The 71531-nt window shown below is 46.1% G+C and overlaps 1 long non-coding RNA gene across 4 annotated transcripts; it reads left to right on the top strand.

Moving 5' to 3' along the window:
• Nucleotides 1-27957: 27957 nt before the first annotated feature.
• Nucleotides 27958-63689, top strand: LOC137856627 (uncharacterized). 4 transcript variants are annotated; one of them, XR_011096653.1, is made up of 5 exons: nucleotides 27959-28121; nucleotides 28216-28322; nucleotides 52515-52639; nucleotides 52950-53162; nucleotides 60115-63689. It is a non-coding gene; the product is annotated as an uncharacterized lncRNA (long non-coding RNA). The 4 variants fall into 4 exon arrangements; XR_011096654.1 differs by lacking the exon at nucleotides 28216-28322 and having other exon boundaries at nucleotides 27961-28150; XR_011096656.1 differs by lacking the exons at nucleotides 28216-28322; nucleotides 52515-52639 and having other exon boundaries at nucleotides 27961-28150.
• Nucleotides 63690-71531: the final 7842 nt, after the last annotated feature.

Raw genomic sequence — 71531 nt, 5'->3', positions numbered from 1 at the left:
AGCTAGAATCCAGAAATGAATACAGCTGGTGTTAAATCGCGTAGGAGTTCTGCAGCGGGTTGAAAGGTGATCAGACAGCAGACGTGGTGCGCTGAATATTGATTTTTCTGTATGACAAGAACTATTTTTGTATACTCCGCTGTCAAATAAACAACCTACAATACAAATTAAGGGGGCATGTCCAATAAATCCCATGTTTATAAAATAGCTGGATTCTACAGGGCAGATTAATTATGGATGGCAATTAATTTGAGCTGCTAACAGCTAAAATCATGAATATTTTAGTGGAAGTCCACCTACAGCACCAGCCCTGGAAATTACATCTTACGTTCCAGTGCTTGCTTTTATTCTGAAAACATTGCTTCCATTTGCGATTGGAAGCAACAACTTATAAACACCGCAATAATCATACAGCACCACACGCTTTCTGCTTTTCTGTATGCCAGATGAGTCATCCCGGTTATTTTGTATTACAGTGTTATCAGAATGGATCTCATGATATGATTATAATGCATGTAAAGCTTAGCAAGGAAATACTATATAAATTTTTAATATAATTTTCTATTCAATGCTCATGTTTTGTAGCGCACAGAGGCAAATTATTTTAACTAGTTTGTGCCAGAGTGCATAGTTGCTGTTTGAATTGCTTTATTTCCATCATCCAAAACTCAGTGTGATGAGAGAACACTTAATACATAATTTTATGAACACTTTGCCTCGTACATACCATGTGAAAATTGTCTATAGTATATAATTGTTTATTTTTCTATTTGATTTTTTACTTCATCCTGCAGATTGCCAAATGATACACGATTTTCACAGAAACTCAGCATTTTCTGTTGCATCTTTCTTCAAACACAGAAGCGAAATACCAGCCCTCTGTCTCATCATGTGCTCTGTGTGTCTGAAGGTCAGAGGCGCTTCAGAGAGGTGACTCTTTTCCAAAACACAGCAGCGCAATGGTCAGGATTTACTGAAATCTTATTACTTTTTCATATTTTTCTATTTTTGAATTAACTTGCAAATTGGAGAATATGAATGCCTGGGGAAGGAAGGGTTTGCTAACAGTATCCAGAACTTGTTTTATGGGAACAGCTCCCCCTCCCCAGCCCATCCCTGCCATTTCTGTGGGTCGCACATTCCCACCCCCAGGGAGCTCAGGCAGCCTGCGGGGAGGGTCGAGCAGTGACCCGCTGAGCACAATGTCATAAAGCACAAATTCATAATGGGAGAAAACACTGAGAGTGTTCTAGAGTGACACCTGATGCTGGTGCAGTCCATGTCACCGAGCTGCAAGGCAATTAGGAGCACAGCGCCGAGGTAAGTTGGGTCTGCGGGAACCTGCAGCAGTAGGTACTGTTAGAAAGAACAGTAAATGTGACAATTTTGTTCTGTTTCCTGAGAATTTGTGGCTTTCCACTGACTGTAAGAAAAAAAGCACAAAGCGAAATTGCCAAGGTCCAGCCTGACTACAGTGTTAATTAAGAGGAGGCTTCTCTCAACAGGGGAAGCCAGTGGTATTGGAATAACAAATTCAGTGAACCTTGAGGGAAAGCACAGCAAAGCTCTCAGCTGGGAAATAATCCCCGTCTGTTCTCAAATTCTCTGGCTATGCTTATTTATCCCAGTCTGAGCCAAAGCATTAGCACTGGGAGTGGAGGGGATGCGGGGAAGTGAGGGCCCAGGGCAGCTGACAGGGAGAGGGGATTTCCCCCAGGGCAGCAGGGCTCCCCAGGGCTGCGGCTGGGCAAATGCAACAGAAAAGCCTGCAAGAGCTGGCTGAGCTTCACATACAGCCCCCTGAGGGCTGGGACAGGAATTAAAAGCAGGACACAGGTGAAGGGAGGTTTGTCATGCTTCAGGCACTGCAGAGAGGGTGATGCAGATCAGAAAACAGCTGCGGTGGTAAGACCTCAGGGTTATTTTTGCAGTAAGCTGGATAAATCAGAGGGATCTGTAGGTATCCTGCCCAGGGAAGGACCACGGATAACAGCAGCAGCCACACGGCTCTGCCTTTTGGAGGCTGTAGTTGTGTGTCCTACATGATCAAGCAGGCTGGCATAATTAACTTGGCATTAATCACACCCCTTTTCCATGCTCACAGCATAACTTGGGAAGGGAAAAAGTACAAGTTGTGAATATTTATGATCGTTATTTACAATGACAGCACCTGTTATGAAAACACAACAGCATAAACGAGTTTCAGAGGCTGCTTTATTCTTGTACCAGACGCTGTGACTTGGCAAGTCTGCCGCACAAACAGAGCACGAGAGGTGGTATAAATAGTACGAGCAAAGGTCAGACTGACTGCTCCCATGTACATCAAACCATTAACATTTTAGAAAAGACACATGAAGTCTCCTGTGCTTAGTTTCCAAGCCTGTCTAAGTGACCGAAGGAGGGCAGGGAGAGCTGTGGTTCTTTCCTGTGGCAAACAAACAAGTGCCCAGGATCCTGGCCACAGCCGTGCTGCCCTCTACTTCTGGTTGTTTTTCATGGAGGGCTTTCTCTCTCAAGTGAGAAATTAGTGGTTTGGTATCACAAGGAGCAAGTAAAGGACATCTAAGGCAGTGTAGATCATAATCTGGATTTAAAAAAGGAAGCTGGCTTTGTTAACAGTAATTTAAATCAGATTCTGAACACTTACATGAGAAGAAAAGCTTTCCTTGTGAAAGATTCACATGCCCGTCTCTTTCAGCTGCAGAGTAAGAAAGCCTTTTCAGATTTTCTGCTTAAAGCAGATTAGATGAGATTTAATATTCTTGATTTATTTGTTTACGTACTTATTTGCTTTTTAAACCTAAGGGTAAAAAACATGAGCGGATTTTAAGTTCTTTCATCTCCAGGAACAGTAATTTCATTTCCAACCTTGCTTATATAACACAAAGCAGCAAAATTGTGATTCCCTTTTCCATTTAAATAGCCTTCAATATTTATTGCATCAAGTTCAAAAACTCGATCCTGCAGCTTGACACAGAGCAGATCAGTCAGCCACAAAGCCAGAAGGAACCTCTGCTTGATACCAGCCACAAAGCTCCCTGAATTAATTTCTATTTTAACTAGAGAATGTCTCAGAAAAAAAAAAAAAAAGTTTTTTATTTTTATTTTTTTTTTTGGATTACCACTGGCATTGAGTCTAACTAACACTTGTAGGTTTTACTGAGGTGACAAATGTATTTAAAGAGGAAACAAAGGAGTCTTCCTCGCTTGCTTTCACAGCCAGGCATCCGCTGGCTACCAGCACCCTGAGGAGCTGCCCCTCGCACACCCAGCTCGGCTCCTGGGTCTTGGCTCCTCCCTGTCTATATTCACAAAATTTGCTTCAGCTTTTGTGGCCAGGATGCCGGCTGGAAGCTGGTGCTGGTGGTCACCTGCTGTGGGCCTGAAGTCATGCTCGGAGCCACGATGCGCACCCTGAAATCTCCCACCTCCAGGAGTGGCCTTTGTTCCTGCACCTGTAGTTTTACAATCAGATTTTGTTGTTGTTGTTGTCTTTACATTTAAATTCATCATTTTCATCTGCCAAAACGAGCAACAAGCCAGAGAGCTCTGTTGTCCTGTCATCCTCATCTGCATCACCCTGGTCTTTGTGCCATCTGCAGGCTTTATACAGGGTGGTTTTATGTTTCTTCCCAGGCCATTGATCGAAATGCTTTACAACCTGGGCTGAAGACCAGTTCCTTTGGTACCCCATTAGCGATGCAACGGCGCACAGGCCCCAAAGTCGCAGTGCAGCTCGGAGATCCATCAGCTGGTTTTAAGCCCACGAAACCCGTGCCGTGTCGCGGTGTTGTTCTGCCGTCTTACTTGAACATGCTGCCGAAATCAGGAAAGCAGCGTTTTGCTTCCTACAGTAAAATCCAGCGGACTGGGTTAATCTTTCCTGCAGGAAATGTCTGCAACCGAGGTAAGGAAGCCTCAGGTTTCAAATGTGCCCCTTTGTATTGGAGATAAAGAGAGGCGGACCTGAAGGATTAGGACTGGAGTCTGCAAGGAAGACAGAACTGCTGAGCGTTTTTGCTGATATTTCAGGAAAACAAGTTGCTTTTGCTGTGTTGAGGACTTTTGCATTTGTATGCAGAAGAAAAAGACCCAATTAATGCCTAAATCACTACACTAAGTCATTCACGTAATATATTTATGCACTCTATTATATATTTCTGACATAGCACAAACATGTTTTAGGAATTTGTTAAAAGATGAAAATGTGTTGAAGTAAATATTTTTTCAGTAATTTTCACATATAGAATAGAAATCTCAGGCTTCTCAGTAACCTTAAGACAATTCCTTTTCCAAGTCAGAAACCCTGAATATTGAGATTAGCATTCAGGTGGCCACACAGGCACCAGAGATTTAACACTCCAATTAATATAAACCTGAGACTGACATTTGAAATAGGTTTTTCTTAACACTGCCAAAATATAAATCTCTGCTTAAGTGCTAATAGTTTGTGATTTATTATTTAGTGTTATTGATGTCCGTTTCTTATACTGCCCAATAGAAAAACAATATTTCCTGCTGAAATCTGGACTGAGACTCTTGCTAAGAAGAGTCTGAAGTAAATTTGTGCAAATAATGCAGGGTTTTGTTCACTGCCTGGAAAAATTGTTTCAGGTGAAAAATTGTGCAGGTTCCCTCCATCTCTCTTTATCTGCCTCCTTTCTTTCTCTGGCTCTCACAAAGGTCCCTTTGAAAAATCTTTTTCTTTTTTTTTTTTTTTTGGCTCAAAAAAACCTTCAATTTTCCAAACATTTTAACTGTTTTAAAAATAAACATTCTAAACCAAAATAATAAATATTTACTGTATTAAGTATCAAAGGATGAGAGTTTTTTTTTTTTTTTGTTTGTTTATTTTATTTATTTATTTATTTATTTATTTGTTTATTTATTTCCTGCCTCTTTGACCTTGGCCATCCTCTGAATTTTCCCTGTCTCCTGAAGGAGAGATTGCAGCCTCCCCTGTGGTCTGCCCAGTGCACGTTCCCAAGATGCTGGTGCTGCTGGTGCTGCTGGTGCTGCTGGTGCCACTGGTGCTGCTGGTGGCGGGGCTGCGGCAGCGTGCCATGGTGGGAGCAGACGGGGCCCTCACGTGTGCGGTGCCTGCAGCACGGGGTTGTCCTAGCCCGGGGGGGCTACGTGGCCAAAGGAGGCGAGGAGAAGGTCCCATCTGACCGTCTGTGTGGGAAGCATCGCTGACCTAGCTTAGGAGCAGGAGGAGAAATGGTTCGAGAGGCCGGGCGCGGGCACAGCTCTCTGCTCCTGAGCAGGAGCCGAAGGCTGCAAAGCCTCCATTATCTCAGCGCTGCGGTTAATGCAGCGTTTATATTTACCTCCCCAATGTCAGAAGCGTGACCAAATCCTTGAAAAGTGCCAGCCAGACAATTGTCTGGGGTGCGATTATAAAAAATAATTAAATAGGACCTATTCCTTTTTAATTAGATTGCATCAGAGCTGCTTCTGCTACAGAAAAGATGATTCGGTTCAATTAGCTTTATTCTCAGATGTGAAGCATTCTAACATACTTTTTTCTTTTTCCTTTGCCAAATTAATTTAATTAAAAACACTATTTTTTATGAAACAGGGTACTGTAGCTTCAAGAAATGAATATTCATATGCAGAGTACTTGGGAAAAAAAGCAATGAAAATAATTTTGATAAGTAAACCTCAAACTGAATATCTCTATTGTTGCTCATGCCCTGAGGTTGTATTTTTAATTGCATGTAATAAATATAACTTTATTAATTAGAAATTATCTGGAAAGGAAAGAGACTTTTTTTTTTTTCTCTTTCTTTTTTTTTTTTTTTTCCCCATTCTTTTTGGTCTGCAGAGGCTTATAATAAAATTACTGTTCCTAGCAGTAGGTACATCTAATCTACCTTTCCTTTTGTGCTTTTAGGCTGGCAACAAAGTCAAGAATATATATTTTTTTCTTGCTTGTAGTTGGTTTTGTTTAGTTTGTTTGTTTTTGTTTTTCCTGAGATTCGGAGATGCAGGTTTTTAGCCCTAACTGAAAGGAATTGGGGAAGTTTCTTGTGTGACTGTTTCTCAGGGAGGTTTTTTTCCCCCAGGGCTGTGATGGGAATTCACTTGCTAAGGAAACCAATGTGCCCATAGTTTATATTCTTTTTTTCTTTGCATCAGATTTTTATGTCTTATTTCTTGCAATGCCATGATATTAATTTTCTATTCTGCAAAATGTCTTTCATGGCTAAATACTAACTTGGGGGTATCGATAGGATTTAAGACTGAGGATGTAGGCATAAGACATAAGAAGAAGGGAAATATTAAGGCAAGGCATCTTTTTGTCCTTTCCTGACACTTTAATACAAATGGGAAAAGGAAAATCTGTTGATTTCAGATATCTTCACTGACGGACTTTCTTACTTTCTTTTTATTTATTTATTTATTTTTTAAACAGGACTGGTTGAATTGTCCCACAGGTAATAAGACTGAGAAGTTTCAATTATTTTTGTCCAGATTTCACAGTAAGAGTGAGACAAACTTCCCATAGTTTGGGATTTTTCCCATAGGAGCTTCTGAACAGCAGCTCCTCTGCGCTGTGGCACGGCCCCTGCCTTTCTGGGGGGCTTCTGGTGGGACCCGCTGGGTGCTGGCAGCAGGGGGAGACCAGAGCCAGGGGGGCTCAGTCCGTGCAGGATGGTCACGGCTTTCGCAGCTGGAGGTCTGGGGGCTCCCCGTCCTTCTCTGAGGCTCAGCCAAGCATTAATGGGGGGGTGAACAAGTCGGTTTGATTTCTGCTCGTCTCCAGCTGCTTCATCTTTCCATTTGCCGGCATGAAAGAGGTGCTTCCAAGGCAGAATACTTTGTAGAGGTTTCTTTCATCCCAACAATGCCAACAAATTAATTTCCCATCATATCGTGTGCACTCTACTTTTTGTGTACACGTTTCTTGACCAAGAATCTAGACATTTTCTTTTATGTTCATTTGTAAGAAAACCAACAATGTTATCAAAACTGCTGGTGCTGGTAAACAGCAAAATCATTTTGTGGAAAGTGAAGAAAAGCAAACAACTATAGTAAAGTATAGCAGGGTTTTTTTTTTTGTTTTTTTTTTTCTTTCCTTCTGGTCCCCTTCCTTGTCCCAGTTCATCCTCTGGCCACACAAGCAGCTAAGGCAGGGACAGGGAGAGGAGCGTGGAAGCAGAGGGGGCACGGCTGCAGAAGGGAGGCTTCGAGCTGAAAGCAGAGCGGCCCTGCAGGGGCTGGAGGAGCGGGGTGGGCTGGTCCCAGGGGATCTTGCCACAGATGGCCTGGTTACTCCCAGCAGATCTCATCACTGCAGTTAATCTCAAGCTGTGTTCATATCTAAGCCCCGAGACATGAGTATGCATCTGCCTCTCCTACTTGTTAAACCTGTGTTACAAACACTGACGGAGGAAGAAAGTGTCTTTGATTTGCAAGCAAAGCAAATCTCCACCTGGGCTTAAGAGGGATGAAAAAAAAAAATAGAGAAAGGCAAAAGTAGAATATAGGGAAATGTTCAAATCTGTAGTTGGGAAATCAAAAGCTCTCTGTGTCATGAGGAATGGATGGGTGGTGGGGTTAAGCAGGATGAGGAGGGATTCTCTCTGAATAAATAAAATCCCAGCAATGTGATTGGGTTGCTCTTAGGCAAAGACTGAACACACTGGGATTCAGGGAGGCTAGAAGTCCTAAATGTGTACTCACGCTCTGCGTGTGGAAAGAAACAGGATGATTTATTCATGTCTTACTGTGATAATGAAATACTTTCTATTCCTTTTGTAATTGGGGGGGACGTTAAAGAGCAACTGCTAACCATTTCTGAATCAGCAGGACAACTCAGTTTGCATCTAAGATCATTAAAAAAATGGCCAGGAGTCCCCAGGAGATGCTAACCTCTTGGGTTTGTCTGCCTGCTATTTTTAACAAATTATGAAGCGTTAGGAAAAGTCTGTGGGAACAGAGCTACCATTGTGCTAGTATCTCAAAAGGGCATTGGGATGTCCTGAAGTGCGGTGAGTCTGATGTGATCGCTGGCAATGGATTATGGCACGTCTGACAGATGACTATCTAATGCATGCTCAGGTGATATCTCATCTTTGATTATTTAATAAAATAAGTTATGATGTAATCGATGCCAAATCACAAGGTAACAGCATAATTATTGCCAATAAACTTTGCTTTGCAGAAAGAGTTTTCCTAAGTTTGCTTCTGTTTTGGATGTTATCTCACATTTACTTGCTAAAGGCAGCTGAAGAATCCAAAAGTGCCTGAGAGGTTTGTGCTAGTCCCACTGCAGTGTGCAGGGCCACCTTAACGCAGTCTGCGTGGACAAAAATAGCAAATAAGCAACAAATACATTTAAGCAGTTGCCTATTCTGCAGAAAGTTTCTCCTGTGTTCTTCCAGGGACCTGTCCTTCGCCCAGGACTAGTCGGCACCTTTACCAAGAACATAAACCTGATGCAAAAAGCTCTATTTGGCTAAGAGTTTAAGGGAATGCAGCATTAGGCAGTATCCTTCACCTGTGACTTGTATCCCACGTGGAGGCAATAGGAGGGAAATTACAGCTAGCAGAGTGTGACCTGCTGTGGTCCACAGCAGAGCTGGGAGGAGAATTTAGGTTTCCTGGTCTGGAAAATGGGGTTGGCCCTAAACCATGGGCACTGCCAGGACAGCCAGGGGATGCTGCTTTGGCTGTTGGTTGAACCACAGAGGTTACCCGAGAAATTTTGCTTCCTCAGCGCTGGGGCCTTGCATGCTGATTCTCTCCGTGCTCTGTTTCAGCTGTGCAGGCACCTGTTTCTTCACCAGTTTCTTACCCAGATTTGCAGAACGGGGTTTCAATGATTTGTTAGGGAAAGCAGCTGGGGACTGACAGCACGGGTAGAAGGATGTGCTGTGTGACCCTGGGTGGCAGGAGGTAACGCAGCCACGCACCCCCCATGGGGCACACAAAGCTTGTGCCACTCATGGCACCCACAGATGGAGATTTAGGGATATCACAGGCCAGCAGCATGGGGCTGCCAGCTGTGATGCCCTTCAGCACAGGGATGCCGGGGGGGTCCCGTATGCCACTGGGGAGGTGATGCTGCAGGCGGCCGGGCGTTGCCTGGGATGTCCTGGGAAATAACAATGCCCTGGCCCAGGGGGCCTTTTAAAGGATTTTACCTTTGTAGGAAATTGCTAAAAGCACTGCAAAAATGCATGATGAAGATAACAGTGCAGCAGGGGAATTGCTGTGAGCCAGATCTCAATCCAGCATGAAAGAGGTTGTGTTCTCTAAGGCTGTGTGGGGACTCACATTTCTTATCATGCTTAACCCCTTGAAATGTTGGCTGAGCTGAACTTAGTGCTGACCGGAGATACCCAGGTGCCTTAAGGTGTTACCACTGCCTCCTTGTAGAGCCTCGTGGGATCTTTCATGTTTCCTGCCATAGCCAGCTGAAATGAAGAGGATTTTGGAAGGGTTTTCTGAGTCAAAGGTGTGATCTCTCAAGATCTTAGCAAAGAAGTGAGAAACTTTCAGGTTAGATAAAAGACCTAGTTAAAAACAAGAACAATAAAAACAAAACAAAACAAAAAACAAAAACTATTAAACAATGCTTAAATGAAAATAAAGGGCCCTTTGAAAAGCTCCCAAGGTCTGGCAGCACCACGGCAGAGACCAGTCGCTCCTGAGCAGACAGCAGTTATCGAGATCCTGGTATGGGGGATACGTCAATATTTACTAAGGGAATGTTCCCTCGGGAGTACCAAAACCTTTTTAAAAGGCACATTTTTTTACTGGAGCTTTTAAAATATCGCTGATGAAAAACTAATGGAAGTGTGAATGTCAGCCTTTCGCAGCCGAAGGGCACAGTCCCCCACACATTAGCATTTCCTCGGATGCGTGGCGCATGGAGCAGCGGCACAGCTTTCCGATGCAGAAGCTCACCGAGACTCTGGCAGTGAAGCTGCTGGGTGCCTTGGTGCCTGTGTTAGATTTGCCTCCATTATCGTGTGATAAAATGGAAGCAGAAATGGGTTTGCAGCTGTGCACCACAGCGGTGAAGCCTGACAAGGGGCAGCAGCAGCAGTGCCGTGGTGCCGGGACCTCAGCCCCTCCTTTGCAGCCAGAGCTGAGCAGGGCTGCCTCTTCGTGTCTGCCAGCCACAGGGCGATGGGGGGTGTTTCTTGCTCGGCCCATTAAGGCAGGGATGTCTTAAGAATAAGATACTAAGTATGTAAGTAATCACAATTCTATATTTTTTTCATATTTTCATCATTAGTTAGACCAAAGCAGCAGGAACGGAGCTCCTTAAGGGACGCCTTTGCCCCGCAGCTCACCTGGCTGCTGCAGGAAGGCGCTCCAGGGAAGCTCAGAGCCTTTTGGTGGCAAAGCTACAAACTGAAATGAAGGTGAAGGAAACCTGCTCTGAGGCCTCCTGCAAGGCACAGCCAGGACAGGGCCGTGCTGCACAGCACGGGTCGGGGATTTTGGCTGTGGCTGGTGCATGGCATGGGCATGGAGCATCACCCAAACTGGGCATTTTTGGTGGGTGCTCGCATTGAGGTGATGAAGCATAAGAGCCTGCCTGAAGCAGGGGCATCCCAGCAGAGCCATTCTCTGCTCCTTTTCTGGCACCTCGCAGTACAGAGGCTGCCTTCGGGGTGGCTGGGAGGGCTGGGGCACTCCTGGTGTACGAGCTGGCGGTGCTCAGGGACTGTGGCATGGTGCTGACCCCACTGCCCCGGCCTCTCACTGCCAGCACACTCCCTAAGACCCAGTATAAAGCCTTGTCCTGGTTCCTGTAGATAATATATGCAAGAAACAGTCGCACCGTTTTGCAAAAGTGGCTTTTTGCCTTTATTTTCTGCAATACCAGTGTAACTCTGCTTTGAAGGCTCCATCAGGCCTTGCTGTCTGTGCAGCTCTGCAGAGACTGGGGGAGAGAAAAACTTGTGGATTTTGTGTCAGGGATGCAGGGATCGGGGAGGGGTGGGAAGGTTCAAAGATTTCAACAGTGGGCAAGGATTTCCAATAACATCCTTTCATGCTTGGTTAGAGTGAGACTCCAGTCACGGTTATTACATATAATTATGTAACTGTAATTGCTTCTCTTACAATAGTATTAAATTAAATTCATAAAATGTCAAGGTCCTTTGCATTAAAGCACCATTCAGCAACCGTTTCAATGGCTATTCCTTTCAGCCCTTTCACTTTCAGGGGACTGATGGCAGTTGTTTGTCCAGCTGCTCTCAGCAATCATCAGGGTAACACAGCACTTCAGCAGCGTGCCTGGGGACATCACCCCATGGGTTTTGGAAATGGGAAGTGAAACACCCTGCCACCACTGCCACACCTTTCCCCCGCCTGCTGCAGGTGCTGGTGGAGAGGTGATGTGGTTAGAAATGAAGCCGCTGCCTTCAGGCGATGTCCCCACCACCGATAAGCAGCACGCAGCCAGGGCTGGGGTGTGTGTGTCTCCTCCTGGTCACCCCGCAGTGAGGGAGGGATGGGGAGGTCTCTGGAGCAGCTGGGAAGTGTGGTCAGGGAGGTCTGCTTGCTGGGACCCTGTGCCCTGAGACAGCACTGGTGAGCCGAGGGGCCGCTTTGTTCAGTGAGCGTTCCCTGATTTCAGCCAAAAGTTAGATGTTGCTTTGCCATTGTTTCAGGTTTTTGCAAGCTGCACAGCAACCATGGTGGGTAAAAGCAATCCCCATGAAATGCAGCAATATATCTAAGCCCAGAATTAAAAGATGTGTAAATAGGTTGGGAAAGCCATAATTTTCCTGAGCAAGCACTTATGCAGAAATGACAGACGGCCCCGACGGCTCCATGCACACACGGGTGCAGACGGTCAGCTAACTCCTTTTCACATCTTTTCTCAGAGCTGTTCAGGAGCTCACTGAATTTTTCAGCCCACTTTTTCCTTTCTTGGATGTTCAGGTCCTAAAGCATCATGTCAGGAAGGTGCATTGGACACCTGAAGTTCACTGGCAACAAAAGCCAGGTTGGCAGCAGGGTGCAAAGTCCCTACCCACTGTGCCGGCATGGCAAAGGGGCTGGCTGTGCTCCTGAAAGCTGGCTGAAGGCTGGCCATGCTCTGAAGGCTGGCCGTGCTCCTGAAGGCTGGCTGAAGGCTGGCTGAAGGCTGGCCATGCTCCCGAAGGCTGGCCGTGCCAGCTGGATGCACGGGACGCGCATCCCCGCGGCTGTGGGAGCAGTGGGACGCGCAGCACCTGGGGAGGCAGTTTAATAAGCTGTGCCTGCTGCCGCCTGCCCACCGCTGTTCCTGATTAAGTCTTCAAGTGTAAAGTAATGTGAGGTGAGGGAGCGCAGTCCCATGAAATTACCTTTCCATTAAATTCCTTGTCATAAATGAAAGGGAAGGTGGTTAATTCAAAGCAAAGGTGAATGAGATAAATTTACTATAAATCCCTTCTGAGCTGCCCCTTTGCTGAAGTTTTGTGCTTGCAGCAGCACGTTATGTGCCCTGTAGCACCAAAGGCTTTTGATCTGGCAGGTCAATACTTCTTTCCCTTTGAGCCGATGCTACAATGAATTGCTTCATCTTCCTCGGTGGGAACGCACACACCCCATTGAACTGGCCTCCCACAAAAACTCCCACTATTGATCTAATTTATGAATGAGGTCCTTGATTAAATTACCATTGATGGATGCTGCATGTTGAGCAGAGGCAAATGCCAGGAGGATTAGTAGAGTGGGGGGTTCTGAATTACTGAACGACTTTTATTGTGTTTGAAGCCAACTCTGCACTCAGTAACTGGGAGCAGGGACTGGAGCCGGTGATACTGGGGAGCTGGAGGCTTGTCTGTGTGCTTCTGCCTCTAGTGCTCTGAGGACATCTCTCTCTGGTGGCTCTTTGCTGGGAGCAGTGACGCCTCCCTGCTCTCTGCCTGGGGAATGGCTTTTCCTTGTCCCCAGGAGCAGCCTCAGCTGTGGAGTTTCCCTGGCTCCTCGGGGGTGTGCTGCAAAATCCCACCTCGCTGGGGCTGAGCACAGCCTTGCAGGCAGATGTTGCTCACCAGCCTCAGCTCTCAGCTGCTGCTCCCAGCACCCTCCTTTGCCCCGTGTGTTGGGTACATTCGGTACGGATCGCTGCCAGGGCAGCATTAGCCTGGTCATTCTCCTTACAGGTTCTGCTGTCGCACCAAAGCCACGGGGTGTTGTTCTGCCTGTGGCAGAAAGCATGTTGCTAAGATAGGCCTTCTGCACCAGAATATTCAATACCACCAGAATATTAAATACTGCAGTTAAGGATAATGTTCTGCCATTGAGAATGAAGAATGCAGGATGTGTGCATGTATTCATACTGCCAGAGGAACAGCTGCAAAAGGGCATAAAAATATGATTGTATCTGTGAAGTCACGGATGTGGGGGAGATCTCTGTGTTTTATTCTATTCCTGTACTGCAGGCGTTGGTTAGATGGTCCTTCACAGTGATTTGAAAAGGTAGGTGGGCAGTTTGGGTTGAGATTCAGTGCTTTTGTTTGCAAATTCTTACTTGCTGTGTGACTCTAGGCAAATAACCTAATTTTTTTGTGAATCTATTTTACACCTATGAAGAGGGGAGAATATCTTTAAATGGTGATGGTAACTTTCTGCAAGCAAATGTGACTGTTATGAGGCTGAATAGTGATAAAACACCCCAACACTACAGTGTCTGAGAGGCGCGTGGTATTGAAATCCTGTAAATATTTAAATGAAGCATATAATGGCACAGGCGTAAACAGATAAAAGTTCATACTGTGCACACAAAGCATAATCCTGTGGGATTCGTTTTAGTCGGTTTCATCAGACCGAAGACAAGTTAATAGCTTTATAGCAGACTCCATGAAAAGGTAAGTCAAGGGTACACGTACGTCCAAGTGACCGGAGAATCCCTGCATTCCTGGATGACGCAGGGCTGCTCCCAGCACGTGGGAAGAGTTGGAAGAAATCCCTGCTTCGGGGGAAAGCTGCAGGATCTTAGCACTGAGCCTGGTGTTCAGGGACAGGTCTGAATCCTCTGCTCGTCTCCTGGCCCCACATCCCCCCAGGCTGGGCTCCTGCTGCAAAGTGCCTCAAAGTCACCTGCGGGGTTGCTGCTGTTCCTAGCGGTTTTGGACTGTGCACATGGACCATCTGTGTCTGTACAGTTATACACACCCGTCTGTGCACACACAGGCACGCACAACTTGCCCTTTTTATCCTGAGCTTTTCCAGCCTCTTGAGCATGACCCTTTTTTCCACTCTTGCTTCGTGTGTACCAAATTTTGATGCTGCTGATTTGCTTTCTTCTGTGACTACAGTGGTAAATTTAGTTATGATGAGAAGAAATATCTCACATGTAGCATGAACTGCAAGCAGATTAATCACCACCCTAACAACAAGAAAACTAACCGAAGCATCAGAAATGACATTTCTTCTCCAAAAGCTGTTCGCTGCATGTGGAAAGTAAAAACCCTCCTGGCGTTATGCAGAAAAGGGGAAAATGGATATGTTAGAGCAAAAGGCAGAAAAGGTGAGGGAACAAAGGTCAGCCAACTGCCAAAAAGCAGAAGGTCAGGTAGCGTGCCACAAGTCAGAGGGTTTCACAGCAGAAACTCCTGGTTGGTGTAGCCAGGAGGAACGAGGCACCGCCTGGGTAATGAGGTACACGTCTCTTTTCCTTTCTTTGGCAGCAAAGTAAGAAGGTTTTTGTCTTGGCTTGTTACAGGAAAAGATTAAATACACTGGTAATCACAGAATACAGTGAAAGCAATTGTAAGCTGAAAAATATGAGAGAAAAGTAAATGAGAAAAAAGATACGATGTGAATAATAAATGAAATGAATACAAATAGCTAAGTAGGCAGCAAATTAGGATATAATTATATCATTTTAAATAAGGATAGTAAGAAAAGTTCACGCAATTGGCATAAAAGTTCATGTTTGATTGCGATGCTCTTTTCTGCCCCTAAAAGATGTAAAACTTTGCACTAAGGGAAACTCTGGGATGATTTTTATAGCTCTCATAAAGTCATGAGTAGGATGTGGCTGTGGCTTATTGCAGCTCAGTGTAGTTACTGAAACTATCTCCCCCAATTTTCAATTCGTAATCAGAGTTATTACTTGTATTTGTAAACCATTATTGGGTCTGTAACTGATTTTGAAGAGAAGTGTTATCACACACGGATATGATATGTTATATATCAATTATTATACATATTTGTATATTATACAAATATTATACATATTTGGAAATATGGAAATATTATACAAATATTATACATATTTGGAAAAAAATATAAAGAAAGGTAGTGGCTGAGAGATCAAACAGACAGACAGCATTTATCATTATTCTTGTTGCCTTAGAATTAGTATAGTTCAGTTGGAAGGGACCATTGAGTGCCTGACCTCTTTAGGGCTAACCAAAAATATGCATATTATTAAGAGCATTATCCAAATGCCTCTTGAACACAGACAAAAACCATCAATGGTCAATAATGATTTAACACATTTAGCATCACATAGTACAGGTTTCTGTCCAGGCAAGTTTCAGATCTTAAAGCTGTTAGCTATAAATTAAGTTATCATATGGAGAAAGCACGCAGCAAAAATATATATGTCGAACAATATACCAGCTAACTTGTTAGCAAGTTGTGTTCTCCTTTACCAATAAGTAGCTGTCAGCAGCCTGACAAAAATGCTCTGAAAATAAGAAATTTACAGCGGTAATAAATGGAAATGAAAACACCTCAGGGCACTAAGAAATTCAAACTGTGAAAAAGAAATGTGTAAAGTTTAACCACCACTGTGGGGCACTTACGCTGTGACAGCCTCTGCTTATTTGCCTGCACAATGTGGAAGTGAAGCAGAAAATGCAGGGGTGGGCGTGGAGGATCAGAGGGGACACAGCAGGGCCTGGGGACAGTGCCACGGAGCTGTGTGGGCGGAGGGGACGGGTGGATGCTGCTGATAGCGAAATTCAGTTTGGGGCATGTTTTGGGCAGGCAGATGAGCAAGAGCTGCTCCGCATGGCAACAGCTGGCCCTTGGGAAGGGCTTCCATACAGAGCACAAAAATCCTTGCTAAGCCCCTGCTCCACTTCTGTGCCCTTGTTATTGTGGGGTGACCACATCAAGCACTCGCCTGCTGGGCGGGAACCTGTCGCCCAGCACACCACCGATGAGTCCTAACGACACTGTGCAGTAAAGGGGGGTTGTAGGTTTTGCGTTTAATCATTGCATACCATCTGGCAAAATCTGATGAAGTGCTTCAGGTGAGCTGACAGCAAACAACTTGGTGTGAGCTGAATGAGAGCGAACAAGAAGTGCATCTTTCCAGAAGGTGGGGGTACCCTGCAGCGCCGTGGGGTCGGGATGGAGCACGGGGTCATTGTGCCAAGGGCCAAGGAGGCTCCAGGGCTGGGGCAGCCACGGCCTTGTCCTCGTGGGCAGGAGCCCAGGCTGGGGCTCTGGTGTGGGTGCACATCCAGCACCTCCAGAATTCCATCCCTGCAGTATCACAAAGCAAACAGATGCCAGGGAGCGGCTTCACAGCCTGGACGCATCTCGGTCTTTTGTATGTATCTCATTAGTTTTGAACAGGGGCTCACAAAAATCTAACACCTATCACTAAAGCTACAGACAGGATCCAAGCATGAACATTCAGGTGAAATGCTGGGGCTCGTGCATTACAAGGAGGCAATTTTACGTGACCGGACTTTGCTTTCATTGCAATTTAATGTTCTCAAACACTTAGAGAAGTGCCTGGCATATAAATTGGTTTCACCTCACAGACAAGTTTTCTAAGAAAATGAACTACATGTGTCTGGCTCTCTGTGCACGTGTGTTGTCAAGTCTACTGAGCAGCAGTAGGCAGATTTTCCAAAGAGAAGAAGGAAGGAAATTATTTGGGGAAATTTCCCAGTGTGCGCCCGGCAGAAAGCTGCTCTGTTTGCCCAGCCAGCTGGCTAGTGTGCATTACTCTGGAATAGTCACCAAATATACACAAATTGGAAAGAAATAGGCTCCATTAAAACCTCTCCTGACAAAGGGAAAGTGCTTGATTTTTGCCTGACATTTTGGAGTAAGAAACTGAATGCAACCTGAAAAGAGCTTCCTGAGGCCAGCAGTGGCAGAGTGAGAGGCCTGGGGCTCCCAGCACACGTGGGGCTGGTGAGCAGAGGGCACCCGCTGGCCCCATAGCAGGCACCTCACCTGCTTTGGCAGCAGTTTTTCCTAAAGCAGCCCCTCTAAAGGTGATAACACTGATGTCACTGTTACCATGTATTTGACTTTACTTGCTTTGCTCTGCAGATTTATGCAGAAACTTTGGCAAGAGAAGCAATGTTCCCTGTTCCTCTGAGACCTGGGGACATGCTCAGGCTCTGGTTAGGGTATGAAAGCCATCACTTGGTTCAAGGGAACCGCATGAACTCTTAGGGGAGGTGATGAGCTGCTGTTCGGTGCAGCAGTGAGCTCACACACATCCACCAAGGAGACCCAGGGAAATGATGGCAGGAGGCTCAGTGCCACGAGGAGCCTGCCCCGCTGGTCCCAGGCCTGTCGGAGGAGAGCAGCTGCCCCCCAAAACCCATTTCCCAGTCCAAGAGGTCACGGAGGAACAGTAGCAGGCAGAGGAGCCCACAGCATGAAGTGCTGAGGGACCAGCACACTCACCAGAAACAGAATCACAGAATCACAGAACCATCTAGGTGGGAAGAGACCTCCAATATCACCCAGTCCAACCAAACTATGTTCTTGGTGGTAACACGGTGAATTATGTACCCTGCTGAGGAATACAGCAGCAGTCAGAATGGTCAGACTGTGTGCTAATACCTGCAAAATCACATAGGGAAGCTGGCAGTTTGTGTCTATTAGTGGTTTAAATAGGCTCAGATTTGCTAATACAAATGAAAATGACAATAGCTAGCAATACTGTGGCAGTAAAATTTGCAGATTTTTAATTTCATTGTAGATTAGAGTGAACTGGGACTCAATCTGTGTGTTTGAAAAATGACATACTTCATAAATATTTAGTGTGTCAGACTGGCGAGTGCAGATGTGTCATAATAAAATTTGAACAAAATTGGTCTTCCTCCAGCCATTAATAACTTCCAAGCAAGTCATCACAGTAATGAAAATTGATCAGTGCCAAATGACTAAACAGAAAATGGCAGCCAGCAACTTGATCCTGTTTGTCCAAGCCTGGACGAGGCACTGGTTAAGGCCAAAGCTGGATCCCTGGAAAAGCCTTGGCAGGAGTGGGAGTGCAGCCGGGCGGCTGGTGCCAGTGCACAGGGGATGCTGGGTGCGTGGGTGCCACTGGGTGTGTGGGGGCCACTGGGTGCCACTGGGTGCAGTTGGTGCATGGGTGCAGATGTTGCACAGGAGCTGCTGGGTTCAAGGTGCAGCTGGGCAGTGTGCACAGCAGAGGCCAGGCTGAAGGGCAGGTGGGCATCGCGTTGCCCTTGCCACTGGAGGAGCAGGAGGCTCCCCAGGGGTGTCAGCCAGGGTGTGTGTGGCAGCACAGCTCTGAACATCCAGCCGGTGGGTGGCAATGGTTTTCTCTCTCATATTCGGAATCAAATCTTCTGAGGACTACATTCCATGGGAGAAATACGCAAGCAAACAGAAGTATTTTCTGTTCTCCCAAGTTGATGGTAGTACAGGTTTGCATAGAAAGAAATGGCACTTTATTCTCATCTCTAGATTTAATAGATGTGAACCAGTAACCATGTTAAGAGGGATGTGCTTATACTGCATAACCATTTTCAGACATCCAGTTTTTTAAAAAATTTTTAGATAAATTACTATTTTTATAATGCACATCCCTCTAATATTTTTCTGCTTCTTTCTGAAATATTTGTTAGCATATGTGAAATTTCAGATGTATGCTTTATCTTTCTTACATCTCCTTTTTCTCTTTTTGAAATCTACCATCTCGTCTTCCGCATAACTTATGTTATCAGGTATATGATGTGTCTTCAGTATGCAGTATGGGTTTGCTTCAAGACTCGCTGAAGTTAATGGGAGAATTTCTACTGACAGCAGTACATTTGAAATGAAGACAGAGCTATGTCTGGAGACATGGAAGTGCTCTAAAGTCTAATTTCAAAGTCTAATACCACATAGAAAGTCTTCAGGAACTCAGATTTCATCTGGCAGATGTGTGACCTATACAGAACACTTGCAGCCATCGTGCTCTATAGTCTCCCAAATGTCCTGTGATCTGCCTCGTATTTCAGTTGATGCTTCCTCCCAGAAGTCTTAGGCAAGAAGATGTCTTAACACAGTAACAAAAATTTGAGTCTACGTTGCATTATATCACAGAAGTATCCTATAGGGCTAAGACACTGCGCAATTTCCTGGCCATCTGCTTTTCATCCTGTTAAAGCCAGTTGGGCTGTTGGATCTGTGGTTAGACCTGGTATGGCCTTTCTTGTAATAATAAATACAGCTTTTTCTTAACATGGCAAAAATGTCATGGATGTTTTTCTAAGGAAAAATATTAAAAAGAGTATATGGGAGCAACAGGTTTGTGTGTCCACACCAGCAGGGACACATGGAGCATTAACTGAGGGAAAATCTCAGCAGGTTCTCTGCAGTAGCCCTCAGTTCTCAGTAGCGATATAATTATTAAAAAATTAAGATACATCCATGCAAGTGTTGACCATCTATGAAAGAAGTTGGCCATCTTTGCCCTACGACAGGCAGGTTTCAGTGCCTAGCAGGTTTTTCGGAACAGCCAGATTGGGTCAGCTGGTTTTGCAGTTATTCCAAAGGCAGAGAAACACTTCAGGTTCAGTAGAGTCCCAAAAGGAGATTATTTCTGCTGAGAATGACCGAATAATGGAAGAATAATCAAAGCTAATAGCTGTTTGGTTGCTGAAGTGTACTTCGGTGGTAGGAGCCTGTGATCCATGTGATTGCTGGGGAGTGTGGCTCCACAGCACAGCCAGACAGAGCTGGCACACGTCTTTGTGCCGAGCCAGCCTGGGCCCTCTCGGCTGCATCTCCTGCTTGGGCTCTGAGACCTGTTGCTCGAATCCAGCCTGAGTGTTGGGTCCCTGCACTGCCAAGTTTCCAACCACAGCTCTAAGCCCAGCCCAGTGCTCTGCCTTGTGCTTCAGGGCTTCATTCGGAGGAGATGCTGAGGAGCACTAAAACTCAGTAGCAGGAAAGAGGAGAAAATGGATGAAATTATGCATTAGTAAGCAGATTGTGTGGCTATGCTGTTCTTGAATTTTAAGCAGAGACATATAATTCAGTCAGGTTCAAAACAGAGTAAACTCTAACCCTGTTCCTTGGTAGGAGGCCACCAAGAGCAGCAGCCCAGTTACTTGTCTGTCCCGTGAAGGGGAAGGGAGTGCTCTGTGTCAGGCCCGGGGGGCAGGGGGCTGCCACTGCTAGTGCTGGCAGGAAAGCACTGAGCTTTATAATCATAGAAAGAATCAGAATCATAGAATCACCAAAGGATTTAGGCCATACAGTCCAGCCCCCTGCAGTCCAACCCCAGAGGCACCCCTTGCCCTATCACTACACCCCTGACAGACCCTCCCCAGATATTCTGTAGGCCCCCTTCAGGTCTGGAAGGCCACTGTAAGGTCTCGCTGGAGACTTTCCAATCAAAATTGGAAGATGAGTTTTAGAAAGATGTGTTTTTGGAAAGAAATTTTCTGGATGCTTGCTTGAAACCATCTCTGCATATCTGTTTCATCAAATCTGGGGACAGAGGAATGTAATTTCATATTTCTGTAGGACTTTTTTATACATCTTTATTTAAAAATTTGGAGATGAAAAAATACAGTAATGTTTTCGATTGACTAAAGACCATGCATGAACAGTTTTTGACTGGATGGGGACAAGAAGGCTTAGGATGACTGAGAGGCTTGTCAGAAGACAAGACGCTGGCAGGATGGCATCTGCGGTCAGTGCCCAAACCTCCTCCCTGCTGTAATAAATGCAATCAGTTGGTGAGGGTCAGAGGAAAGGACACCTTATTAAAATTCTCACAACATCTGTAAGGATCCGTCTGCAGGGATTCCTCACATATTCCATGACCCTTCCACTTCAAGGACAGTTTTCTTCTGAGAAGGCAGTTAGAAATCTGCAGCCTACAACTTGAAATGAAGATTAACTGGAGTGTGTTTTGAGCGGCAGCCTCCCACAGACCATTTATTGTTGATTATGATGCTTCCAAATGGCGACGGGCTTGAATTTAGAGAAACAAGATGGCACTGACAGATGCAAACCATTGCTTTTGGCAGCTGGAAGCTGAGCAGATGAGAGGAATGGCATTTTGCTGCGGAGCTGGAAAACTTGGCAGCAGCGCAGGCTTTAAAAGCCACCACCGTCTCTGGGTGGACGGTTTATAGTCTTCACAGATCATCAGGCTTCCTAATGGGAAGAGGCTTAAAATTTGGAAAGAAGTGGCCAAACTGTGGTGATGTTCCCTTGCTGATCTCCTTGCAGGAGGAGGTGGCAAAGCCTGGGCTCTTTCAGTGAAAGCATCACCAGGGACCCCAGGTCCTGCTGCAGAGGTGAGATCAGGGCTGGAGGAGGCCTGGCTGGGATGAATGTAACAAGCATTACTCGGTGTGCTTGAAATATATTTGGGGCAATAGTTCAAGCAATATTGGGGCAATAGTTCAAACAACAGCATTCTTTCATTAGCATTTAGCAGCTCGTCTGTAGCCAGGCAGTGACTGGTGCCGTACTGGGCAGCCAGTGGGTGGTGTGGGAGCTTGTGCCAAGCTCTTGCTCTGTTGGTGAGGACCACACAGAGACCGTGAGGGTCAGCCACCTCCCTGCACCCTGCAGCACCCCAGAATGAGGGCTCTGCCATCAGCCACGGGCGAGCCTGGCCCCCAACAACCGGCTCTGCTGGCTTACCAAGGGTTTCCAGGGCAATGTGTTCGCTGGTTTGAGTCCTGAACTGTGTAAGCCATTTGTAACTAGATTATGTGGTCCGCTGATAATTTTCATAACAGACTGTAAGCTCATTTTCTTTTTGGAGAAATCTTGTGAGACTGGCAGTCAAACACCAGAGGCACCAAACAGTACAGCTACAAGTATTGCCTGGCTTATTATATCAAACTTATTTCTTGATACTGTTGTCCAAGCATTGTATTTGTTTTTGGTGGAAATGCTAAATAAATAGATTATCTAAAAAACCCACCACCAACAGCAAAATAAAACATTTCTTTTTGAAATATTGTGTTTTTAAAGATGTGATTTTTAAAAACAGTTTTATTTACTGTGTGTTCATGTGCATCTGTGCTTGGTTTGCTCTTACTGCAAATCTCATAAATTCATGAATATGCAGCTTTCTGCCTCATTTAGAAGTAACAAGAGCTTTCTATTGAATATGTAAACTGAATCTTTATCATTTAAAATAAATAGGTTCCAATGGTTTTGGTTTCCCTGTCCACTATCCTGCTAAGAAACAGCCTCGCATCTCAGCTCTTCTTTCCTCAAATAGTCTTTTGAAGAAATAAGAAATGATACCTAATGGGGAGTTTGCTGCACTGTTACAGAATGTGATAGCACCAAAAAGGTGTGAAATCCAAGATCATTTTCTGGTTGTTATGTATTAAATTAGAGTAAAGCTTCCCAAGGTGAAAAGAACCTCTCTCCATTACCAGGCTCTTGGCTGTAAAACGTGTAGGTTACATCTCATTATCACTTAAGAATTAGAACCTCAAGGTCATGAATAACAAAATATCTGCCACGACCCTCCACGGAATTGGCTTATTAAGTTAGCTAAGGATATGTGTAATTTTCTATCATTTTTGTGACCTTCACAGATTCAGGTCAGCACAATGCATATCAACAGAGCACGTACGTTCAAGGCCCTGAGCAAGGGACGAGACGAGGGGCGTTTCACTAGGCTGCTGGCTTTTGCAGGCTGTGGGCACTTCTGGTGCTTCCTCAGCTGTGCCTTGGGGGTGCTCCATGGTGCCCGGGGCCGTGCAGGAGGCAGCTGGACAGGCATGGGGGGTGCCACCTCGCTGGGTGGTGTGGGCTGCTGTGGGACAGCCTGACCACAGCCATAAGCGCCTGCTGCAAAACCAGTGGCCCCCAGGCTGCAGGGGCTTCTGCCATGCATGAAGCAACGGCGCAGGAAAAGAAGCCTCAGTTTCCTCCTTAAATAATATTTCTTTACATAAGATTTGTTTTCAAGTTATCTGTGTGTGTGTGTTTGTTTTTATCCCAATAACATATGGTACAGTGGATGTTGCCTAACTGCTGTGAGTAATTTAGCAGCGAGTAGGTGATATTATAGAATATGTACCTTGGCAAATGTGCAAGTCCTTTTAGCAAAATTGGTAAGGGAGCAATACCAAAGAGCAGAATGGAGAAGACACTGAAATATGAAAATCCTTTTCTACACCACAATTGTAATTCACTTGTGTGCTGTGCAATAATAGGCTTAGTGACCGGTGCTTGCGATATAAAGGTTTAATAAATTACCCAACTGCTTGCTGTAGCCTCTTCTCCAGGCTGCTATCCAGTGAGTTGCAGTCATGCCAAATTGTACATCGGTGCCAGAGTCAGGATTGTGAATATTCCAGTGATTTAGAGGTTTAAGCAACTTAGAAGCTTAACAGACATGGACAGTTAAGGCAATTTCACGGGGAGGTAGCTTCTCAAGTTTTTATCCTGCACTTCCTGCTCTAACTAAAAATGTGCCTGATTTCCTTCGTGATCCCTTGAAAGAAGAAAATTCAAAGGCTTTGTTTTTCAGGCAAAGGCTCAGACGCTCACTTGTATTATAATTAGATTTATATCCTATTGACCATTTTGTTTACCCAGGAGGTTTGTTTGTGAGAAAAAGTGTGAGAGATGTGGGCTGTGCCTGGCATCTCCCGCTCGCCCACAGATCCATGCACGAGCTGTTGAGAAGCTCAAGATCCCAGGCAAATTCAGTGCCTAATTTGTCATTTCCAGCCTGAGTGCCTAAGTTTCAGCTGTGTCTGCAGAGAGAATCAGAGATGGAAATCCCCCTTGGTCTGCCCCAAGCCCAGCTCCCTAGCTTGGCTGGAAATGTGGGGTGCTGGGGCTGGCGGGGCCCAGGAGGGCTTCATGCAGGGACGTGGGACACCCCATCACTCAGGTCCCACCACTGCAGAGGGGAGGGACATGCTGACTGCCCCACAGAACCCCCCAGGTAAAGCCCTGTGCCACGAGAAGCTGGAGTGGGATGGAGAAGTGAAGAATGAGGGTGTCCTGATTTCCTGGTTGGCACCGAACACCTCGCTAGGCTTTTGTTTTTTAAAATGCAGGGGTTTCTTTGGAAATCCAGCATGAACAAACGTTCTTACTGAGCAAGAAAATTAAAACATACCTTTTCCAACATATCTGTACCTTGTGCATTACTGGTTATTCCCACATAGATCTCCTATATTTACTAATTTCCATGATCGTCTCTCCCAGAACCAAGAGCAATTTTAGCCTGCCTGCTCACTGTCCAGTTTCAACATGAACAGCTTTGGGGAGCCACCTCCTGCCCACTGAGCTGAGCATAGCCAGGCCCGGTGTTGCCAGGGGACAAACTCTCTCCTTTCAGTGCAGGACAGCACTCAGACTGGGAAACTGCTCCAGCTCCTGGCAAGGGAAGTCTGCAAAACCCTTTTAAGGTGTTCAAGGGAAATTGACACTCTAAAGCCTAACATGTATTCTTTTGATCACCAACATAGTTTTTAAAGTAGGAAAACGTGTAGAGATGTGCCTGGAAATCAATTTTTCTGTTTTGCTGACCTTTGTCCCCTACTTTATCTACAGAAGCAAATTAAACGTGTGCCTGGGGTGCTGCTGCCCAAGGGCTGCATGAGATGTGGGCGCTGGCGCTGAGATCTCCTCCGCCCCTTCCCCTCTGCTCTCCCCTGGTCTCCCCCTGCTTGCTGCGTGCTGCCAGGTCTCAGGCACGGCACAGCAGCCTTCCCAGAAAGAGAAAACACCGAGCAGTAAAACCACACTGTGGGCAGCATCTATTTGTGTTGCTGGCCCGTCCCCGCTGCCAAAGCTGCTCGGGAAACGGAGCTGCTGCGGGATTGTTTGTTGGCGTAAGCAGCACTCTTGATGAGGTTTTGATAGCTGTGGTCCAGGCTCTGTACTCAACATATAATTTATACCAAAAAGGGGCTTTGCAGATGGTGTTGCAGTATAAACAGACAATAATTTGCAACTGCAGTCGTATCAGCTTGGAGGAGAACTGAAGGGGCTTTTCCCACTGCTGCTGCAATGAGTCACGAACCCGATGGGTCAGTTTGGGGTGCAGAGAATGGGGACAGGGGAACGGAGAGCAATCCGTGCAGCTGGTCTGCCAGCAACCTTCCTTGGGCCAGTGTCGTGGTTTGGCTGCGTGTTTTGTTCCTGCTGCTCTGTGGCTGCAGCGTGGACTGAGCAGTGTGGCTTTTCTTGCAACGATAATTTGTAAAACAATGTCAGAAAGAAAGGAGTGAAAACAGAGAAAGACCTGAAAAAGTGACAAAAACTATGTTAAAGAAAAATATTTCCTTTTTTTGTCCTTAATGCACTGCATTACCCAAACCAAATCCCAAGGCAATGCAGAGCTGTCCCCAGGGCAGGCTCTCCCTGGCGTGCAGGCGCTTCCAGGCTGCACCAGCTCGGTCTGCTGCCCTGGCAGTGTGGTGTTTGCACAGGCCCAGCCTCCCCACCTTGTTTTGGGTGTTTTTTTCTGCTGCAGATAATGCCCGTTCCACAAACAATTTTATCACATGAAGCGCTTTTTCCTCCCAGATGTTAGTGAAGGTATTGCAGCAGTGCATTTGATACTGGACACTGCAGGGCCCTCAGAGGAGCACACGTGCTGGTGAGGTCTCACTGGTGTTTGCTTCTTCATATATTGGCTATTTGCATATTAATCCAGTGTGGCTTTGTGGGTTTTGTTTGTTTGTTTTTCCCCTTGGGAATGCTTGTATTTTTAATGTGAATAATATATATTTTTAAGTCAATTACCTTGAAAATTTGATTTATGGTATCTCTGTTCTATTATTTTATATTAACTAGACTTGAGCAGATTTACTTTTTTTTCTCAGCCTGGAATGAGAGAGGAAAGGTGCAGCTCCTCTGGAGGAGCCAGCAGCTCTCCTGACACCGAGCGGCCAGGTAATGCCTGTGGCTGTGGGTAAAGGGAGCGGCCTGCCAAGTGCCATGGCAAAATACAGCACTTCTCTGAGAAAATGTTTGACTTTGCGTGAATGGTGGCACAACCTAGGACCAGGCTGAAAGATGCTGGCTGTGCCGGCACAGCGCTCTGCTGGGCATCCCACCCCAGCCAGCAGCGTGCTGCCACCCATCCTGCCTGGCCCCTGGGGAGGGCCCAAGCAGCCCGCGGCTCCCGCTGCTGCTATGCAGATCAGCGTTCACCAATGCCTACCATGTCAACGCCCTTCGTGAAATAAAATTGCTCCCTGGCCAGCCTTTATTACGAGCAAGCCGTGACTCTTGAGTTCTCATCTGCGGACTTCAATGAATCTCATTTCGGTGAAGTAAATTCCGCAAAACGTATGATTTTCCTTGTCAAACCAAAGTGTGCAAATGTGAAGTTTTGATGTTAGAGTTTTAGACCAAAACACACTTTGATTGGGTAAATTTTAAAATACTGTCATTTATCAAACTTTTTTTCTCGGTTTCGAAGGAGGTGAAAAATAGTGATTGATACATGGTTGGGAGCTGCTCCTTCAATCTTCACCGGCCTGTCATTAAAAAAAATTGCAGCTCAGTCCATGGCCTATGCATTTTTCTTCTGTGAAATTTTGCAAGGTCAAAGCGTTGTCAACGTAACATCAATATCAGCAATCTATTATACTGCATCTTGTGAACAAGTTCAGAAATAACAAGTTTGCTGCTAGCATGGTAATACCAACTTACATCTGTCATTTATCAGGAGCAGGAATTGATAAAAAAAAAAAAAAGTATATTGCGAGTGCTGCTACTGTGTTGTTTTCTTGTTTGGTTTTGTTTCATTCTGTTGTTTTAAAGCTGTCACTTATGTCTTCTTCAGCAATACAGCTGCTGCCAGTAGGAGGCTTGGAAATGTTAATTTTTAATTTATAAATATTCTCAGTTTAGCTTTAGGGTACACCAGGGAGTATTTTATGGGGTCATTAATTCTTGTCTTGAATGTGATGTGTTGGTTTCTTCATTCCCTTGGGGCACTTTATTAATAGTCCCATGAAACATGCCTTGAAGTATCTAACAGCAATTAGAAAATGTCCCTTTGTTCCTAAATTAATCTTTCTAATTCTCTTTTAAAAACAATTTGCTGAAGAACCCTACATTTAGAAGAGGGTTTGTGCAAAAGCTGCAAATGCTTCCTGCAGATGCCCTCAGGACCGAGGGTCTGTGCGTTAGGGATGATTTCCCCTACAGCCAGCCACTTTAATCACCAAAACTGACCAGCAAAATAATCTTTTGATTCCCTTCCACCAGCCCTCCCCTCCCCACAATCAGCTCCTCTGGGTGGTGTTGCATTTGTTGAAATATTTTCCTTTCGTAGCTACACAAGGTAGAAAATGTTAGGCTTGAGGAGTTTGCATGACATAAATAAATCATGCTGTAGGGATGCAACAAACTGCCCGTGTAGGAAACATGGCACACAGATAAGGGAGAGCATTAGGTCTCTGCACACATGGAATAGAAAGTGCAACTTCTTTGCTAAACACTGTGTTTTGGCTACTAATGAAGTGCAAGTTTAGACAGTAGTAGTACCATAATCACAGTAGTACATTAGTAAATGTGATGTGCTTTTAACAGAAGTGATTTGTGTGGTTCCTGAGATAGATGGCATGGTAGGCAATGGGACAGACATGCTCTGTACTAACGCTGCAAATGAAGCAAGTAAGGTATGGATGGTATGCCTAAATCCGTGGGTTTGGGAGGAGTTCCCTACGTGATTGAAATGCTAATTCCACCTCTTAATTTCAGTTTAAAGTAACCTGCAGCTCTGATCATTTTAGTGTGATTGATCCAAATCAGTCTAGCAGAGTTAGCAGGTCGTAATTAGGCTCCATCTAATCTTAACGCAATCTGATGATCACCACCTGCAGGAGGGCTGATGGCCCTTCAAAGGAGGCAGCCCAGGAGGCTCCTGCTCCTTCTAAGTGGGGTGCTGGTAGCTCCTGAGAGCTCCTAGCTGTGTGGTGAGTAAGCACGTTAATGCACAGTGCAGGTAGGTGTTTCAGAAGTGGATGGATTTAAGTTCAGGTTCTTATTTCTATTCATTCTCTCTTTTAGATGCTTAAGAGGATGGCAATGGAGTTGCTGTAGTAGAAGTGTGACTACTTCATTTGCTTTAATGTGGTTTGGAGGGCTAGACTGGAGAAGGAAGCACAGAGGGAAGTGTAAGCACGTGTGAGAATGAGAAGCTGATAGGAATAAAGCCTGTATGCTCTCCTCTTGTAACAGAGCTTGAACACGTGCACGAGTCACCTCCTGATTTAAGGCTGTGATGTGAGACTTACAGAAGAGCCAGGCAGCTTGCAGCAGCAGCTCTCTGTAAGACAGAGGAGGTGGAGATATGCCTCTGTGCTGCATGGGCTTAAACCTGCACCTGCAGGCTTGGAGCTCCCCAACTAGTTCAATGTACTCGTGTGCTGCAGGTAGCTTCCAACCCATGCTTTTCTTGGTCTGAGGATGAGCTGCTTTGTGGGCATGGTGTTAGTGCTGCAGCCCCTGCTCTGTTTCCAGCAGCCTGGTCTCTGGGCCAGGCAGTGGGCATGTAGCTGATGGGCACGGGGCAAAATGGCCATATGGCTCCTGATGTGACAGTGAGCATCACAGGTTGTGGTGTGCTCTGCATACAGCAAATATGTTTCATGACAGTTAATCCTCTAAGGATGACAGCAGAGATAATACACACACACGCACACATATATATATATATATATATATATATATATATAAATACAAATTTCTGCAGAAGCCACTTGGTTGCATGAAGGTGGGAATGTTACTGGTGCTCTCCTCAGGGCTGTGTGGACTCAACCTGTTACTCTTCAAGCTCTTTGAGTCTGTCTTTGGTTCATGTCTATTGTCACTTAAACTGGCTGAAAATATGTGAACTGAGCAGTATTTCCTCTTCTGGTTTAAGTAATCATATCTGCCGTATGAAAACCTATGTGATCAACTGAACTCCTGTGGAATTGCTGGTGTATGTTGATCTATATATGGGTGTTATGTTAGCAGACTGAATAATTTCACAGTTTAAGTACCAATATCCTGGATTTAAACTTGCACTCTGAAGATATTTTTTGTTGCTGCTCTTTTTGTTTTACTCCTTTCTTAATCTGATGCCTTTGGTTCCTGTTATCATTCTTGCTATTGACTTGTTTGCCTCTTTCCAAAGGCAATCAATTGTAAGTGGGAAGGCAGTGAATGTTTGTGCTTCCTCCAGAGAGGTTTTCATTCCGTGTGGGGAGCTTTTTATTTGCAGGGTGCTTTTTCTCTTTAAAATAGCATAATCCTCATTGTACTGATATTGATGTGCTTCTTAATAAGGTTAAAAGTGATACAAGCAAAGCAGTAAGTGCATTGACTCAGCGTAGCTACCTGCCTGAGTTGCTTATGTGTTTAAGTTACTGCTGTTGATGTGGTCTTTAAAAAAAAAAAAAAAAAAACCAACTTTGTCTTGAAGTTAATATTAGGATATTAGGGCTTACTAAAGCTTAAATGCTGTGTAAGAAAGTGTTTTAAAAAATTACACGTTCCAATTCAGCCATTATGAAGCTATTTTGTAATTCAGCAAACTGGTAACATTTTTCATATGTTTGAGGGGCAAAGTTACTACTCTATGCGGCCTTTAGGGATGTGGATGTGTTGCCAGGCTGTCAGTGTAAAAGGAATGAGTAGGCATGAGTATTGCATGTGATGACGATACAATAATCTTGGAAAAGACAAGAGCTATGGGGTCCCTATAGGTGACATCTCAGACTGACAGAATAAACACAGTGCTGCAGTCATAGTCCTAGACCTTGTGTGAGGTGGGTGCTATCCAGATCTGCCATGTGAGGCTGGGAAGATGCAGAAATGGGGGAGGGGGGTTACTGGGAGGGCTGGGGTCTCCTACAGGCTCAGTGGATTTCTCAGCAGGATGAGGTGTAAAGATAAAAACTGGGAAAGCACTAAATTGTGTTTCCTGAGGGTTAGTCTCAAAACAAGAAAAAGGTGGTATCTGGGACCTGGACAAGGGAAGGGGGGAGAGTCTGGTTCGAGAAGCATTTGGCATACAAGGCAGTGGCAGTCATGATACAGGGAGGTGTGGCAGGCAGGAGGAGACTGAGGCCAATATATCCAGGTAGAGGTTAGAAAAAAGAGGATGTCAGAAGAAAATTGTGGTAATTGTCTCCTTTATTGTCTTTTCTTTAAGAGCAACCAAAAAGCAAGGAGCCTGTGAGCAGCCTGTTGCTGCTTTGCAAGCTCCCAGTAGGAAATGGAGATAAACTATGTGCCAAAACAAAGCAAAGAAATTTTCCAGAGCTCAGGGGAGAGCATGTGGTGCCCTCATGCCAAGTGGAGCTCTAAGGCTCACTAAAATAGCCTTCTGGTGTTGTGTTGGTGGTTGAGGTGCTGCTTGCCGGGTTTTGTGAAGGAACCTCTCCAGATCTGCAGTTACAGTCTGGTATCCTCTGGGAAGGATGCGTTGGCATGAATGAGGCAAATCCAGTTTTATCTTTGTTTTGGCTTCTTCAAGACTCACTGAGAGGAAAGGCATTGGTGTGTGTGTCTCTATGCCTTGCAACTTGCCTTCAGGCAAAGGGGCTAACTGATCTTCAGCTGCAGTGGGTATTTCCCTTCTTACAGTTCCTCTATCAGCTTTGTAGTGACTGGCCCTCTTGCTATTACAGTGAGAACAAAACATGCCCTCGTTTTCACCTTTCTTCAACAACAGTTAAGAAGGGTCAAACCAGCCTGGACGAACATTCTTGTGATATGTGCTGTCTGGGAAGAAATGGTCCTAGGAAACTTGCCTTAGGGTGCTTCTCTCTTCCTGAAATTTACTGTGTCCTTTCCAAAAGGAGGATGGAGCTGGCTGTTTAAATGCCCCCGGTCAGCACTCTGATGTTACAGGGTTTTCTTTTGCACAGCTCCAAAAAAGCAAAACCCAGCCTGTGCGCTCCGTGCTGGCACATCTCCCTGCTGCTAGCAGGACGTGCTGCTCTCCTGGGTAGGGAACAGCAAGGAGCTGCAGCCCCTGTTTGCCAGTCGTTGATGGAGGATGTTTTCCTAAGCTGAAGGAAAAAGGCTGCGTGCAGCACTGCAGGAGAGCAGAGATACTGTCCCGAGGACACTATAAATGGGATGATTTGCCCTTCACTTGATTCTGTGCTGCTCTGCTGTGAGGTGGGGACCCATTCCTTGGCTTAGTTTTTAATGTTTTTAGTTTCAAAACAGATTTTTAATCTGATGGTTCTCTCTGTAAAGTGCCAAAAAAGTAAAGGATAGGAGGCTCAGCTAGATTGAATTACAGCAATGATGATGCTACAGCCACTTCGCTTGAACCCTACCACTGCTCCTGGTGAGCTCTGGGGAAAAGCACCAGATCACCTGCCTGTTGGTTAAATGCAGTTCAGAGTGTTTTCTGATGACTTGTTACCATTGTATCTCTGACACAGTAGACTGAGAAGACTAGTATGGGAAAGAAGGAGCAAAGCTGGCACAATGTCTGGATTCTGTCCTCCCAAATTCTGTGAGCTCCCTTTCTCTCCTCCCTTTCCCAGAACACCTGCTGTGAGGTTGGAAGAAGCAATTAACTTATTTCTATTTCCATTGCTAATCTTCATGCTTTGCCAGAGATGTACCTCCTTGTCTGAGTGGTCTGACACTTTTACAGCCTATTTTCTTTCTGTCTGCTCTGATTTCTGATTATTTGACCATAACAAGGAGAGACTGCTCCTCCTCTGAATAGCTCTGGGCCCCTGGTGCTCTGACCATGAATGAATTTCCCTGTTCCTGCCAGTGACTTCTCTGCTCTTATCTAAAACCATCTTCATCAGTATGTTCCTGCGAGTGCCATAACAGAAGGAACCTTTAGATCCATGATCTGATATCTCTGGCCAGCCTCCAGGAGATGTCGATGCTGGAAAATCCTGTAGGGAAGGGAATGTGGTTGCCTGCATTTGGAAGCTTGTTAAATATGTATATAGGCCCTGAAAAATGGGGTAACTTCAACAGAAATGTCCATTTGAGTTTCCCCCTGGGGCTTGCAGACCATAATGAGTGGGGAGTGTTGGGCTGTGCACTGAACCTGGCCTTGAAAGTGGCCTCTTGAAACATCAGCAAGTATCTAGAGCACAGCATGGTCAGGGATGAGACCAGAGAGCTTTTTCTCTATGTACTAACACCACACGTCAGTCTAAGTTCCACAAGAGGATCTGGTAGCAGCATGCCCTGACCTGCTCCTGAGACACTGCTGGGTGCTGCTCTCATCTGAAGCCTAATCAGTCATGCAAGTGTGCAAACTTGTGGGGAAACCACCCCTGAGTGTCCTAGTGAGTTCACACAGGCATAAATGATCTAATCTCCCTGCTAGAGTAATAGCTGTGGCACTAAGGAGATGTGACTCAGCAGGGGGCTAGTGATTAAGAACAAATTAATAGATGGTATGAATAAAACAAGCTGTAAGAGCCTGTTTTCTTTAGCAATTAAGATACACTGGGTGAAAAGTACCACTGGAAATTGCTACTTTTGGCAACTGCCTGACTTCACTGAAAAACTAGATGTTTACATGCCCTGTAAGGGGGAAGCAGGAAGAGAACAGGTAAAAGGAGTGTTTGAGTCCTGTGTTATGCTGGGCAAGACATAAAAGCATAAGAAGTGGAAAACAAATCTTGTATCAGACATCTGATCATCATCAGCCCTACTTCTAGGATCCTTTTGGTAGCCCTCTGGAAATGCTGCTGACCCTTCCCAGGCAGCGGGCACCTGATGCTGTGTGCTGGCTCCTCCCCAGTTCTCAACCCCATCTCTTCCCAAAGTCCTGGCCTCCCATCGCGGCACTGGAGGAGGCAGCCCTGTGCTTGGTGCTGCCAGTGCCGGCTGCACCGGGGGCTGATGCCATTGACAGCACCAGGTGGTACCCGAGTTACCCTGCAGCTCCAGGCTAGTGTCTGTCCCTGGGATTTTGGCAACTCGAAGCAGCCCGAAGGCCATCTGAGCAGCTTTAGTCAGCAGAAAGGCAGCTCCAGACCAGGCTGGATGCCTGCTGCCCTGACACCTGCTGCTTTCTGCAGAGAGCACAGCAAGCCCAGCACGAACCTTCCCTGCTCTGCTGCTGCCTGCTCTGCTAGGGCAGCCTGGGAGCAAAGGCTCCTGTGCTCTTTATTGGGCTCTGCACACCAGCAGGGCATGGGTTATGGATTTTCTGTAGCCAAAATATATCTGAGGGACTGAGAGTGGTGTCTGCAACTGGACAATGATTCTAAATCTGCCCCTGGCCACTGCTCACTGCACAGGAGGAGCAGCACAAATGCCTGCTCATTGACATGTTGGGGGGAGGCTTTGGTTGCTCCATACAGGGACCCGATGGGGATGTGGGGGTGCTCAGCCAGGGGCTGGCCCCAGGCTCCCTGTGGCAGGGCTTCTTACATCGCATGGTGATGTTGTGCTGTCAGGCATTACAGCAAAACCCCTTTCACTCCTGCCCCAGGCAATATTCCCCCATTTAGAGGTGTTTTGGGGTCTTCTTCTTTCTGTTCTGTTTTTTTTTTTTTTTTTTCTTCTTTCCAGGCTGTTCTGTAAATAACCTGTTGTTTTAAAATCATATGGAGCATCTGCAATAGTCAGGTGATCTTAATCTTTTGTATCTGACCTTAACTATCACTCACTGCATGCCTCCAAAGGGTACAGGTCCTTGCACGATTTTGCTCTTAGCTTCCTCCAAACTTGAAACAGGAAAATTTGTAACAACTTTATGGTATCATGTTAATCACTTCTGTCTTCTCACTGGCTTTTGTAAAGCTGTAGTCACTGCACATGATTCAAAAGATGTTAGTTTTATTACTAAACTTATAGGGAAATAGATGTGAAAAATTGCATGTGCTGTTCATGCTGATTTAAGGGCTCCTAAGTGGTGAGATTCTGTCTTGCCATTGCATGAGATGCAGCTGTGTTAGAGCTATAGTAATAGAATGAGTTACCAAGGAGTGCTTTTCCTTTATAGGTTACCTAGCTGATAAAGCTATATAAATCTTCTGACTGAAACACTTGGGCACATCTCATCCTTCATGGGATGTGATCTCCAGTATCCTGCCTTCTGCCAATTCCTCTTTTCTGCCACCAGTGTAAATCTGAATCAGTGCCACTTGGTATACCAGCATTAGCCTGTTTTGGCATGATTTAGCTGGTGTTTCTCTCCTGGGAGGCCAGAGCAGCACCTGGCAGACAGCCTGCTCTCCCTGACCAGCTGGAAGCACGGTGCCTGTGGTGTGCACACCCCGAGTCATGCTGCTCCCCAGAGAGCCTGCTAGTGCCAGGCCTGTTTTGTGCTGGAGTATTAAATATGCTGCAGTGGGCATCAGAAGTCTTTTTATTTTTCTCCCCTCATGCAACCAGTTGCTTCCCAGGATGGAGGAGAGCAGGTTAAGGCTGCTGAGCAGATGTGCCTGACCGAGTGGGATGTGTGTCAGGGGATTAGCAGGGATGTGCTCCCAGGTCTGTGCTGTGAAAGCAGGAGGATTATGTACAAGTGCAGAAATGTCCCCCTGCATCACGGAAACAAATGCGTTCTGAACTGAGTGCTGAGTGACTGTGTGCACTTAGCATGTGAATAAAGTAATTATGCGAGTGCATGATGTGTGGTAGCCAGTAGTATGGGATCGCAGGTTTTTATAAAGGGCAGAAAATGACGGGATTTTTGGCTTCAGGTAGCAGGATGCTGTACTCCATGGCCCTCAGTACAGGTAATATGGATATCTGAGATGTTCCAAATACAGACACCCAAGTAATGGATTTGGTCATGAGTCAGTCTGCTGGAAGTAGGTGGATGCCTCCGGGTCCCTGCTTTGTACGAGAAGCAGTCTGGAGCAGTCAATGCTCACTGGTCAAAGCTAGGAACTGATGCTGGAGCTCTGATCAATACTGGGCAGTAAAAGATGTATCCTAATAAGAAACTCACATGGTGCTGCTCAAAGGTGTTAATTTGATCCTCTTACATGAGGGAATCTGGTTTATATTCTGATTCATATTAAGAAGAAAATCACTTGGTTTGGCGATGCTGATGAGCTGCATCATGAAGGCCTTTGGCAGAAGATATTTTTTTTGCCCCCAGCCCAGGCTAATTTGATTATTGCTGGATAATGCAGGAACTTGAAAATTTCCCACATGTTCTATGATCCAGATTAAAATCGGTTTCTAGTCTGAGAAACCACAACCTGTTCATTTCTAACATTGATAGTCCCAAGTAATAAACTTACTACTGGTGGAAAAAGGGCTCTTTGGGATCTTACACAGACTGCTCATTCTCAATTTCACATGAAGACACTTTCTGTACACATTTATTTTCATTTTAGTGCCTTTAAGAGATTCCTGGTAGGATGTTTGCTGTACAAATAGTGGTTCTCTCTGCACCTCATCATGCAGCAGTGTTCCTTGGTGTGGAGCAGCAGCAGCATGCTGCCCCCAGCTCAGCACCCAGCAGCTCGCCTGCTCTCTCCCTTGCTGTGCAGCACCTGGGTCAGTCCAGCCATCAGCCGTGTGCTGCCCTGCACTTAAACCCAGCACCAACACCTAGGTGAGGGCTTGTTCTCCTACAGGCTTAGGGCCTTGAAAGGGAGGTGTAAGGGTGCTGCACCCATTGACCTGGCAGATAAGTGGGTGGATGACACTGAAGTGGAAGGAGCGATGAGAGGTCAGATCTGGACAGCCCAGAGGGCTGGGCAGTCACCAGCAATATGAGGTTTAACAAAAGCAAGTGCTGGGTTCCTCACCAGGGTTGGGGAAACCCTGCCTGTACGTAGAGGTTGGGGGATGATAGGCTAGAGAGCAGTCCCACAGGAAGGATGTGGGAATTTTGGTTAATGGCAAGCTGAATGTGAGCCAGCAGTTTGCCCTGGCAGCCAAAAGGCCAAGCGTACCCTGGGGTGCATCAAGCACAGCAATTTATTCCTCCAGAGCACTCAATTTTTATTACTGTGAGGTGTCTTACCAGCATGCTTAGTAGCATAAATTATTTGCAGTATTAACCTCTGCTCTGCAGCAGTAAATAGTAAATAGCAGTATCAGTACCCCCCCCCATACCTCCCCAAGAGCTATCATTGTTCATCCTTAAGGATGTTATTGGGAGAAGCAATTCATCTGCAAGGTAGAAAGAGAACCTCCCACCAGGGCAGTGAAGGTGTTACCATTTAACCAGGCAGTTATTGGTGAGCATCTCAGTGCAGCATCTGTCTCCTGGAAAATAGAAAATTATAGGTAGGATTGGTATCCCTGTGATGTGAATCAGTGCTATGCAGGCTTCAGATTAATGCTGTGTACTGGATATCGTGTACTCTATTGCTGTACTGTGTACCAGGCATCACAGCTGCCATAGAATGCAAACACTTCCTCAAGATTGCCACAATAGGGGGGTTAAGCATGGTCTCATCAATAGCTTACCTTGCTGTAAATCAGGACTTCAGTGTATAAGATTTTACTAAACTATTGAAATCTTCAATGGTGCCAAGTATGGAGCTCAGCATTTCTCTGTCAGCTGGTGGCACAGTGTTGTACTTCAGTTGGCCCACTATCATTATTTGGGACTACACCAACCCAAGTATAACCTCTCTGTCTTTTTTGTAAGTGGAAGTAGAGTTGGCAATACCTAACCTCATAGAAGTCATGGCAAGAATTTGGCATTTTTGTGCCTGGAGCATTGTTCTGGGTCACATGTTGGTGTTCCAGACTTCAGTAGTACAGTGAAAGAGTTAAAGGATGGATTTTTTTTTGCAAGACTTCTCAATAACTATATACGCCTTAGGTGTTTTCTAACTTAACATCAGCATCTTTTATTTTAAAAGCACCTTTATGGTGATTACTTCTATATTCCTTAAGTAGTTCTTTGTGTCATATTTTGAGTCTAATGTGTTTAAAAGCAAGTAATCTGAGAGCAGAAGTGAGCTTAGATGCAAGGGAGTGGGTGTCGTTCCCACTCTGTGTGTGAAGCTCCCTGGGACGGCGCCTCTGCCCTGGGTCAGGTCTACCTTGGACCAAGGATTCCTCCTTTCCAGACATGCTCTTCCCAAACATCGAGAAGCAGATCAAGTTTCCCAATCTATCTGCAGCATGCAGTTGGCTTTGAAACTCAGTGGTGTGCTGCCTCCTTCAAAATGCTCCAGCCTTAACTTCCTTGTGATGGCGTTTTTGTGGCATTATTGTTCCTGCCTTAATTTAATCTTCACTTGCTAGTCTTCCTTCTAAAAAGCAGAATGTAAAACTGCATAAGGAGTCTTTGCTGCTTGCATTCATTATCCTTCATTTCTTAAATTGTGGCAGCTCCCACTGTCTCTTCTGTAAGCACTATAAGCATCTGTCAGTGGTACCATTAGAAAAATCCCATTTTCCCCTGGCTTTGTAAGTTAGCTATGTATACCCAGTCTGGATGGAAACTTGCTCGTGTTTTAGCTCCCCTGGAGTGATTGCTTTCTTTTCCTTGTGGATGTTAAAGTAAAGGCATTCCATCATTCTTGAATTTGATTTTTTTTTTTTTTTCCCCTTCTGGTTCTTTAGCTTATCTGCTTCATTGTATGTATTCTGCTCTGTGCTTAGTAATTTTTTTTAGGAAGAGCAATGAGTGTTAGAGGCAACTGTGCTGTTCTGTAGACAGAGTAATTTAACAACAAAAAAACAACCCTTCCCCTACAGATTCACGTCTGACAAATTTCAGTGTCAGTTGGCCTCAATTTTTACAGATTTATGCATTTATTAATCTATTGACTGCAAAAGCTTCACACATTTTCTGAAGGAATGGTTACTTCACCAATTACAGTATTGAGGAAATTACAGCATTGAACAGTAATGGCTAAAATAGTAAAAGACCTTTTAGTGAGACCACTGTGACCTCTGTCATTCTACAAACGGATGGGTGAGAAAAGTGAAACAAAACTAAAAATGGAAATGACTGCAGAAATCAGCTTTTTGCACAGATTTTTGTAGCCAGCTCATGCATGGGGCCCCATGTGGCAGCTCAGCCTCAGCACCCAGCGCTGTGCTGTGGGAGCCCCGCTGCTGCTCTGATGTGACCCACCCTGCAGGGACTGGAGCTGACACCCAGGCACTACCCCGCAGTCAGACCCTTGGGTGCCCTCGCCCTGGTGCCCCTCCAGTGCTGGTCTTTGCCCCCGGGGAGGGCGCAGGGTGCTCTGCAGGACACTGAGTGCTGCTCGGGGTGAGCTGCGTGTGCCCCTGCTCCCCACTGCTCCCTGCCACCCCACTAGGAAGCGAGATGAAGAAGCCTTCATCTCAGGTTATTTCCTGAGTCACTCCTAATGTCTCGCCTCTGCAGCGGACAGGTGCTGAGCCTTTTGGCTCTGAATCTGCCAAAACAAGTGGTTGTTTTTTGGTTTTTGTCTCCTCGGCTTGCAGCACGGGGCTGGCTCCCACACCAGCCTCCTCTGCTGAGTCTCTGTTTCGTGCCTGGGGCTTAAACGTTCTGGGCCAGCTGCTGTAATGTGTGGTCTCGCTAATGTTTCTAATGTAATATTTATAATAACCTGCACAGCAAAGAGAGCCCATGGACCCTAACAGCTGCTGTTTCCCTTCCATTTTTCCTGTCTGCTTGCTTCTGGCAAGGCAAAAAATGGGGAGAAGTGGGAGTCCTGCCAGTGATGCTTCGTCTTGCTGTTCAAAACATGGGTTCACTCTCTGTGCTAATCTGTTTGCTGCAGCCTTCCTAATAGTCTTTATATGGAATTATTATGCACTGGCAAATAACCCAACCTGATGAATGTTGGTATTTAGCAGGGCAAGAATTCAAGCTAAATCGGTTTTGGGAACAAAATCTGTCTCTGCATAATGTCAGGTCTGCCCTGATAATGCAGTTTTGTGTTTTTATTTCGGTGCTGCTCAGCCCTCTGAAGTGCGTCATGCCCGCAGGCAGCGGCTGCTCTGATCACTTCTGCTTCTCTCTAGGTATAGCAGCAGCATTTGTCAGGCACGCAGACAAAATTGGGCTTTCTCTATTCAATATGCAGCTTGCACTGGTAGCTAATGGCTGAAAATAAAGCTATTACAGCTGACCTTATGGACACAGCTTTGTCTCTGCAGCACGGCCAGGACTCAGCCATCTAACTGCAATCCCAAGGAAGCTCCCACTGAAGTAGCCCCGATGAAGTGGCTGAATGATGATGCTATGGAAATGTGTACAGTGCCATCTGAATTGGAAATGCTTCGTGCAACTAAATGAGAACCTTCTTGGGGAGCTCAGCTTCTTCCCAGGGATGCTCTGTATGGGCAGTGGTTGGCACAGGAGGAATTTGGGTTTGTGCACCAAATCCGTGTGTGTGTTGGGGCCTCCAAGGTGCTCATCTGTCTGCCTCTTGCTTCTGAAAACTTTACCTTGAAGGCCTGTACTACAGATAGCAGGGAGAAAAACTGTTAAAGCACATACAGCATTAAGTGATGGCTTCATTTTAAGGTTCATTCATCATTTCCCTTTTAGCTGAAACAGGCCTTTACAGGGAAAACCCTTATTTGATAGTCTTAGATGGTATTAAAATGGTTTCCTATTTCAAGAAGAGATGAACAGCTCCCTGATAAGCTGGTTATTAAATCTGATCCTATTTCCTTGAGGACTGAACAAGACAAATATATTTGTGTGTGTGTGGGGGGGGGATGTAGTTCCTATTACCTTCTCAATCAGGATATGTCTTCACCGGTTTCACCACAAATGGAGGAAGAAGCTTCAGTACTGGTCTGCTGCTGAAAAGCATCAAAGTCACAGCAAACAGCTGTGCTGCAGCAGCTCCATAACTTGGATTTCCTTGAGTGATAGAGAGGAAAGGGAATGAAAGGAGCGAAGACAAATTGAGAAAGTGCCACGCTCATGTGTTCCACCTGAAGCAGAGATGCCGTCCTTGCTGTCACTGGTACCCGTGCACCCCGAGCGATGCTGCCCTGCCCTGCGTGGCTTTGCTGCTCCGTGTTCCTCCTGCTCTGCAGGCACAACAGCAAAACCCATTTCTCTGTTTTTGTCAGCCCTTCTTAGGGTATGCTGCTTCAAGTCTCCTGCCTCTTAACCTCAGCTGGCCATTAAATGTCTGTCTGCAAAGAACCAGGTTAGGTTTCTGTTAGTTTGGCTGGTGGGAGCTATAAATGGCAGCACCTGGAGCTGCTTCCCAGGCTCTGGGCTAGAATGGGTGCCACTGCCTCGTCCCAAGGTGGTGATGTGCAGCAGGTCCTGGGCACCCTCCGTCCCTCCCCAGGGAGAGATGTCAGAGCCTTATTCAGGGTATAAATAATACATCGCTATATCCTTGCTGACATCTTTGAAATCGGGCTGTGGTGTCTGAGGATTTAGCATCCAAATCTGAGCTGAGCCATTGGCATGTAGACAGATTTTCTGCTCAAGAGGAGCAGAGCTAACATGTCCATGCAAATTAGTGGAAACCAGAATTAAAAAGCGATTAAGTTACTTAGGAGCAGAAGTGCTTGTGGAGGTGTTTGCTATACCCCCGGGCTGGTTATGGTGCAGGGCTGCTCACAGCCAGGGAGCCTCATCCACATGGGTGCTGCTGAAAATCAGGGCCTGGCAGTGGATCTCCTGCCTTCAGGTGGCTTCGTCCTTCAAATAATGGTACAAAAGTAACAACAAAAAATATTTCCATGCACATTTGATATATATCCCTCTTAGAAAATATCCCTCTTAGAAAAGTCCCTCTTAGTAAGAGCTACTTAGAAATACGTCTACAGCAGCTTGTTAGAGCAGCTATAAATAATGCAGCAGTGATGCAGAAACGTCTGTAATGTTACTTTATTTACTGGAGGTGCACTTTCTCCCCGAGATACGGAATTTTTCTGTAACTCTTAAATTCCCCAGATGCTGCTGTGTGGACTACAACACAGAGCACATGCTATAGCACAGGTCAAGCTACAGCTCAGCTGATGTGTGGCCTGGGGCTCCTCTGACTGTACACACCATGCTTTTTCTCATAATTATCTTGTCATGATAATTCTCCTTAATTATCTTGCTGTAAAAATTTCAATAGGTGAATTAATGCAGAACAGTCACTGTGCAGCACGGGTAATTCCAACAGCTCTGTTCTGTCAGTGTTTCTGCTGACAGATCAGAATCCCTCTGCTCCCACAAAGAGCACTTCCGTGCTAATTTAATAAGTGCCCAATTTCTTGCGTTCCGTGTTTCTGGAGCACAAAGGAGGCCATAGCACAAGGTGTGAGGTGTGCGTGGCATGGCTGTTACTGCCCTCTGAGAGGGGATGGGAGCAGGCCTGGGAGTGCTGCAGGAGATAGAACTTTGCTACTGCGATGGACCAGAGAAGTTCTGCAAACTTTTGCTGTAATAGTTTACTGCTACTGTGTAAAGTCAGTGATTCAAGGTCTCTTGCATACACTTTTTTTCAGAGGGAAGAAAGTCGGAATGCTTCTTGTCTTATGAAGATTTACAGGAGTTCAGCTGCACGCAGAACAACCCGGGTTTAACAAAACAAAGCGTTCTGACAGCGATATTTGTTGTGTTGGTGGCACAGCGGGAGCTTTAATTTGGTCTCTTCTTCCCAGTTGTGTTCAGAGAGGGAGGGAGAGACCGAGGCTGGGGGTGAAATGCCTTTTTCTGCCTGGCTGCTGAGCACCTTCCCCCTGCCCCGGGGTGCTGTGGCCGCAGGTCCTGCGGCTTCCCCCCCTTCTGTGAGCAGAGCTGCAGCATCCCGCGGTGATGCTAATTCTCTGGGACAGGGGAAAAAAAGACCTGTCTCTTTCTGATCTCGTTAGCTGAGAAGTGAATCTCGGGCTTGTTAGCCGGTGCTGCAGTGCGGTGTGCGTTCCTCCATCAATCAGGAGGCTGCGTTTTGGCACCCTCAACAGAGCCCAGGAACCTTTTAAATACAGGCGACCTACATACGGCCCCACCATGGTCTGAATCAATAACTGTAACCTGTTTTTTTAAAGCTGGCTGATTTAGGTAGGCACAGTCTCATGCACAAACTGTTGGTGAAAGCTATTATGGCCACCTGTAATAGCTGGGGGTATTTTATGGTGGCTGTGTGCAGGCGCTGATGGAGGAACTATCAATTCCTCATGTGCTGCCCCATGCCTTTTTACAGCATCCTTTGCCTTATCTTGCTCTGCAAGTCTTCCAAGCTGCAAGGCTGCCTTCTTGATGCTGTTCTCCAAAGCTGATAAAGCTTTGAGGGTAATGAAGTGCCCTGGTTTCCCCCAGAAACGGGGAGAGGGAAATAAAGCCTTGCAGATGGTCTCAATGCTTAAACAGACTCGTCTCATCCTGGTAAATAAAGGCTGGCTCTCCTGTAAGAGCAGCTGTGTCACACCTGAGCTGTGGTCAGTGCTCTCCCAGGCAGCTGTTTATTGTATCAGACTGCTGAGAGCAGAAATGTCACCCTCCTCTTGGCTTCTTCCAAAACGTGGGGTTTCGGTGCTCCCTCCCCTCCCCAGGGAGAGAACGCTTTCTCTCTGAGTCCCAGACAGCATTAAAAATTCATGGCTCATGGCTTTCTGTTGTAAAGCTGATAGTTATAATGACATTTATTCTGAAGCACAACAGCCCTGGGCTTCTAGGAGGAGAAAAGTTGGGAAAGAATAAGTGGCTGCTGAAAAGTCACTTTGACCCATGCAGAGAAAAAGTAAGGTGTTTATTTATAACAAACATCCAGAGAAAGCTTTAAACCATTTTGAATGATTAGCCTGTGGAAAAACACTGTTTTGATTCGGTTTCACTTGTATCCATGCAGGGACACTTGTTGAGGCTGGATATGGGCACAGGTCTGTGCTCCACTGAAGCTGTGGGTTCCAGTGTGGCACGGATCCTGATATCCATGACTATTGTGTTGATCTCAGGCTCAGTGAAGCCCATCCGATGTGCAGCTGGCAGAGGAGCTCTGGGAGGTGTGCTGTGCTGCTTCTCCAGACTTCATTCCTGTCTTTCTCTAGTGCCGGTTTTGTGCCAACTCTCCTTATACAAGAGGAATTGAATACCACCAGCAGCTGGACCTGTGCGCAGGAGCCCCCTGGGGCAGGAGGAGCTGAGCCCTGCGTGGGTGCAGGAGGAGGCACGGCCCCAGCCACCGTGTGGGTGCCCTGGGCCCTCCCTGCCACCAGCATCCTGCGGTCAGCACTGGTCCTGTGTCCCCTGGGCACACTGCAGCCAAAGCAATACTGCACTACTGACGTGTTTGATGGTCTGTGGTGACAGGTGCTTGACTGACTTATTCTTCACCATGCTCACAAGCAGCAGGTTAAGTATGGAGAACTGAAACTCTGGACAGGTTTGTCGCCTGCAGCGTGGTGATAAAACACAGGGACGTCGTGGGTGACTGCTTCCCGAGGCAGTGGTTTGGTGGTGGTGCTCTTGTGAATGCTGCCCCCGCCCCATTCCTACGTGATATTAATGTCTACTAGCTGCTCAGATGTAAGGTGTCTTGAGATTTGGTCAACTGCTAATAAAAAACAAATCTCTATATAACTTTGCACCCAAAGTGAAAATGGATGCTTTCATTTTCTGGATAGAGGTAATCTCAAGATACAATGCAACCGTTTATCCTATTGTAAATGAGAACGTTACACAAATATTCTCAGCAAAGCAATCTTGAGCAGCTTTTTGTAATTTCTTAGTCCTTGTGTATTCCAGTGGAATTTGCTTCTTAATTTGGAATTGCAGACGGGAATGTCCTGTCCTTCCCTCCTGGGGCTTACTTAGCCAGCTCTGGCAACTGCTCAGGAAAATCTCAGCATTGCTTTCCATTCATTATATGTTATAATGGCCACACAATTATAATAGTGCAACAGTTGCTCATTTTTCAGTTTTTCTTTCATTTTGTGCATGTTGAAACAGCACCAAAAGTCAGTGAGGATGGTTTTTGGACTTGCAGATGTGGCTGTAGGGAGAGGGCACTTGTAGACATCACGTTTGGGTCCTGTAGCATTTACAAATGATGCAGTTTATACTTAACAGGAACACTGCTGATTGCTGATCAGCTAAGGCTGATAACTTAATTAGGAAACTAATCTGTGCGCACTACCTGCGAGGCACAGACCTTGCAGGGGGCCTTGCAGTGCCCAGGGCTGGGTGCATGGTGGGGGGCACAGGGGTGCCCTGAGCAGCTGTGGGGCTGGCATCCCATCCCACCTCTGGTAACTGCCTGCACGTGTAACTTCTTGTTGCTGGAAATCCATTCCCTTCTGCTGGCATGTGCTTATTGAGCGTTTTGTATTGCTTGTCTTCAATCACTGCTAGAGGCTGTAGCTTGAAAAATAGGCTGTTATTAGTGGGTCACCATCCAGGTGGTTTGGGGGGGGATTTTTCTTTCCATTTTTGTGGCTTTGGAAAGTTCCTATATGCTTTTTTCTCCATTTGCCCACACATGAAATGGATATAATACTTACCTGTCTAACAATGTTGTGAAGCTTTTATTTATTTAAAAAGATGGTTTTAATACCTTAGGATCAAGGTACAATTCAGTCCTAAATGCAGTGTTGTATTTCCACCTTCAAGCAGTTTTTCAGCCCTGCTGTTCCTTCAAGCTTACCCTTCCAGTAGAGATGAGCGGGGTGGCAGCAATGAGCAGTGGTCTGTGTCCTGTCCTTGTCCCATCTCTGAAGGTAAGCCTTGGAGCTCCATCTGTTTTCACTTCTATCTTCACTCCTGTCAGTTAGATAGCCAGGACTAACCCCCTTAAAATTAGTCACATTAAAAATGGCAAAGAGTAGATATGAACCAAGAATACCCGAGTAACAGTAAACCAAATTATTTTTTAGTTTCTATAGAGATGTTTGGGCTGGGAAAGTAAGCAGCCATGGCATAAAATGTGCAGGTCGGGGATAAACGATGTTGCTATTACTAAAAACACATTCTGTATCTTGCTTTTTTTTAGAAGGGCTAAAGATCAAAACTTTATGAAGATTTTCTTTTTGTAAATGGGCTAAATAAAAAAGATGTTGTGTTTTTTATAGCAGACTAAGAAAACTAAAAGCAATGGTACTAAAACACTTGACATCTTGATCCTGAGTCATTATCCGTTCATGCCAATGGGAAATTCTTAATTCCTTAAACATCAACCCCACCAACCACGGGGTTCAGGAATATATAGCCACCCCTATTTATACTCTTGATTGTTCGCTAGAAGCAATGGTGGAAAAGCATTTCTTTATTAAAAACAAACAACAACAAAATCATCTACAGTGGTTTCTAAGCAACAAAGTACAGGAAAAAAGCAAGTATTTTCTATTTCCTTTTATGCTCATTTTTAACAATATTAAACAGGCTGGTTTCTCCCAATGCTGGTGAGGACGCAGTGTGCAAATCAGCATTAATTCCTCCTTGCAATCTGCAGCTCCTCAGAGTGTTTGATTAAAAAGACACCAACTTCTCTGGACATTCAAAGCATTAGAGAAAAGTGCTGGAATATGGCTAATTTAGCCTCATGCATTCAACAATAGATCAAGAAAACATTCAGCAAGTCCTGGGAATACAGCTCTGGGTTATTTACAGACTAATCATGAATGAAGCAAGGGAAGCCACTAATGAACAGTGTGCTTAAACTGAGTGGAACAGCACAAAGAGGCAGCAGCCGCTGCCTTTGAGGTAAAAGCCTATAGGTCACGGCTGTTTACAGATTAAGCACCTTCACCATCTTGCTATTGCTCACAGTGCTTATTTGAGAACAGGGAAATCCTTCTGCCAGTGCCAGGATTGGTACATAATCTTGACATCGCTGGATAGACAAAACAGAAGACTTCCAGTCTATTTAAATGAGGGGTTAGATTTAAAGAGCTGGGTAAGATCTGGCTGCCACAATATCCCATTTCAGGGGTGGCTGGTAATGGGGCTGAAGGAAGAGGATAATAGTCGTGTACCTATGGTCCTTCCCCTGTACAGTCTTCTCAGCTCACGGCTCAAGACATGCATTTCACTATTTTTTTCAAAGTAATATGTTGAACCTTTGTCAAACTTCCAGGTTTTCTTTTCCATGCCTTTAATGACTTCAAACACAGCGTTCTTACCCAAAATGCCTGAATCAGGAGCGAGAATGTACCAAGAAACATGCGCTGCTGTTCTCTGTGAATTCCCGCTGCACCCAGGGGCACAGCACAGCCCTCTGCTGCTTCCCGGGGTCCTGCTCATGTGCCGTGTGTGTGCTGTGCCCCCCATGTACTGTGCCCAGGGTCCCACTCACGTGCTGCATGTTGTGCTCCTTGGGGGCTCCAACCAGTGCTGCCTCCTGTGGGTGCTCAGCCAGCGGTGGCTTTTGCTGCTCCTCACTCCACTTGTAGGGTGAGGCACTGCCGTGCACACCTTGCTCATTGCCTTGCAGGTGCCCTCCCATGGATGAGCATTAGTTTTTACTGTGATAACATAAAAGAGAAAACTGACAGTGATGGATTTTCTTGGGAGGGTAACGATGTGATCACATTCATCACGCAGGCAAGGGTCTCCTTCCCTGCCACCTTCCTCGTTTCCAGGGTGCCTGACTGCACTGAGCAGAGCTGGCTGAAGAGCCTTTCTGTGGGGTGGTTTCCTGCTACAATATTTTGCTGCTTTAAAAGTTCATTTGTACAAAACTGAGGAAAATGCCTCATTTCCATTTGCAAGGGCAGGTTTGTCTCTGATGGGGGCCTGGAGCTCAGGGCTGCACATCATGGGCCGGAGAGGAGCTCTGGAGGGCCTTGGCCCAGCTGCCTGCTGAAGCAGAGCCAGCTGTGGAGCTGGACCAGGGCCGCTCCAGTGCAGGATCTCTGAGGGTGGAGACCCCAAAGTCTTTCTCATCCCTGTATATTACCCTTCTCATGATGATTACTTTTTTGTTTACCCTGGGATTTTGCTGTGCTGCTGTCTCTTGCCCTACTCGTGCAATCCTGTAGCCTTGGTCCTGCAAAGTGATCTTCATTGGCTCTGTGGCAATAAAATTTCTTATCTCTGTGTCTCCTACAAGGTATTAACTCACCTGCCCCTCTTAGGTGATGGCTCTGCCATCTATTAACTAGATTAATTTCCCTTCAAAGTGATCCAGATATCCCCCAGCTCTGGCTGTGCAATGCTCTGCTCTGGCAGAGTTCCCAGCTCCCCAGTGCGTGTGTTTTAGGGGCTGCCCACGTGTTACACGGATGGGCGCTTCCTTTGCACTCCCAACCACGTCTGTGCCCCAGCAGCAAACACTTGCTCATCCTGGCTTTTACTCTCTCGCAGTGGGAATGGTGCCCGGACACCGCTTGTCTTTTTGTGCAGGAAATTTCCAAGGCTTGCGTGGCTTCCACACCTAACAAATAAATCCACCAAGACTTCTCACTTCCAGAAATGGCAGCTGGCTGCCTGGGACAGTTATTTATAGTAACTGAGTTAAATCAGAACAAATTGTGTTTTGATTTTATTTGTAATACTGTGAACAGCATGATAACAATACCAACCAGTAAGTGTTAGCTTGTAGAAAGATCCAGAAGTTTATTGGTTTGTTACGGGAGGTAGTCCAGGCCACGGGACTTGGCTGTCCCTTGGGGAATGCTGCAGCCCTCAGCAGGTGCAGGGAATGCCTGAAGGCTCCTCAGTGTGCTCTGGACCCCAAAGCTTTGAGTTTCCTATGTCCTGGTGGAGATATTCTTTAACCCTTCATCAAAACTGAGATTAGCTATAGATTTTTTCCCTGTGATATTTAGTGAAATATCTTTTATTGGAAGTGGAGGTTGCTGATGTACTTGTTTGTCCAGATAGTCCTTCTTGCTTTTTGTCCTTGGGAGGATTTTGGCAGCTCTGCACAGCTCCTGAGTGCTGGGGCAGGCTGACTGCAGCTCTGGGACCTGAGAGCATCCTCGGCTCTCCCAGCCAGCGAGCTGCCCTCCTGCGAGTGCCACCCTGCCTTCTGCTGTCCCTCTGGGAAGTGGCCCTGGTGGCTCTTCTGGGCCAGGTGGGCATGGCTGGGGGGACCCTGGGTGGCCCTGCCCTGCGGGGGCTGCCCAGAGAGCCCAGCCTGCAGGGCTGTGCATGGGGCTGCGGGCTGCTTGTCTGATTGCTGCTGGCCCGGCATGTTGTTTGTGGCTGCCAGAAGCAAGCTGCCGAGTCTGAGCAACCTCTGTGTGTAACTGCTTGGGAAGTGACATTTAGATGAATACGAGATTGTGATTTTTTGCTTTTAGGGCTTAAAAGTGCTGTTAGCTTCCCTCTAAACGCCTGTTGTTCAATTCAAACGTCTGGCTTGGTTGCTGCGAGTGTTTTCTGCTTTAAAATATATTGCTAAAAAGTTGCAATGAGGAATTAAAAACATATTAAGAGCATCACAAATCATCCAGCCAGCCCCTTGGTGGACTGTGGGAGCTCCTGACCTGTCCCTTTCCTTACACTTGCCAGGGTAAGCATGTGAGAGCTGCAAAGCTTTGGCTTTATGAAAAGAAAAAGTGACCCTCAAGGACTCCATAATTCATGCCCTGGATATAAGTAAACACTACTCATTATTTTAGCTCTCTGTTGGCAGCAAAGTTTGCAAAATGGTAATGTTTCCCTCAGAATGGCGTTTGGATTAACAGCATGAGGGCTTTAATGCCAGCTTCCCCGAGACGCGTGGCTGTGGCTGCTTTTCCAGAATGCTGTTTGCCTTTTAAACACGACGTGCATTTTTCTGGTGTGAGGTTCCTCTCCAGGAGAGGCTGGGGACCTGGTCTGGCCCTCTTTTCTGCCACAGAAGAGGGAGCACTGTTGCCCCAACCCCAAACCCGGTGTCGTTGGCCTGCCTCAAGGAGAGGGGTGCGGGTGCTGGCTGCGGCCTGGCCTGGGGCAGCCTCACCCGTGCAGGTGGCAGGGCCAGGGCTGGCACGGGCCGGGCTGGAGGAGCTCCCAGGTGCCGACATTGCTGTTAAACGCTGCTCAGCTTCTGCAGGGGTGCTGTGGTATGGGACAGCCTGCTGCAGACACTGCCCATGTTGTCCTTGAGGCTGCACGCCCTGTGTGAACCTGCAGCTCCTCTCCCTCAGCTGCTGCTGGATGGGGCCCTGTGCCTCGTCTCAGGCTTTTCTGTGCTGTTCCCTCTGCAGGGATGTTGTGTGCCATTAGGAGCTGTGTGAGGACATTCAGTGTCACAGCCATCAGGCCAAGCATCAGAACCACTGCTGGGAGACCCCCCCTCCACCAGCACCTCCTCTGCTGAGAGTGACACCGTGCATTACAGATGTGCTCCTGAATTCCAGCTTACCTCTCCTAATGCAATGTACCTGCCGGTTGTTTTCAGACGTGGGGAGTATTTACTGGGCCAGTGGAGCTGCACTGCTGAGCACAGCGTAGTTTTTTTCTGGGTTTTAAGTGTAGGTGATCTTTAGCGGTCATAACAGGGTGAGGAGAAGTGCAAGATGCTTCCCCAAGGTCTCTTCTAGCCCCTGCTAATTGTATGGCAGCTCTTTTTTTTTTTTTTTTTTCTAAATTGGTCCTTAGATGGAAGTGTTAGTAGATAAAGTCTTCCCATCCCCCTCCCCGGGGAGACCTTCATTACCAAATAGTCCGGTTCTTCTGTTGTTTGGGTGTTTTTTGGGGTGAGAACTTATTGCCTCTTAAAAAGTTGCCACGGTGTTCTGTGCTGGGCCTCCTGAGGACACCCTGCTCCACAGAGACCGTGTCTCCTCGCTGCTCCAGCTTGCATCGAGGCAGGGAAAAGGCTTGGGCAGCTGCAGAAATTACTTCTTATTTTCAGCCTTGTTCAGAGCAGATGCAACAGGGCAGCAGTGCAGTGCTCCTGCTCTCAGCAGAGCCACAGCTTCACTCCATGCAGAGGCTGCTGGACTTCTGCCAGCAGACAGATTTCTGGTGGCAATCCTTCTGGCAGGACCTCACGGGGCAGCGGCTCAAGACGAGGGGCAGTGGGAGAATTGGTAATGAATGAAATATATTACTAAATGTGCCACGTTAATGTTGTGCTCTGTACTGTGGAGCTGGAAGTTAGCTGCAAAGCACCAAACACCACTAGCACAAGGAAGTGCATGGATATTTAGCAGTGACTCACAGAAGCAGAAAAGACCAATGCAAGATTCAGCATATCAGAAATTCCCCACAACACCAGGGAGGTGACCCTACCCTTGGCAATGGGTAAAATGCTAGGGGACGATTATTTAGCATATTCTAATAGATGCACGATGAAGCTGGGGAAGATGTTTGACATGCCAAGTAAAAGATAGGGAGGGGTGCAAACAGGGCACCCAGGACATGAGAGCAATGTGAGGGTTTCCCTTGAGGCTGGTGTGAGACTAGCAGCCTGTTTGAAGATAATATGGAAATGAGAGGAGAATTGCCATCAAGCAATTGCAAGTCAAGCAAAGCTTCTACTTATGCTTGAGACAGTGGAAAACTTTAAGATTTGATTCTGCCAAGCTATAACTACTCCTGGAGTTAATAATCTTCTGGGGCATGCTCCTGGGAATTGAGAGGTTTTCCTTTTCTGAAGTTTGTTTCAGAAATTAATTTCAGAATTCTGAGTTGAATTATTTATAAACATACGGCAGGTTGTTAAGCATTCACTAATGACAGGCTTTTCTACAAGCCGGTGAATGAACTGATATGTAATCTTTGTTTTGTACTATGATTAAAACACAAAGTCAAAAGGTCACAAGGTGAACATTGACTAAGTTTTTTTTTTTTCCTCCAAGCCTGAAATATGTCTTTGTTCCTAGGAACCTGGACAGATGTTTAAAAGTGGTAGGAGGGATACTACTTAACTACCACGAGATCCACATTTCATCATGTTAATGAAATAAAAGTTACTTTGTTACCACTGCTCTAATTCTGTTGTCTTCTGCAAATTTGATTAGTAGTGATTTTGTTTTCTTCAAAGCCCCTGATTAAAATGCTCAGCAGCCTAGAGCCAACTGTCGATTCGTGCAGAGATGAGGCTGCTCAGTGGGCCTTCCACTCTGAGGCCAATCACTGAGATTGCATTTAATTGTTTAAAGACCATTGTATTGATTTTGTATTTTTCTCCTTTCTTCATTGAGAAGCTGTATGGAACCAACTCAAGTTTTAGGTATATTACACCAGTGCTGATTCATGTATCACCAAAATGTGTAACCTTCAATTATGGAAATCATAAGATAATTTTTAATGTAATTACCACAAACTAGAGTTAACTGTCTAATTATTTAGCTACATTTCTTGCCTTTCTGTTACTTGAACCAATTTTACTTAAATCAACAAGAAATGACATTTCCTAGACAACTTTTTAAATGAAATGGATTGTCAGTTTTCTTTCCATCTTTCTGCTTTCTCTGCTATCCAATTTTTGGTACTTCCTAATAGCCTGGAAGTCCTTTGTTTGCATGGCTGCTGTCTACCAGCTCCTCAGTAACTGCAGGGAAGGATAAGCACACTCATGGGCACGTGCATCTCTGTTCATATCCTAAAGAGAAATGTTTAATACCGTTTTTCACCTTACTGACAGTCATACTATTTGTCTGCTTATTGATAAATACAGTTTTCAAGATCCTTGGCATAGTTCTTAAAACAAACTCATGCTATCACCTCTAACCTTGCTGGCAGAGGTTTTTTGGGTACTGTCTACACTGGGTTTAGATGTATGCTCGTGCTTTTGTAAGTATCTTTATATTTCCATTCTCTTTGGGCAGTTCTTTTAATTACCACTCTAATACTGTCAATAAAGTTCACTCTTCAACCCCTTTGGCTCATGCTGGGCCCATCCAGCTCTGTGTGCTCATCACTGACCTGTCCTTACCCTGCTTGTGTTTGCCAGCTGTAATCGAGTCACGATTTCCCTGTGCTGAGCCCTCAGCCCATGGTGATGTGACATTGCCATGCCATGTTTTGGCATTACTCTGGATCAAGGAGTGCTTTCTGTAGCTCAGGGTGTCTTCTGTCACACAGCTCATGGCTTTGTGGTGATGTGGGGCTTTATCCCCTCTGTTTTCCAGGAAAGCAGCAAAATCAAATGCATAGACCCAAGTTTAAAAAGCCTTTCTATGCAAATTTGGATTCTGTATAAAGAGAAGAGGAACTAGCAGGCAATTCCTAGTAACACATGGCAAAATTTCCTTTCACATATGACCAAAAAAAAAAAAGCTCAAACCATCCCCTCTTATTTGTACCAAGCACCTGCCACCCTCCAGGGTGAGCACTCCCAGGGACTTCCCTTGGTGTAGGCACATCTCCCTTGTACCCGGGTGCTGCCCCCTGCACATCCCTGCTGACCACAGCGGGGCCTCTGCAGGGACTGCAGTCGGTGCTTCTGTGTGCCCAGGAGGGGCTGGCCCTGAGCTGCAGCTGGTGAGCGGGGCTGGATTTCTGTGGGCATTGCATCCAGTTAACACTCTGCGTGCAGTGCTGTGGGGCTGGAGCACTCCCTGTGCATCCAGACTCAGGAGCAATTTCTGACATTTTTTCTTTTTTCCTCCTTCAGTTTTTCTCCTTCAGTGTTGTCTTGATGTCTTTTCCCTGGCTCTGTGGATCCTCTGGAAGGTCTCACAGTTGCACCATCAAACAATTCAGATACTGGAAAATGATATTTCCCACCTAAAATTAGATGTGAGTTTGTGTGGTGGTTTGGAAATGCTTCCTTTGCAATTTCTGTAAGTGCCTCTATAGAGAATATAGGCTGAAACTGCAGAACACCCTGAGAAGCTTAACTCTCCTGTGGCTTCAGCAGGAGCCATTCCTCCTAATTTCTGACTTTCAGAGAGCGAACCTGGGTGTACTCAGAGAGGAGGAGACAGAGACCCTGGTGCAGCTCTTCTCATCCAACTGATCAAAGGAAGAGTGGTGGGTGGGGATGAGGCTGACTTCTGAGCTCCCTTTTCAAGTTTAATTTTTTGCTGTGTCTCACTTTTTCTTTCAGAGCCATCTGCATTTGCTAAGGAAGGAATAATGCTCTTGCTTTGTAGTCAAATGTGCCTGACATCCCTGGCTCCCAGAGCACTTGCAGCCAGGGAGCACAGAACGGGAGAGTGACAGCTGTGAAGAAGCGCTGGTGGTGGCCACGTTAGGATGATTTGTAGGGTTGGTGACAGCAAGAGGCCTCTGCAGCCCACGGGAAGCCACGGAGCTTCAGGTGTGTGCTGTCCCCTGGGAGCCACCCAGGTGTGCAGGGCACGGGGATGTGGGCTGCAGGTCCTGGCTCAGCGTGTGCAGCACCAGAGGCGTGCTTGTTGCTGACTTGCTTCTGCAACACGTGCTAGCCTAAGGCTGACTGTATCTTAAATATGAGTAATTGCTCTCCAGAGTTTATGGAAGAGGCCAAATTCTTCATCTTCAGTTACTGTTCACTCTTGGTGATCTCTACTTCTGCTACAGAAAGCAAAGAGGGGAACAAACCAATGAAGCCTGTGTCAGTGCTCAGCTGGTAGTGCTGGAAGCACGGAGGAGGCTCAGCAGCCTCCCAGTCCCAGGGCGCAAAACACCCCTGGCAATTTTTCAGGTACTGTGTTTAGAGGAGGAAGAAATAAAATGCCACTCATCTATTTTTTTGGCACACTGCTCCGTATTTTGGTGTCACAGAGGGTGCAGCATTGTATTAACTTTCTGGGTTGTTCTGAGAAGGATCGGGTCCTGGTGGGCATGCTTCAACAGGAGAAGAGATCCCAAGTATGCAGGACTGCTCCCAAATGACCTTTGCAATTGTCTTTCTGCTGAGAATACATCAGATATTTGCCAGTAACATAACTCAAAGACGTTGCAGTGGGTCATTTCTTGATTTTGAAAGATGAAATACTTGGAGTGTGCCATAAGAAGCAAAGGTTTTCAAACCTGGTAGCTTGGAAAAAAATATGGTGAAACTGAAAAAGTAACTTTCTAACCCCATGAATTCAGGATGCTTCTCAATCAGACCACTATTTTAATGTGTTATCAATCTCTTTTTAGTGGTCAGATGTTTTTAAAACATTTAAATTTGTCGTTTATAACTTTAACTTTTTTTTTTCTAGTGCAGTTCCAGAAGCCATAGCCATGCAAGGAGAGGTTTTATGTGCAGCTCAGTGCCCACGAGATTCACAGTCCCCTGTGCATCTGAAAGCCTGAACCTTATATCAAAGCAGTGTTAGACTGGGACAAAAATAGTACTTTAAAAATTAAACGAATTAAGGTGAAATTAAATTAATGAATCAGCCAAAAGTATTCTTTTTAAAGCTTCCTACAAGAGAAAACAAATTAAATGTTTGTAATTGCAGCTATGTTAGAGTTTATCCACAAGTAATTTTTGAATGCTGTCTTGTATGGAAAAAATTCACGTTAGTGATGATGATCATGGAGCTGCACAGCATACATGGATTTCAGTCTGCTGTTTTCCACTGGAAGGGAAGACCTGTAGATTTCTTTATCCTAAAGCACTGAGTGCTTATTGGAAAAGAGTTTACTCACAAATAGCTTCTTACCAGTGGCCACAGAATGGTACAAAATGATGTTAGTGTAAATAACATAAAATGATGCACACAGCAGAGGGAACTGAAGTTGCAGGATTTATTTATTTTCAGGGAAAAATTAGTCTGTTAGATGGGATTTTTTTTTCCTTTTATTTGCCTATCTCATTTGACTTTTCATCAGAACTCAAAGTTTCAGAGGAAAGCTGGCAGCAGGTCAGTGCTGTCACAGATAGGTGATTACCTTTGCTTTCACCCAACTTTCAGAGGGCAGCACCCTCCTGCTCCTGCTGCCAGGACATGAGGGGCTGTATGCCCCCCATGTACCAGGGACTAGTGCTCTGTGCTGGAGGTCACCGCGGAGCAGGGTGAGCAGAAACCAGCTGGTGGGAATTAATGCACCTTTCCCGTGGACACACCGCAGCTGTTTGCCTGTGTCTCTGCAAATGAGGACAGATGAGGTGCATGAGGAAGAGCTGCCTTGTTCAGCAAACAGCAGAGCTGTGGGTTATCTCTCATGAGAATTTTGCAAGGTATGTGTTGTCCTCAGTGTGTCCTGCTAACAGGCAACCTTTCCTATTTTACCACTGAAGTACCGCAGATGAAAAATAGGAGCTGCTCCTTCCCCTGTTCTTGGGAGTCAAGTCTGATTTCAGCAGCTGGTGGGGGGGGGCCCCATGGCAGGGGTTGGGATTCGATGCTCCTTAAGGTTCCTTCCAACCCAAAGCATTCTGTGGTTCTGTGATATAACGAGTTCCCAGTCCAATTAAATGTTTCTTTAAATGTTTTTCATTTTAAAATGTTTTCATTTTGGTGATACTCAGCAGTACTAGGATAACTGCTGGGGTTTTACATTTTGTAGCTGGCACAGGGCATGGGGAGTGGTGCAGGGCGGCGATGCCAGCACCACGGTGCCTTCCTCCAGCCTGGGGGGTGCCGTGGCCAGCGCTGGGAGCGGGACGGGGCCATTCGGGGAGCTCAGGCACTTTGGGGCCAGGGGCTTCTTTTAGCTTGTGTCATTTTCTTGGTCATGCTGGTGAATTAATGTCAGACTTCTCAACTGCCCATCAACAACACAGGGCACAGGAGTGCGGAGGCTGGCTGTGGTGGTGAAGGCTAATAAATCATGCAAAGCAGCTGTCTCTGTAAGCGTTCGTTGCTGCTTGCTCCTGGAGGTGATGTCCTGTATGAAAGATGTCTTTACAGTGTTGTTTGTGGTCAGGAAGCATTTTATATGCTAATTATTTGGTTAAAATAACAGCAACTCCACATACACTTAGGCTAAAGTGCTTTGGTTGAAACCTGTGGGAACAAAGGCAAGCGGCCGGAGAGGACATTTATTATTAGAATGGAGTGTGCAGAGGCAGCAATTTTACTCACTAAAAAATAGAAAGTAAGATTTCAATAAAGATTTTTTTTTTTAATAAAAACAACTATGAGAGAACATTTTGATCTATAGGGGAAACAGAACTGCAAGCACTACCTCCACGAAAGCTAATCCAGGAAGAAGTGCCCACTTAATTCCCGTGATTAGGCTGAGTTACGGCGGTAATGCTCGTTTCCTTTCCATTAACGGGAGTTCTGCGAGGCTGAAAAAACCTTCTGCTTAGCACTGGTTTTTAAAAGACTTCCAAAATGACAATAAATTTAGGGGCACTGATGAACTCTCAGTGATGGATTGAGCTACTTCAGTGCCTGTTTCAGAGTGCTCTTGCTGCAAGCTCCTTCTCCGGAGGCTGCTGACAAGCTCTGGAGGACAGCATAGGACTCGAAGCCCCTGCAGGTGCAGATGGCCCCTCACAACCGCAGTACTAATACTGAGAAACTCGGTCATTGTCTCTTTGAAATTGCTGTAAGACATGACAGTTGTCAAGTGACACGAATGGGAGTCACTCGGGCTGCCTTGCTGGCAGCGTGGGCCATTAAGAGAAGTGCTTGGGAGAATGGCTGATAAACCCATAAATCCCACTGACGCTCAGGAGTGGAGAGCTGAGCCTGGCTTAGGGGAAGGAACAAGGAAAAAACAGCACCAAGCAGAAGATTTTTGTTCACTTCTAAGAATTTCAAAACTGATTTAAACAATGTAACAACGTGATCTAGGATTTTTTTTTTTTAATTTGTTTGTTCATTGTTTATTGCATGAATGAGGTTTTAAAGTCTAACTTGAGATGTTTTATTCTAAATCACACTGAGAGCTCTATGGCTCTGCAGGCATCTTGCTCGACTTTACGATGTATGTTTGTAGTTATTTTTGCTTCCTGAGATACACACGCTTAAGTAGTTTTGGTCACTTTCTCTCCATGAAAATCATTAGAATTTGGCAATTCTTTGGTTTAGAATTCTGAAATGAAAGGGTATGTCTGGTAAGGTTTAGAAGCTGAAGGGTTGCCTCCTTTCCCTTCCAATTCTTTTTCTGCTGGTTGGCATGTGGGAATGAAACTGCCCAGCTAAGGCACCGATGTGAGCTCCTGGCAGTGACCTGAGCAGAGCAGTGGGTGACAAGCTCCTCCTGCCACCACCACGGGCACAGAAGGAATGACGTGCTGGGGAGAGCATGTGGCAAGTTTCTTTAATCACTGGAGCTGGGCATTTTATGATAGTGCAGCTGCAGTGTCACACCTTGCAGGACAGAGAGGGGATGTCCGGAGGGGGGCCAGGAGTGCTCCCACTGCCAGCCCCTGCTCTCAGGGGTGGCAAGGGGACAGGGTGGGACACCAAAAGGTGCTGGGACGCGAGGGGGTCCTGGCAAGAGCACAGTGTGCGAGTGTGAGTCCCACACTGCCAGCAGCGGGTGGGCTGGGGCCGCAGGGCAGGGTCAGCACCCACAGGTGTGCTGGGCTGCAAGGCCCCACTGCAGGTAACGGGGGAAGCTGTGCTTATGGGGCTGAGTAGGGTTAAACCAGCCTGTAATTTAATTGTTCTTGGTTCAGAAAGATACTGTGAAGAGCCATAATCTGCTGGGTGCAAAACTGATAAATATTTACTTCTCATTTATGTTGCTGGCAAAAAAAGTATCTTCAAAAATGGCTTTTCTATAGTGTACTGTAATCTTCTTTCAGAGTGCAGCGCAGCAGATGTAGGAGGATCACTACGCTTTCAGCTGAAATTAGGGCTATCTCAGGTTAAACAAAAGAAAGGCACATGAGGATGTAAACGTAACATTTCTAGGAGACAAAAGGATTTCTAAGCAAATTTCCTCATTTAAAATATATCTCCTCCCCCTGTAAGGCTCTGCATAAAGCACGTGTCATTTCAGTCTCCAGAACTGTTTATTTGAAATTTCCATTTTTTTAAATGATCAAACAACCCAACCTCAAGCCCTGAATTACAAAACAGGAAGAAGAGACATAACAACTTTTGATATTTATTTTCTTTTGCTTATGTGTTTGATCGCACGCATTCCCTTCGCTTCCCTCCAGATCGCGTCTTCCGCTTTCTTGTCTCATCACACAGCATGTGTCTTTAAAATGCACCCATGAATATGAAAGGCTCATCAGTAATTAGGTTGGCATTAAATGTTAACGTGTCCGTGTCACCAGGATGATACCACATGCATCGGCCAGACAAGCTGCTGGCAAGGCCATTTGAAGGTGATGTGAGATGCCGATGAGGGCTGTTGTGGGACGGGATGCCACAGTCCTGTGCCCCACACGGGGTGCCCCCCTTGCTGGGAGGTCTGGCTCCCTCTGCGCTCTCAGGGGCTCCTTGTAGGGGTGCACCCAGGGGGATCCAGCTGCTGGCGAGAGGGGTGCCCGAGTCCCCTAGCAGCTCTGCCCTGAGCCACCAGCTCCCCGACTGTCAAAACGCAGATTTTCACAGCATCCCAGATGTTTCGAGCACGTCATTCTCTTTGGCCTCTCTTTGTGTTCACCGTGGTGATACAGCATCTCAGTTCCTCCGAGGTGGGGATGAGGTGTGGTTGTATTTCTTTGCTTCACATTAATGCAGCACTCACCCCATTGCTCTTGACCATATCTGCTTTTTCTAACATTTCACGATCCTCTGTGAAATCTGTAGCAACACAAAGGAGAAGGGCGTGATGCCTGGCTTGCAATGCACTGCTGTGGGCATTGGGAATTCAGTGGCCAGGCTGCAAATATGAAAACTCAAACTGCTAGGTAGCAGTGATAGCCCCCTATGTCTCAGGGTCCCTCTCTATCTCATCTGGCAGCCAGCTGCTTTCAGTGATCCTGCGAGATGTGCTGTGAGCACTGGTGTTCAGAGCAACGTCTCAGTGTTTCCATCGACCATCTTCAGACAGCAACGTACATCAGCTTCTAGTGCCTGGTTTCTTTTCTTGTTTATTACACTATTTTCCTTTCCTCCGAAGCATTAAAGACTGGCATCAGCTGGACGCAGTGTATTGGGCTGTGTTAGTGCTTCTGGTACTGGCAGTTCCACATTCAGTGTTGTTGGGAATGTGGTTTCACACACGTCCTGCTGGCTTCAGTTGTCTTCTGCGTGTAGGAGATGCCCAGGGATGCTCTGCCTTCCTCCATCACATTTACCTCCGTGCCCCATCAGGGTGTTTTCTTCCCGGCTCCATGGGGAACGTGCTGGGAGCTTTGAGGGTTCAGCGAGGAGGCTTCAGCTCCTCTGGGAGTTGCTGCATTTGTGCAGCAGGAGATGCTGTGTCTAATTTTAGACTCAGTATCTGCTGCCTGTAATTAAGCACGGCTGGATATGATGACCAGGGAGTCCTTTCTGTCTATCCGTTTTCTATAAGGCTTCTTCCAAAACATCTGAAGGTGTAAAACAAACAGGGAGGAATCAATCATGTTTTCTCCTGAGACATCCATCCGCAGCGCAGACAGGGATTTCCCCCCGCTGTGCAGTCTGGCTGGCAGTGGGCCCTGCAGCAGAGTGCCTGGGGACAGAGGCAGGCCTCCAGATCGCGGCCCCTCCATTTCCCATGGCAGTGACACAGCCATGCACACACTTCAGTCAGCTTTTCCTGCTGAGGTGACGTCTTCCCCTGGCAAAGCACGAGCCAGCAGGGAATGCAGCGCTTAATCCTGCTCTTACAGTGACTTATTGCGTGACCTTTTGAGCAAGGACTTAACTTACCTGAATCTCCATTTTCCTAAGGAGATAATACTGCATCATATTAAGTGGCTCATTGCCTTGAAAATCACATTTCCTCCTGACAACAGTTCCCCTGCTGATTTTCCCAAATGACAGCCAGGACACCCCTGTGCCCTTGGGATGGCAGTCTGCACAGCCCGCCAGCCTGGTGCTGCTGCATGGGGACAGTGCCAATGCGGGGCAGGGGGCGTCTGCTCTGCCTGCACCAGGTGCACCTGCCCTGCCTCAGCTCGTGTTCATGGCTCCCGAGCCATAAGTCCTTTAGTCAGGTCATTTAAAAAAAAAAAATGGTTAACAGAGTTGGGAAAATGAAGGTTAAAAAAAGAAGAAACAATAAAAACGGAAGGAAGGAAAGAAAGAAGGAAGGAAGGAAAAAGAAGGAAAGAAATAAGAAGGAAGGAAGGAAACATGAAGAAAGGAAGGAGAGAAAGAAAAGAAAGGAAGAGAAAGAAAGAGGGGAGGAAGGAGGATGGGAAGAGAAAGAAAGGAAGGAAATAAGGTGTTATAACTCCTGAATGATAAACTCCTGAAGTTGAAATTGCTGTTGTTTTGCATCATTTGCAGAGACTGTAAAGCAACTGGCTCAGAATCGAGTCCTGACGTCTTTACGCAGTTCTTAACCAGTCCTTGTGCAAGAGAAGAGCATCTTGGGTGCAGATATTACAGAAGCCTGCAAACCTGAAGAACACCAAGGTAATGCACAGATGCTTTTCTAAAGTCTTAACTTCAACATAAAATCCTTCAGTGTACTGAGCAAGAAGTTATGAAAGCAGAAATTAAATAGATTAAGAGCAATGAAAGGGAATAACTGCATGCAAGAAATCATTGCTGTACAGAAATGTTTGCACTGAGACTCTGCAGGGCCTCTCCAGCATTTGACTCAATCATTTTGAAGGATGTTACTGTTGATTAAAATGAATAGAAAATGTACCAAAGCTCTGGCAGCTAACGGAGCAGGAGCCAATCAGAGCAATATGGGCCATGCAGCAACCTGGAACCATTCACAAAAATGCATCATCTGCTGGAAGAGCAGTGACGTGCGTGCATCTCTACATCGACCTCCCCGAGCACAGCGTTAGGGCCATACCCCACCCGTACCCCTCAACCTCATGGATATGGCTTCAATAACTGGCCCGGGGGTCCTAGCACCCCATCACTAACTGCACCACTGCCTGGCCGCAGTCCCACTGTGATGTGCAGGAATAAACCACACGTCCTGGTCCTCAGCAGGGGGCTGCTCCGCCACCGCTCAGCTTGTTCCCGTGCTATATTTGTTTCTGTAAGATGCATTTTTCCCCTTGGATTATGGCTAATTTAAAGGCATAAATATTCATATGGATAGAAAGAGGTTTATTATAGTTCCAAAATGTCAGACTCATTCAAGCCAAAACCCAAATGAAATACTTGATACAAAGCCACGGACACGGAAATGTTACGTTTGGTGCTGCAGCACGAGCTGCAACACGCGACAGATCTTCCCCCTGCACACAGGAAACCAAATGCAATTTGTAGCTGATATCAGCTGTGGGTTCATAAAATCAGTGAGATCTGAAACCCTTTTGCAATTTTTTTTCCCCATATAAAGCATCAGCAGCCATTTCCAGCAGCAGTCATTCAGGTAGCAGTTACAGCAGCTCCTGCACTGTCTCCCTGGGCTCAGCCCTCAGCAAAAACTGCTCCAGCCCCTGCCAGGGGAGAGCTCTCCTCTCCTTGCCCAGCTGGAATGTCTCCAAATTAATGTGCTAATTGTTACCCTCAGCCCGTTATCACACATGTGCTAATGTCAGGGATAGGGACATTTCTCCTGTAGCTCCCCAAGGGTTTTTAATTTCTGCATGCCCAGCCGCAGCCGGCTGGGTGACGCTTCCAGCCAGGCACTGGGAGGCAGCCACGGGGTGCGCTCACCCCGAGCCGAGCCGCGCGTGCTGGAGCAGGACCATCAAGTGCCGGGTGTGCAGCCTTCCCGTGTGCCTGCTGTGGGTTTTGGTGTGCCAGCACAGAGAGCCCAGCCTGCTGCTTCCCTCCCACAAGGAAGGAGTCACCAGGAAAGCCCATACTGAGTTTGTGATTACCACTTTCAGCAGACACTGGTACAGACGGGCAGTGGGTACGGGTGGTCCAGGCACTGCCAGCCACGAAGAGGCTTTCATCTCAAACTGGTTGGATTTCAGGGCCTCCAGAAATGGGGGGTGCAGGAGCAGAGCTGCAGCATCTCCTTGAGAACAAAGCTCTGCATCTCTTCAAGAGCATCCCGCGCTGTGTAAGCCTTGGTGAAGGCAGCAGGGCAGCGTCAGCACTGCTGCCTCCCGCGCGGCATCTCGCCACCCAAGCACCCCTCGGTGGGCATTGAGGGGGCAGTGCACATCAGCACATCAGCCTGGGAGCAGATGGCACTGCGCTGACACTGACAGAAGCTCGCTGGTGTGGCTGCTTGCAGGCTGGTCCCTGGGAGTGCTGGAGGGTGTCCAAAGCTCTGCAGAACGGGGACCAGCGCCTCGGTACCGCTTGCAATGCAGCACACGTTGGGGCACTTGTCTTGCTTTCAGCACAGCTTAGTCTCTGTCATTCCGCTGCTTGTCTGAGGTGTCTGGGTTTCTTTCTCAATTAAGCACCCTGCTTAGTGATAGCTGCTGCTCCTTGTCACACCAGTTCTGACTGTAATAGGACGTGGCTGCTAATCCTGATGGATTTATGCAGGTCAGTTTATCCCGTGCTCATCTCATATTCCTGAAAGGGCTGCTGTGGTGGTGGTGAGCTCTGGTGCTCCTCGAGGTCTGCTGTTAGCGTGTGTCCTCTGGGCAGAGGCCACGAGGAGGGTACGAATGAAACCTCTGTGGGTGAGCTGGGGTGATTTAACCACGGAGTCGATGTCCTCAGATCAGCGCTGACTCTCTGGAGAAGTGTATGAACATGTTGTCTTGATGCCTCTACAAATTTCCAGCTGTTCCTTCACTTTTCACTTGTACTGCAAAGAAGGACAAGGGGGTGGTGAGAGTCCCTGCAATTTGCATGAGCCAGCAGGATTTAAGAGACACCACCAGACAAGGGCGTCTTCAGGCTGATTTCTGATTCTAGGAGGCATGTTGAAAGTAACACTTGTTGGATTTTCCCCTTGGTTTTGCTTTTCATTACAAAGCTGACAAGCTCAATATCAGAGGATGAGGAACATGACAAACCCAAGGAAGGGAAGATACACTGCTTTGCGTCCCGCAGGAGGAGAAAACAAATGTATCCTGTGGCCTCTCCGTGGGCCGTGACACACGGCCCGGTTTCCCATTCATCACCCGCAGTGTGGCTTTTCTCGAGCATTTGTTTGCAAGCAGCTTCTCCGCAGTAGCATTACTATTCAGAAGAGCAACCACCTTGGCTGGAGTTCTTCTTTAAGAGAAGAAAAAATTCCACACGACTGCAGCGAGGAGTTGCCAAAATTACTTCTTGATACCAGACCCGGTGCTCAGAGCAGCAGCAGTTGTTCTGCATTTTCTTTACAAGAGTTAAGGGTAAGGCCGGTTGTGCTTTGCCTGCAGTGTCACAGCTTTTCCTAGCTGACGTTGGCAGGGATGGGGCTTCTCAGTGCCTCCCCTGTGTCTGATGGGGGCGAGCGAGCAGAGCCCTTAAGTCACGACGGAACAGTCTGTTTTTCAAACCTGTTATTCTCTTTCCTGGTCAAAGTGTGGAGTGTTTATGGTGTTCTTTGTCAGACTTTGTCTGTTTTAGCAACAAAGCCTACATAGCACCAGGACCTACCTCTAGAGTCTTCCTCCGTGGGAGATGAACACTGCAGAATAACTCATAACTTCTGCAGAAATAACCTCTGCCATAAAGCTGTGAGGAATCTTACGGAATGGAAAGAGAACACATCGGGCTGGCTGCAAGGCAGACGGAAATAAATGGGGAGGCTTGTGCAACTGAAGAAATAGGAATAGCAGTGGTGCTCCATGGCAGGGCTGAGAGCTGCAGCCTGGAAAAAGTATCTGGTAAAAAATCTGCAAAATCTGGGGGCTAAGAGCCCATTTGGAAAACATCGATTCTGTGCTACAGGAGAGATGATTTGGTACAGGATTTATACTGATGCGCTGAACTAGATTGACTTTGAAAGACTAGGGCTATTATTTGCAATTTTTGGAATGAAACTGTACGTACGTGCTGCATACAAAAGAAATCTGCATTGATACAGGAGTCACTGACCAAATTCTCACCGAGTCAATGATGCTGAACCATTCCTCCATTCCTCATATCCAGTGAATTCAGCATTCATCTTCAGGCACTGATCTCTGCAGAGAGACCAAAAAGTGAAACAGCTTGTATTTGCTGAGAATAAAGTTAGGGAAGGGAAGGGAAGGGAAGGGAAGGGAAGGGAAGGGAAGGGAAGGGAAGGGAAGGGAAGGGAAGGGAAGGGAAGGGAAGGGAAGGGAAGGGAAGGGAAGGGAAGGGAAGGGAAGGGAAGGGAAGGGAAGGGAAGGGAAGGGAAGTTTCTTTGGTAACCAGCCTAGTTACAATTAATGTTGCATTAACAGGGAACTGCAAGACCATAGTTATAGGAAGAGGGGCAGTGGGGGAGGCTGACGAGCTGGCGATGTCGTTTTAAAGACTCACACTGACTTGTACCGAGAGATTTTCATGATCCTCCTCTGTCCCTGGGCTCTGAAGCACTTTGTGAATCCGGGCTGCAGGAGTCACTGTGCACAAATGGGTGTTTTGGTTTGCCAGTCTAGGAGGATGGCGGAATAGGGCTTTGCAGGTGTCCTACATGAACTGTGGTTAGGAGAGATAACATTTGGTGTATAAATAAATACTGAATGATACCACGGAGGTAACCATTTTCCATGAATACCACATCAATAGTTGTAATTTGCTGCAGCAGCTGTGATGATACAAGGCTGTGCAAGACGCGAGGTGTGTAGGGATAGGTAATGGCTTTTATTAGTCCCAACTCTGTTACATTGATGTGAAAAAAGTTTATATGACCAAAAGCTCCTCTGAGTTTCCCAGCTATGTCACTTGGCCTAGTAAAACACCCTGCCCTCCCCGCAAGCTTTTCTCTGTGCCGTGAAGCTGTGAGAGCACCAGAGCCGTGCTGTGCTGCGCGAGGGCTGCCCGGGCACTGCTGCAGGTCACCAGCCCCTCCCGAAAGCACTGCTGTTAAACTGGATGGGGTTTGGAAAAATGCAGCTCCCGACGTTGTCTTCAAAGGAGAGACTTGCAAAGCTGGAGTTTGTGCGAGGGATTTTTGTGTGGATCTTGTCAGCAGTCTACCAGTAACTGTGGGGAGAGCGGGCTTTCAGTGACAGGGAAACCCATAACACATCCAAACAGACGTAACGGGAGGGAAATTGTGTGGAGGTGAAAGCACAAATGGAGACCACTGCGGAGAGCCTTGAAGCTGGGCTGGGCTCAGAGGTGGGCAGCAGAGCTCGGCTCCCAGCTCTGCCTCGTCCCCCGCTGGTCCTGGGAGGCTGCCGGGAAGGGCTGGGCCCGGCTGGGTTGAGCTGGGCTCTGCGGGCTGCACCCGTCTGATCCCAGAGACCCTGCGGGGTCTCAGTGCAGGAGCAGAGCCCTTCCTTGCAGAGAGTGAACACAGGACCTGCACCCATCGCAGCGTTCAGCTGCCAGACCTTCACATCCCAGGATGGCCCCTGAAATAGCAGCACACGTGGAACGAGATTTACTCAGTGAATGGTGCTGCTGATGGATGCTGAGCGTCGTTTGGGGACAAAGAGATACTTAAATTTTATTTTGGAATAATGCATTTATTTTTGGAGCGGAGCTGAACATAGCAGATAGTTACACTCCACCAAAAAGAAAACATTTAAAAAATTTTAAAATGTTTTTTATTTAAAAACCCAAACAAACAAACAAGAAAGCTTAAAAAAAACCCACTAAACTAGAGTCATACAAGGATTTGAGGCAAAAAAATAATATATATGTATTTTTCATATAAATCATAAAAAAATTCTGAAGAAAAAAAAAAAGATAACGATAATAGATAGGGAACCTTTTAGTGCAATGACTGTGCCAGCAGGTTTACTCAACCAATTATTTTTTTCCATTGGCCAAAGATACAGAGCTACTCCCAGCATGGTGGTGACCCAGTTAAACCAGTAAACGAGCTGTGCTTTTCACAAGCACAGGGAGCCCTGCCTGCTCTGCACCCTGCTTGCCATGCCCAGGTTTCCAGCCCCAGACACCTTCAGCTCCCACGGGGTTTTGCTGACCTGGGGACAGCTCAGCAGTGCAGCCAGTGCCAAAACGTCTCTCCTGTCCTGGGACACTTTATGGCCTGGAGGTCCTGGCAGTGTGGTGGCCTCATCTGCAATGAGGTTCTGTGTCCCAGAGTTGTCTGGCGGTTGAAGGAAACCAGATCTCTCTCTCTCTTTTTTTTTTTTTTAATTATTTTTTTTATTTTTCCCCTACTTCACAGTAGTCCTCCAGAGAGTACAAAGGGGCTAAAACCAGTTGAAGCATGTCTAAGTTCTGAATTTCTATGATGTAGCTTCAAAATTCAAGTTTTCAGAACTCAAAAGATTATTTCTAATCTTCCAGAGGGTTCATTTTATGTAGTTTTATTATTCATGCATTATTTTATGAAGTGGCAGTCATACCATTGACTCGTCATAATACAGAACTATTGCTGAAATATTCTTTTATTTTATGTCATTTAAACAAATCAGTAACTGTGGCTGATCAGTGCTGATTAAGACACATAATCTCATTTTCCAGGTGCAGATGTCTCGGCTGTATGGAGCAGCAATGGGGGGGACAGGACTCTTGATTATTTGTTCAAAGTTGCCTCTGCAGTGGACAGTCTTAGGAAGCCACGGCCAGGTGATGAATGGTCGGTTTCCTGCAGCTAGCATAAAGCCAGCGCATATTCCTTCTTGTGTGCCCTGGGTAATTTTCCAGAAATTAATGTTTGTGCTATTTCTGATATAGATTGTAGCAGACTTGCTGGGTGACCTGCTGCTGCCCATGGCCAGTACCAACGGCCCCGACATCCATCGTGAGCTCAGTTCCCTCCTGTGAAATGGCTTTGCCCTTCATCTCCAATGCACGGCGAGTTTGTAATTGTGAACTGCAGGGAACGCTGCGCTTAAAGCTGGGATGATGCAGGGGAGGAACCCGGCTGTCTGCGGTCCTGAGCTCCTGTGCCTGTTCGTATTGCCCTCTGTGTCTTAGGATGTGCAGCATGGGGCTTGGTGGGCTGCCTGCTCCTTGCATTCATGGTGAGCACGGAGAGTCCTGCACTGCAAATTGATTTTGGCTCCAGCACTTTTTTTTTTTTTTTGGTAAATGACAGTGTGACAGTGATAAGTGCGTATCTGAGGTTGCTCTCATACAGAGGATTTGAGCTATTCTAAAGCATCTAAACAAGAGATGCCTGACTGATCCCCAAACTTCTGTTCCCAGCCATTGCCCTCTGACTCACTGGCTTGTTTTGGTTTGGTGTAAATCTCTCTCCTCTTTCTATTCTTCTCAGCCGGCATCTTTCAGCTGGTTTTGACACTTCTTAAATTTAGGATGCAGGTGGACTGCCAGGCACCGCTCTCCATACAGGTACAGAAGAGCGAGGTCAAAACACGGTACCAGCTCCACTTTGTGCACCTTCTCCTGGTGAGCCCTCCCAGTGTTCCTTCTGCAAGTGTTTTTTTTTATACCCCTGCTGGGGGTTATAAAAAATGCATTTTTCTTGGCTCAAAAAAGTAAATTTAGGCACTACTTTTTGTGTTTTAAGACTGTAAGAAATATGTGTACTTTGATTTAAAAATGCCTTTGTGTCACAATTTATGCCCCCTTGAGCCCAGCTCTTTATGAGTTTTTCATACTGGAATATTGCTGTTATTTATTAAATCCCTGATAAAGCTACACTTAATACTCCCATAATAGAATATGCATCTTTAAATCTGCTGAATATGTGGTTTGTCACTGATGCAAAGTGTACTGATTAATTAAATAAGACTTAGAGATTCATAAAGCAATTGCTGCAAAATGAAATGTTATTTACATCTAAGTATATTATCAATTATGGAAACTTAATTTTTCCCTTACACAATCTGTCTTGAAATTCCACTGATAGTGTAGTAGTCTCTGATGATTTAATGATTTAAAACTAATTTTCAGTATTGAGCACACTTGCAAAAAATCAGCAATGTTTTTCAAAACAAATAAAGTTGATATTTTGCATAATGGCAACGTGCAGCTCTTAGTGGAGGTGAAAAGGACATGGGAAATGAAACCACATGTGCATTTTTGTTCAGTTGTTTTAAGTAAATGTGTTAGCTGTCACAGCTGTAGCATTTAAATATTAAAACATTCTTCTATCACAATCAGGTTTTGGTGCTGAAAACGTTGTCTATCCTGCTTTCATAGGTAGTGCTTTCTGAGTCAGCTCAAACTCTGCTGTTTGCTTATTATCTATCAGCTGTTTGCTGGCCGGTTAATCAGCCAGCACCAGACAAATTCAATCCTTTATCAAGCCCTTTATCAAGGCTCATCAAATGGCTGGGAGACTGCTCAGACAGTCCAACGAGACCTTACTGTCACAGCTGTATTAATTCAGCTGTATCACTGGGGCGAAGTAAAAAAAAAAAGGGGGGGGGGGGGGAGGGAGAAAAAGACAAAACCTCATTTATTAGGTTCTTGTTGTTTTCTCTTTTACATGTTTTCCATGTAAATAGCCCAGTGAGCTATGCATCAGTATCTTACTCTCTCCTTCACAAAGATCTCTGTCCTCATGTTTCCTTTTCATATAATTAATGTTTTAATAAATAAAGGAACGAAAGTTTGGGAGAAGTTCAGGATATCTAAGGCCTGATGAAAGTTGATGGGTGGAGTTGTTTAGAAAAACATGAGCTCAAGACTTGGTCTCTGGCAGAGGAGTTTTCCTCATTCCTTTGATACCACGGATCCCAACAGCATCTCCTGCTGAGTCTCTCCCAATTATCACTCACAGCCCAAAGGGTCGTTAGAACTCTTGCTCCCAGGGCCTGCTTTATATGCATCAGCCCATAGCAAATGTTCTCATTACTGCTTTCGTATAAAGGTGCAACTGCACTCCAGCCATATGTACCATTTATTCATTAAATTATTTGCTTATTAAATTAATAAAAGTGACACCGTTCTGTGTGCTTCTAACCTGTCCCAGCAGGTCCTGCAGACCTCCTGGTTTTACCACTTTCTGTGCAGGGACCTGGGGCTGTCTTACTTCCTTACTTTGTTTTTCCCTCTTTCTTGATGCCATCCTTTGGGCTCGCCTCCTCTTTCCCCACTCAGTAATTCAGCAGGGTGTGTGCTGCCCGTGCCCCCTGTGCAGCCACCGGCTAGGAATTTGGATGTCCTGCTGTGCCTCCCTACTGACAGCAAACACGTGTCGGCAGCTGCTAGGAGGCTGCTGGCCACTGTGCTTCTGCCTTGGACCCTTTCTTCCCAATGCACCCAGCTCTTCCTTGCTAGTTCTTCTGAGCTCTTGTTGTGAGCCGCTTGGGGTTGGCTCTCCATGGGAGTGAGTGACAAGGTTTGAGTGCTCTTGAATTTCTTGAACCAGTTCACCTACTCTCTTTGTTAGAGAGAATAAATAATAATAATTTTCCATGTGGAGATGGTGAAAATTTAGATTTGTTCCGAGTGATTTTGTGTTAGTTTAATGCTTTTAAAAAGATTTTGAAAGTATTTTTAATCTCTCTGAATGCTGATGGTGTAGAACAGGAAGCAGTTGAGTTTTAGATCTCGTTGTTTTAAGTACATTGGCTTATTTTTACATAGGGCCTGCCTGAGTCTGAAGGTCTGGCTTTCTTGGCCCCGTGCAATGATCAAGCGGTGCCAAAGGTGCGTGCTGGGGCTTCTCTGCGGGGTGAGCCCCTCCTGGTGAGCTCCCTGTGCACCGCTCTGACGGCTCAGCCCTTAAATCTCCTCTCTCTTTGGTGGAACACTGTGCTGCAAATGTGTACTGAGTAAATCTGTCATCGGGATTTTTATTATGCAATTCTGATGTGCAAGAATAGTATCTGAGCTGTTTAGAGCCATTGATTGCTATTGAGCTAATGAGCCAAGTGCTAATCAATTCTCTAGGAGCTGCCATGGAAAACTATTACACCTCCCACAGTGCCTGCATTGACTGCTTATTGGCAGAGTGATTGTGTTATCTGCCTCAAATTTCACCAGACAGACTATAATAATCTAGAAAAATAATTTACCATCAATGCAACTGTAAGGCATGCCTGAGAATGATGGAAGAGAGCGGTGCCAGCAAATGGCTGCACAGAGCCTCTCCTAATTGTGGCTGCGTACTCGCACACTGCATATTCTGCTGTCTCCACCTGCCCTAATGTGTGGCATGGTGCTTCAATCAGTTATCTTCTCCTAATTGATTTTCTAGCATGGGAAATGCAAGAGATCTACTTCCAGGCTTCAGAACAGTGCCTGGTACTGGCTCACAAGGAGAGCGGGCATTTTTCCTGGGGGAGGTGTGACTTGGTACAGGAGGCAGCGAAGGAACTGAAGTGTAAAACGGCACCGAGTTGTTCCCAGAGCAGAACTGCTGGGCTGGTCAGAGGATTTCTGAGTGAGAATCTCAGCGGTGACTCAAGCACATCATGGCAGAAGGTGGGAAACTGGAGGGGTTTCAGCAGGGTGAGGGAAGGAACAAAATGTCACAGTAGAGGGAGTGTGCGGAAGACAGAGATTCAAGAATGGATGAAAGTTAAGGGTAAAAATAAGACTATAAAATTCAGGACTAATCATGTATTTATGCCATGAGCTGAGAGTGAATTAACTTGGGTACAAGTGGGGAATACAGACATCTCGGTCAGGCTCAGGGTAGCTGTGAACAGCAGTCTGATCCTGAGCTGGGTGCATCTGCATGGTGCACCATGGACTAGGCAGTAGGATTTTAAAAAAATGGACAAAAACCTGTAGAATTCTGGATTCATGCAAACATAAATCAGACTGAACTAACTTTGAGACGTGCTCCCACAATTAGCAAATGCTGTTGAAGAGCAGAGTGTCTGCCCTAGCCTTCTGGAGGGGCGGGCCGTAAGGGTAATGTGTCTGTGTACCAAGCCAGTGCAAGTGGAAGACATGTAAAAGAATGAAGTTCAAAATGTAGCTTTTAAAATACTTAAAAAATAAACAAACAAAATCACCCCTCTTCACTCTCCAAAATAGACTGAACATTGCAAGACAGAAGTAATTTTCCTTTTGATTGGATCCTCTCACCTATTTTCAGTGTTTTCAAGGCTTACTTAAAGGTGGAGCAGCTGCCAACGACAGCACCCAGCACCGCCCCAGATGCCTCTCTGGGGCAGGGATGGTCTTGCTCCCTGCATGCCCTCTCTCTGCGGGTGCTAGGGAGGCCTGATAAAGTGAGCCCAAGAGATGCCAGTGTTTGTTTGTTTGTTTTGTTTTGTTTTGTTTTGTTTTGTTTTTTCTTCTCCTTCCTCCAGCTCTTCCTCCTTCCAGAGAATTTTTGAGGCTTCATTTGCCCCTGCCCCTGCTGAAGTCTTGCCCTGCAGTGTGTTGGTGTGGCTGTGTCCATCCTCTTCCTCCGTCCTGCTTGTTCTTTCATCTCATGGGATGGGGTGCAGAGGGACAAAGCTTCAGCGGATCGCTTCGTTTTCCCTGCATTTCTGTCTGGGACAGGATTTCTTCCCTTCCTCCAGCTCACACTTGTGATGTGTCCCCTAATTAGCATGTTCCTTCTGGTTGAAGTGCTTTTCACATCACTTATGGCATTCACAAGATTCTCATGATATTTAATAAGTGGTTTACAACAAGATGTAAAATTTGTACACACTTCACTCCTCTAGTAACTTTATTCCAGCTTCCCACACAGGCCTTCCTGACACAGCTCATACAGGTGATCTGCACACTTGGCATTTACTTGTTCTCAGGTATCTTCCACCAGCCTGCACTCCTCACTCTTCTCCTGTGCCTTGAAAACATCTCCGCTGTGTTACAGTGTTCATCATGAGCTAAAGGCTTTATTG

This window comes from Anas acuta, chromosome 5 (genome assembly GCF_963932015.1).
Source record: "Anas acuta chromosome 5, bAnaAcu1.1, whole genome shotgun sequence".
In the NCBI taxonomy this organism is placed as follows: Eukaryota; Metazoa; Chordata; class Aves; order Anseriformes; family Anatidae; genus Anas; species Anas acuta.
This window is presented reverse-complemented; position numbering and strand designations above follow the sequence as displayed.